The sequence below is a fragment of the Pinus tabuliformis genome, chromosome 8 (genome assembly GCF_031772625.1).
Source record: "Pinus tabuliformis cultivar Carrire ecotype Pingquan chromosome 8, CPIR1, whole genome shotgun sequence".
Taxonomy (NCBI): Eukaryota; Viridiplantae; Streptophyta; class Pinopsida; order Pinales; family Pinaceae; genus Pinus; species Pinus tabuliformis.
The window spans coordinates 1,313,128,598-1,313,200,686 of NC_142294.1; positions in this window are offsets into that span (position 1 = coordinate 1,313,128,598).

Sequence of the window (72,089 nt, forward strand, 5' to 3'; positions counted from 1 at the left end):
GAGGCAGGTCTGCCATTTACCAGTGGGGCGATCCAAGGTTTGTCAATGCATGCCTTGATCAGGTTCACAAAAGCTAGGCTGAATCCAAAGGAGAGGAGAACTTTGTAAAGAAATGAAAGTTTTACTCGATCAAAGGCGTTGGTCATATCCAACTTGATCAACATCCCTTGCTCCTTCCTCTGATGACTGGAATGCATCGATTCCTGAACAAGTATCACATTATCCAAAATATGTCTTCTTGCTACGAACCCTCCTTTACTAGGAGAAATGAGCTTACTTACCAAAGGTTTAATTATGTTTGCGAGAAATTTAGCAAGAATTTTGTAAGAGGCATTACATAGAAAAATGGGTCTAAATTTTTCAAAGGTAGCCGGATTCACTTCTTTGGTTATTAAGGCAAGAAAGGTGGATTTGGTGCTACCTCCCATTTTTTCCTTTTTCTGAAAAGCCTTTTCCATTCTTAGAAGGTCAGATTTGATGATTGTCCAACAATCTCTGTAGAATTGTGCTGAGAAACCATCTTGGACTGGGACTTTGTCAGGCTCCATGTCCCAAATTACATTACTAATTTCTTCCTCACTGAAGGGCTTCATAAGATTTGAGTTATTCTCCTCATTAACCAAGGAAGGGATCTGGGAGAGGAAGTCATTGGAGATCCCCTCATCTCTTGTTCCATCCTCTGTATATAACCACTGAAAATGAGTTTCAGTAGCTTCTTTAACTTGGGCAAAACCTTTGGCAACTATCCCATCTGCTAAGGTGATTTCTGAGATGTGATTCCGGGAGAGGCGGGCTCTGAACTTCCTGTGGAAGAAGGCTGTGTTTCAGTCACCTGCTTTCAACCATGGCCTTCGTGACTTAAGCCACCAAAATTCTTCTTCTTTTCTGAAAGATCTGAAAGAAGCAAGTTGGGCAACTTGTTCTTTCTCCAATTCATGTGTGGTTATGTCTTTGCCCTCCATCTCCAACTGTAAATCTACTAACTATTGGAAAATTTCTTTTCTATATGTGGTGAAGGTGTTGGGAGGTGTTTTGACCCACTCTTTCAGAGCTACTTTGTTTGCTTTTAATTTTTTCTCCCATACATAACTGGGTGACCCAGTGACCATGATAGACCAAGCCTTGGCAACAGCTTCCATAAACCCTTCCTGCTCTATCCACAAAGGGCTGAAGTGGAATAGTATAGGCCCCAGGTTTTCTTCCTCATCCAGTTGTAAGAGGATGGGTTTATGGTCCGAGGTGAGCTTTGGTAGGATTCTCGATGATACTATTCTCTTATCCATCAAAAGAGTGCACTGCACTAGGAATCTCTCGAGCCGGGTTGAGATGTGTGTTGCCCCTGTTATGTTGTTGTTCCAAGTGTATCTTCCCTTCTTGGGTTTAAGATCAAGAAGATCCCACTGCTAAATTATGTCCTCCACAAGGGGTAGCAATGGACATCTGCTATTGTTACCCCCTCTTTTTTCTTTTGTGTCAAGAACGATGTTTAGATCTCCTATGATTACAATGTTCATGGGAGAATAGTTGTCTACAAAATCGAGAAGTGTTTGCCAACACTCTTTTTCTCAAGGTAAAGAATAGGAACATAAAGATTAAACAGGGTGAGAGTGAGTATACTTGCTTTATGTCGAAGCTCGGTGTAAATCCAATGTTGAGTCTCGAAGGAATTCTCCAGCTGGAACAATTCCTCCATCCAGACCATGGCAAGTCCTCCTGAGGTTCCCCTTGCACTTACGGCCATCCCAACTTTGGTCTTCTAGTTCGTTCTACTTAACTCTAGAAGGGCTTCCCCTTCAATTTTTGTCTCTTGGAGCATGAGGATCTCTGGGGTTTCTATTTTCATGAGATCTTTAATAGCTGCAGCCTTCATGGGGTTCCCCAAGCCTCTACAGTTCCAAGAGACTATACGCATTATTTATTTAGGGTAGTGGAGGAGAGGCCTCCCTTTGGTGGTCGTGCTCTAGTATTTCGACTTATGGACATTTCTAGAGTGGACTGACTTTCTTGCAATTTTTTCCTCTCTACTTCTTCCTCTCTTGCTTCCTTAAGGGATTTCCTCCCTGCCCACTTTGAGGTCCTTTCAAATGTCTCCTCTTCTGATGAGCCTGTCAATTTCGAGGGCTTCTTTCTTATCATGTCTGCATAAGAGGATGGCAAAGAGCCTTTTTCTGGGGAGTCGGTTTGGGCAAGGGAAACCCCTACATTTCCTTCCTCGATTAATGGGGGATTGGCCTGCTGTTCTGCATCACTTTCTATAACAGGGGATTCTTTATGTGTGATGAGAGTTGTGAAGGAATTTGAGGGAAGGTCTGTTCTAGGGGGTACTACCCCTTCTAGCTGTAGCTCTGTGGATGGCACAATGGGTCCCGCTTGAGCCCCTTTCCCTCTCGGTTTGTTGTGCTGCTTTGATGAGGCCATCTTCTACACCATTGTCCATTGATCTCCTTTCATTTTCTCTGCTTCTTCCTCGATTTCTTTTTTACAACTTCTTGCAAAATTCCTGTATCCATGGCAATGCCTGCACTTGAAAGGCAGTTGCTCGTAATCCAGTTCTTGTACGTGAGACCATTCTGCCAATTTTAGTTTTATGGCTTCTGGAAGCCCAACATCCAAATCAACCTCGACACAAATTTTGGCACAGGAGTATTGTCCCTTCCTGTCTGCTCTGTCAATGTATTTTCCAAGGGTGTTTCCGATGGTTTCTAAAGTCTTCGGACTCCAACAGTGTAAGGGTAAATGAGGGAGGTGCACCCAGATAGGGACAATCGAGGGCACATCTTGGGTTGGATCAAAGTTCGGTGTCCATTTTTTCAGGTACAGACCCTGGGGACCCATGAAGTATGGCCCGTTTCTAAAGATGAGGTTCCTATCTTCAATGCAGTCAAAAATGAAAACAAAATAACCCTTACCGACGAAGTGGCATTTTATTCCTTTTGAACCCAACGGTCTCCAGTTGCATTGCACCCATGATTCTATGGCTCTTGGTGATGGCCGTAACTCAGTGAACTAGCCGATGAGTCCTCTTTCTGCGATATTCAGGCAGCACGATAGGGTTCTTCAGCTGGAAAGGCGACGGTCGGGATTGCTTCCATCTTCTTGACGAACTTCTGTTGGGAGGCTAAAATTGGGTGCTTGTTGCAGTCTCCCACCAGCTGCTTGAAGGCGAGGAGCTCAGGAGGGAGGGAGGGAGGAAGGAGGCTCAAAGCCTCCCTCTGAAGCCATGGCTGTGAGGAGGGTTCACAGGGGGGTGCTTGCAGAGGTAGCAACAACGCGCATATTCTTGAGTTGAAGGTAATTTATAAATATAATATAATATTTATTAATTAATATTCACGCAAAGGGTTTTAATAAAAATATTGGTTAATAATTATATCAATGTAGATTCAAAATATATGAATAAATACAATGATTTCATTTTTTTTTTTTGGATTTTGTACTAATTAAACTTGTAATTTTGATAAATCTTTGTCTAAGTTTCACACAAATTTGACAAAACAGCATAAGTGAAAAATGGTCAAATTGTAGAATAGTGAAGCTAGTTGAAATGTTTTAATTATAAAAAATTCCTTTTGTCAATTACTTAATATGATATATGCATGTTTTTTTCTTAAACCATATTAGATATGTAGTTAAGATGATTTTTTATTTATTTAACATGGGTATTGAAATATTTTATTTATGGACCATATTTTCATATTAAAATGTATTTTCTTTATCAAATACATATATTTTTTGCTAGCTAATGTGGGCTTTGAGATAACTAGCATGCCTAACATGTGCCTTGAGTAGCCATGAACCAAGAGTATCTATGTCCTCAAAATCACCTTGCAATAGCATTAACATGGTTGGATTTTTTTCCATAGAGTTTTGAAGAGGTGACCTTTACCTTTACACCACAGAGTACCCTAAGACAATACTCTATCACCGTGTACTATACAGTGAGTAAGCTCATTATTAATATATTTTTAAATACATGTAAATATTTTTAAATATGATCAACATTGAATTTATTATTATTATTAATATTTTTAAAATGTCATGTCAATTTTATATTAAAAATTAAATGAATTACACATTTCCCTCATATTAAAAACTAACTGAATATTTGTACTTTCAATTATTTCTTCTCTTTGCGCATTTCAATACTTTATTATGGCCAGTATTTTTTTATTTTTATTTTTATGTTTTTTACTTTATCTCTATATAAATATATGCATGAAATTGATATTGAAATAATATTAGTTAATATGGATATTCATATGGTTTATTTAGTTTTATATTGAAATATTTTTAAAAGTAATATAAGAAAGTTAAAATATAATATTTTTTGACTTTTAATTACTTTATTTATTTTTATAGTTAGTATAAATTATGTTACTTAACATGGACATAGAAATATTTCATTTATATCTAAAAGTGCAGAGTGAAATATTTTTATGGCATCTCTTTAATATGTATGCTTGTAAAAGTAGGATTATCAGGCATATTCATTTTTCAATTTTTTACAATTATAATTGAAATTGTTTATTTTATTTTTTGTTTTAAAAATGACATGTTTTAACTCTATATTAAAACAAAATCACCCATCAGTGTCATACTACATTGTAGAATGCACTTCTTAGCGCAATAGCATATTCATATTAACATTTAAAATAAAGATTTTACAACCCAATATGAGGGTGCTGTGTGATTTTGTTTGTGTTCAATGAGGAGTTGACATGTGTCCCTTTTTAAAATAAAAATAAAATATTTTTTAAATATTAAAAACAATTTTGGCTAAAAAAAAAAATAATAATATATATATTTGGTATTGAGATGTGGTAAAAATATTTCACTTTCACTCTCAATATCCATGTGAAGTAACATATGGTGTAGTCTAACTTATAGAAGAAATAGCCTTTTCACCATAATTGAACTATACAATCTCAAGCAAGATTCTAATATTTTCTTCTTTAAGATACATTTTTTAGTGCATAAATGGATTCAACGCCCTCAAAAATGTATGAGACACTCAAATTCTACAAATTAAACAACTTAAACTCAAGTTTTTAAAAATCTATGCTAGATTTTGGTTAAAATTAAACATAAAAATATGCTTAAAAAAGGCCATTTCTTCTATATTTTAACTTTTGACTGTGAGAAACATATGCAAAATATTATATTTTTAAAGAATGTTTCAATATAACAATTAAATAGACTATACTAACTAATTTATTTGAAATTAGTTTCAGATATATGTATATAGAGGGTGAAAAAATTCAATTACTTCTTAATACGAATAATAAGATTTTTGATGTATAATTCATTCTATTCTTAGTATAAAATTAATATGCCACACTTACCAAATATTACTGATGGTTTAATATTCAATGTGCATCATATATAAAATATTTCAATACACACAGTGAAGTAAAATATTTCCATGTTTATTCTATATATGTGTGTGTGGGGCTCATGGGTAGGCTTAAACAAAAACTATGTATATATTATATAAATCAATTCAAAATAAAATTTATGGTTGAAAAAATTCAATTAGTTTCATTATTCTACATTTTGACCATTTTTTAGGTATATTTTTTAATCAATTTTGTGGGAAATGTAGAAAGGATTTGTTAGAATTACAAGTATAACCTATGTAGTCTAAGCAATCCAAGTGGACAAGGGAATTTTCAAGGCACTAAATCGATTTATGTATGAAAAAATGCAATCTAAACAATGAAAAATGATATATATCCATTTGAACCACATATTTATTAGGTGGCAAGGGTAACCAAATCTCTAGAGCTACAAACATTGTTTCAAGTTTTTCACTTTAAAATAAACTTTCATTTCAAAATTTTCATCCCTCACTTGCTAGATCTATGGTTAATATGAATCTATATTGGTTATTCTAATAATATTGTTATGGTTATTATTATCATTAGGCCCTAAATTATGTATTATAAGTAAGCATAGAAATTATTACTTTTATAATATATTATTGAGTAATATTCTTGCTTTATAATGATAATTGGAAGCTAATATTCTTACTATTAATAAGTTATTAATAAAATGCATTGATATTATTAAAGAATATATCCACTTTGTCACTCAGCTTGATGGCCCTATGGCCCTAAGTTCCCTTCCCACTTTGCATTACAGATGCATGGTTCCTTTCACTTCTACTCACTTTCATCCCCTTTCTAATCTTGGCCTCATCTTCCTTGTGTTCAGCTTCTTCTCAGCACTTCCCGAATACATTCCCTCTGTCTTTTCCTCTTTATGCCGAGTCTCACTTTTGGCGTTGATTTATGCTTGTTGGAACATGTTTTCCTGGTTGGATGGTCAGCCATGACTAATCCTCCCCTTGATAATTCCCCTTTGGCTCAAGAAATTGCTACCGTAAGTTCCCTTCTGACTATTGGGTCCAATTTCAATAAAGTGCCTCCATCTTGAATAGTTAAGAAACTTGATGACACTCCAAAAGTTGAAGCCTTTGCCTCTCATACCAGATCACATGTGCTCCAACTATTTGAACGGGGCTTGATGGGTTAATTCATGGGTCTATCTCCCTCTCCCTTGATTATTCAAATGTGGATTGAAAATAACTGGAAACCCTTAATCAAAGGTGAAATCGCTTCCTCCTTTTATGGGAAATTGTTTTTCACCTTTTTCTTTGAAAAAAGTTGGACAGGTGCTAGATCTTTAGGAGAGTTTCGTATTTCATGGGCCCAAAGGCCTCTACCTTCATCATTGGAGCCTTAACTTCAACCCTGGTTGTGATATTCCCACCTCTATCCCTATTAGGGTAAAACTCCCCTTCCTTCCCCTCCATTGCTCGAATGATGATACCTTCAAATGCATTAGAATTGTTTTTGGCAAATACATTGATTTTGTGGAGCCTCGTGAGGGGATTTTATCCTATGCTCACATATGTGTGCAAGTTGATCTCAATAAAGGGATCCCCGCTATGATTTATCTCTTCCTTGACAATTAGTCCCATATTCAAGAAGTTGATTATGACCATATCCCATTAAAATGTAAAGTATATCTTGAATATGGGCACTTTGCAATAAATTTTCCTAAAACGCAAGAAGATAAATAAAAATAAGGAGATCCTGGTAGCAATAGAAACAAGCAAGAAGAGACAAGGCCCTAATAAACAATGGCCTCCCGCCAAGTCGAGTAGGAAAAGAAAATCCAACAAGTAAAATGACCTTCTTCTCTACAAAATAAATCTCTTAATAGTAACGAAGGGTCAAGCAAATTAGGGAATTGATAAGGAAATGAGAAAAGGTTTGAAGCCCTAGCCACTTTAATGGAAAAAGGGGGGACCAAACATCATGAAATCTAAGAACCATGCATGCAACTTCAGCAACCGTCCCATCCATATTTTCAGCTAAAACCCATGAACGAGCTCAGATCTAGTGAAGATACATATAGTAATTCAGAGGAACACTCAAAGGAAGAAGAGGCATTCCTCTCTCTAAGAGAAATTGCAGCTACTTCTATATTTTCTATTTGAGCAGAAGAAAAATATGAAGCAAAGAAAGAAAAAGTGTTTAAATGTCATTTTCACATTTGAGGAACGAAAACCAAAAGAGAAGTCAACATTGAAAATACTAAAAAAGCAAAGGATTTAGGCCACCAACATACCATCCCTCATCAACTCGAAGAACATAATAACAAAGAAATCAAGAAATGACTTGGAGAAGCCCCTCCTAAAGGGGCAGCCCAATCTAAGAGTAAGTAATTACCATAGTCTTTTGGAATTGTAGGGGCCTCAGATATGAAAAAATAATGGTTGCAGTAAAATCTCTCATCAAAACTAAAAAATCCTTAGTGGCCCTTCTTCAAGAGAGAAAATTGGAAGAGTGATAGATCATAGCAAGATCTAGAACAAAAATGAAATATATTTTATCAACTCTGGGGGAGCCTTAGGAGGATTATGCACTTTGTGGGATCCTAATTAACTCCAACTTCTAAACTCCTTCAAGACAACTCACTTTCTTGCTACTTCCTTCTAGATCCTCATATCAAACAAATTATGTTCTATCATCAATGTATACATTCCAATTCGTTTCAAAGAAAAAAATACTACTATAAATCCCTCATGGGCCCTAAATTCTCTTAATATGGCTCCAATTGCATATTTGGAGGGAACTAAATTCTACCTGCCATAATAGAGAGAAAAAAGGGGCATTCATTACTTGTGATCATTTCCAAGAGAATATGTAGGACTTTATAAGCCACCTCCATTTGTTAGACATCAAACCTCCAAGATTTCTCTATACCTTGAATAATAAAATACATGGCCTAAGTGATATTGCTACAGGACTAGATTGCTTCCTAGCCTCTTATGGTTTTTTACCTTCACTCCTCCATCCTCTCCTATAATGGCTCAAACCATTTCCCTATTAAGAGAATCTCTCCTCCTGGGCTAATTATGGCCCAATTCCCTTTTGATATTCCTCTCTCTGGTCCTTGTCACCGAAATTTCATGACTTATTTGCCTCCTCATGACTCCCTTGGGTAAAGGAAAAATTGATTCATATCTGGGAATCCAAAATTAAAATACTTGAAAGGAGAATCAAGTTATGGCTAGGAGAATCCAAGTTTGACTCAAAAGAAACTATCCAAGATACTGAACATAAAATGGAGCAAATCCAATCTTTTATTAAAAATTAGCCAGCCACAAAGGAAATATTATTTTAGGAAAATAACACCTTTGCAAAATATCATTCACTGCTAAATTAATAAGAAGATTAATAGAGGCTGAAATCCCATATAATATGGCTTCAAAAGAGTGATAGAAACACCAGATGCTTTCACAAGTAAGTTAAAAACTAGGAAAGGAAACATAATATCAAAGAAGTACATGTATAGGGGCTCAAAATTAACAACTTTATTAATGTCAAAAAGGAATCCACTATCCATTTTAGTAATTTTTATATGAATATTTATCCACCCTCAGAATAATATGAATCCTATATTCTTGAACAAATTCTGATGTTCGTCACATAAGATTTGAATCTCCAATCAACTACTCCACCCACAGAGGAAGAAATAAGTAAGGTTGTCTTCTCCTTCCAACATGATAAACCCCCTAATCTAGATGGATTTTTCACTCACTTATATAAAAACTATTCAAATGTTATCAAGACAGATATGTGCAGAATGGTCAAATACTCCTTAAACTATATTTGCATTGGCAAAGGTATAAATTCATCTTTTCTGGCTCTAATTCCAAAAGAATCTAATCCCTCTTCTTTTGATAGATATTTCCCAATCTATATATGCAATGTTTCATATAAAATTATCTCCAAGGTACTTGTGTATCATCTAAAAAAATTAATTCCTTACATTATACCATAAAACCAAGGAGGCTTTGTCCCTTGGAGATAGATCATAGCTAACATTATCCTAGCTCAAGAGGTTGTTGACTCCAATTGGACAAGGGCTGATCAAGGTATGCTTATTAAACTTGACCTGGCTAATACTTTTGATAAATTAAGGAAAACATTATAACTTAATGTTATGAAGAAGATGGGATTCCATCCCAAAATTATCTATAGATCACTCTCTATATCAACTCCCCTTGGATAACCCCCTTGATGAATGGTCGAGTTGCAAAATATTTCAAAGCCTCTCGGGGCATGCATCAATGCTTCCCTTTATCCCCATTTTTATACAGCATCATGGAAGATGCTTTAAGTAGCCACTAGATTTTGTACATAGCAATGGTTGCCTCCCTGATCTTACATGTGTTCCAAATGTCAAAAGTGCCAACCACTGTCAATTCATTGATAACACCATCCACTTGGGTGGAGCTTCTCTATCCATTTCCAAGAGATTCAAATTTTTTCTAGACATATTTGTCTCAACTTTAGGAGCTTTAGCCAATGCAACCAAGCCCCAAATATTTTCTTGGAACATATCTAGTTTCAAATAAAATAAAATTGGAGATATTCTTGGCTTAAAGTGTATGGGGATCCCCATCTACTTTAAATTTCATTCTCCTCAAGCACGTCATAATTCTATGGTTAAATAAAAAATAAGTTGGATGCATGGGGAGCCAGATGGATAAATTTTATAGGTTGCATCATCCTCATAAAGGTAATTTTATCAACCATCCCCTTGTATCATTTTTTGGCACTCATTGCTCTGTAATATGCTCTCCATCACTTCAGATTCTATATTAGAAAATTCTTGTGGGAAGGAAGCAAATCCTTTACTAAAAATGATCATTTGGTAAAATGGACTAATGTGCATGCTTCAAAGCTTCATGGAGGAATTGGTATCTGATATCTGATTCTAATGAATAAGGCAATAGGAGTTAAGCTAGTATGGAAGCTTAAAGTGAATTCAGAGACTTGGTGGGTGAAAGTCCTCAAAGAAAAATATCTACATCGTGGAAATTGAAGCAATATCGACCTTATTCAAACATCTTAGCAATAATCTCTAATATGGAAGCCTATATCTACCACAACTTCTCTCATTAATGACCACTTCAACTGGGTTCCTGGGAATGGAATTAAAAATCACTTGTGGATAGACTAAATAATGTATCAACTACATCTCCTCAAATTACAAGAATTATGTCCCTTGGAGCACTTCACTCGTGACGTTGGATAGACTATGCTTGCTCATATTTATAGATAAGATGAATCTAGTGGTTGGATCATATGGAACCTGTAGGCCCTCCTCATCAATCTTCAACCCTTAGTGGGAACCTTAAAAACAAAGCTAATAGGGTGTGCTCCCTAGAAACAACATGTTGAAGAGAAACTTGGATGGAAATCTTCTATCTATACTATCAAGGATGGGTATAAGGAACTTCGTTTCTCCTCTCATATCTCCCCAGGGTCCTCTCCCTCAAGAAATATAGGGTAATATAATTCTATACCTAAAGTGAATATATTCTAATAGCTCCTCTTCCATAAAAAGATTATGAATTTTGAAAATCTCAGGAAAATGAGTGTTTGTTAGATTTTGTTCTTTTGGGAGCATTAAACGGGTGTTCTAGTTTTGATTTGTGTCTAATAGGCTAAGGAACATGACATTTCCAAAACCCATAAAAGGTTTTGCAAGATAAGCTCGTGAAATTCCTTAATTAAATTAATTAGTCATGGTTTAAATTTTTTTCTAAGTCTAACTTAGGAAAACTAGTTAGTTAATGGGAATTAATTAAGGATGATTGAAATTTCTCTAGAAACTCACATGAATTGAGTCTAAGACGATATTAGCCATTGATGAGGATCTAATTGTGGTTATTGAAGCTCCAAAAAGAGATTATAAGAGAAAATCGATGTGATGGAGAAAGTCACAATAGGGGAGTGAGTTAGCTTGGCAAATCGAGCTTTCTAGTTGTCATGATTTAGTAAGCCAGAAGGAGAATATGAGTGATTGAGGGAGTAGTAGAGGATAATTTCCAAGAGATTCCCATTTTTTTTCTAGTGTCGGAGAGGAAGGAAAAGGGAGACCGAAATATTCTGCAAATAAATTTCTCCAAGTAGTGGGAGTTAGCTAGTTCAATAGAGCAATTTGCTAGGAAGGATTTGTTTCATATTCCAGTGGGAGGATTTCAGTATGGAAGGTAAAGAAAAAAAATGTGGGCAAGGGAAGGTTAGATGCCCCATTAGGAGGAATATTTAGGGATGTACGACTTTCATCAGGCTAATAATGCAAGCAGCCAGAGGGGAAGTGTGAGGGGGCTAGAGAGAGGCCAAATTATTTTCCAGAGCGATCATTTTTCTCCTAATTATTTTGCCCAGTATATTTTCTAGTGGATAGCTAGTCAAGCATTCAAATTATTGTACTAACAATTTCCTGCTACATCATAATAAAATAAACCCTAATATGTTACACCCATTTTCCCTTCAGGGTTTTTTTGGGGAATTTCAGTCCAAAAATATTGGTGTCTATTTTTATTGAGTGCATTTATTTCTCAGTTCTTGGTTTTTTATTTTTCATAGTGTTTTTTATGGTGAATATTGTAATTGTGAATTATTCGATAATTATTGTAAACAATTAAACTTCTAATAGTTAGGAGAATAATACCTAGTAATTTCAATCAAGGAATTTTCACATGGCATCAAAGCATTGAAGATCATATCAGAGGCTCAGAAGTGAGAGGAGCCGGATTGTGCAGTTTTAGAGGGATATCTTAGCATAATTTCTCTAGATCTATGCAAGCTAGAAATGCAATGTGAATTGTTGGGAAGAAATTGATTTCCATAGGTAGAGTGCAGGAAAAGTTCGATTTGCCTAGAGGAGAATTCCAACAGGTAGTGGATGTGTTGGATACATATTTCTAGCGAGAAAATAAGTTAATTCATTGAGTAGATCTAAGCACGGCAAGGGTTTTAGCTACAGATCTGTGCAAGGACAGGAAGAGAAAAGAACAAAAAGGAACTTCCAAAAATTTTTAGAGGATCTCTAGTTTCCAGTTTGCAGGAGGAGATTCGAGATTTCCAGTTGCACTAGGACTATAGCAGGAAAACAAATTTGGAAGTGTTAGTTTGTGAGACTAGCTAGTTCTAGTTACAAAGATTTCATTTTGTGTGCTAGTTTCTAGAGAAGGATGTCCAAAAGGATGAGTGAGTAATCTTAGTGAATAGATGAAGCAAAATTCTTATCCAAATAAAGACATCTGGAGGTAGATTTTCATTCCTAAAAGAGTGTGAGTAGTACAAGAGAGTCAAAGTAGAGAAGAGAAGAAGATTTCTAGTTTAACTCTCCATTTATTTGAGTTTCACGGAGATGGCCATAGTAGGTCTCAGAGGTTAGGATAGACTTGATAGAGCCTCAAAATTTTCCATCTAGAAGGATAGGATGCAATTCCTTTCAGATGAGCATGGCCTGAAAGAGTTCATCACAATAGTAGAAGAAAAACCAACAGATCCTATCCAATTTCATGAGTTTAAGAAGGATATGGCCAAAGCAAAGAGGATGGTCCTAGTTGGGGGCTGAGATCATATTGCAACACATGTTTCTTAGAATAATATAGAAAGGGAAATGTGGGAAGCCATTGTGAAGCTATACCAGGATCCATAAGATATTCTTAAAATTATTCTCAAGGCGAAGTTGCTGATAACCAAGATGCATAACGGTGAAGTCGTTACTTCTTATCTCACCATATTTCAAAATCTCTATGATGAGCTCGAAATAGTTGGATAGAAGCCCAATGACAAATAAATTATGCAATTTTCTCTGAATGTGTTTATCAAACACTTGGAAACATAATTTTGGGGATTACTAGATGAGATAAATTGCCATATTGGGAATGTCTATGGAGTGACTTCACAAAGGAGGATTTAAGGCTTAGTCTTATCGAGGGTGATGAGCCCCAAAAATGGGTAACTAATTGGGCTCATTTTTCCTATTATTCTCGATTAATCCACCATTCTTCATAGTTTATGCATGCTTTTGAGTATATTTATGTTAATTGAATGAATGAGAATAGCCACTTGACCATGAAGTCTAATACGTGCTTATTGCAGATTTTTGGACAACTTTTGGACCAAGGTCAAGCATCTATGAGCCAGTTGACAGCCAAATACGAGGGAACAAGGCTGATGATTTTTAGGAAGGGTGTCTCTTGCACTAAATTGCCCCTTCCTCGAGTTCTCCACAATCAGCTCGGAGTTCAGCAGCCCACCAAAGGTGATTCCCAAGGCCAGCCGAGCAGCTTTTGTGAAGTGGCTGAGTACTTGCAGTTTTGAGCAGCCGAGCCTCTTGAATTAAGGAGGACTGTTGGAGGTCCTTGTAGTGCATAAGTAGGAAGGCTTCCAACCTTCATAGTTTACTTCTTGAACATTTGTATTTCGCACTTTAGTGCTGCTCTGCCTTCCAGCCCATTTTGGAGCTTTTGTTGTAAACATTTTTGTGACATGGTTATTTTTTGAGTAATGGAGATCAGTTTCATTTTGCATCAGCTCTGAGCTTCTTCTTAGGAGGCTGTAGCTCTTAGGTTTGGGCCCAACCCAAGTGCCAGTACCTCCTTGGTGTACTTTTATATGTTTTTGCTGCATTCATAGAATAATTTCTGCTAGTAGATTAAAATCTTGCTTGGTTACTTAGGTCATTTTTGATGGTTGAAATAGCTTTTCATGTTTTAGGTTGATTTGATAGGTTGATAACAGAGAAGATCTTTGAAAAATGCCATCAAGAAACCCTTGATCTCACCTCTCCCTCCTTGGGACCATGAGCTGAGACCAAGGCGTCCTTGCTGCCACAAAAACATTGTTCTTGCTTCTTCATGCAATTGCTAGTGTTAGATTCTTAGTTGCAAAAGTTGATACCAGTTGTGATTACATGCTTAGATCTGTTCTTGCTTAGTTTTCACAGTTAACTTACATGATTTTCTACCAATAAATTTCTGTTCATCATGGTTGCTGTTTTCTAGGTCAAATTAGGTCAAAATAGCTAGATATTTGGTTTGCATAGTCTTTGTTTGGACAGTTTTGGAAAATAGTGTGCAAAACACCTATGATACCTCCCTGCCTACCCTTCCTCCATCAGAAAACCTGCTCCAACCCTCTAACTCCGATTCCTCCCCTTCATTTGCCACCCTTTTCTGATTTGACCTAACTTCTACATCCTTGTGCAACATCGCTCCCTCCATCCTTGAACAAATCCAACCATCCTCATCACTCCTCAGCTTCATTCACCAGGTCCTAGACCTATTCACATCCTCATCCAACCTCCATCTCCACTTTTCCACCTTTCTTCCACCATCAACCCTCCAAAATCTCCTTTCGGAACATCCTGTAGAACCCCTGCAGACTTCCTGTAGAAGTTCATGAGAGCGGTTTTTCGAGATTCGAACACTGTGAAACTCTTTGGAAGGGTGTTAGGGACCCCTTTGGCCCTGTTCTCACCTTCCCGACCTCCTGCAAGCACCTACCCCATCTCCTTTCGCCAATCAACCTCTGCACAATCAAAAATAGTTAAAGCACATGCATAATAATTCTGAGAGATTACTCAAAAATACAAAAAGATGCTTTATCCATATTTTCCTTCAGAAGTAGCTTAGTCACGTGCATTTTACCTTTCCAAGAGTCAATGGCATCCATTTCTGTAGCTTTCATCTTTTTTCTTGCACTAGTAGGGTTAGTCGGTAAAACTAGGGTTTGCTAGGGTTTGCATTTCTTTTCAGCTTTCAACTTCTTTCTACAAGTAGATTAGCCTCTGCTGAGTTAGCTTTCATCCATCATAGTTAAAAGATTCTTCTAAGAGCTCATAGAAGTTGGCTCAAGCTCCTAGTGGACTTGTGCCAGCTGATCAAGTGACAGCCTACGGAAAGAGCTAGTACTTGTGCAAATAGCACCGTCGCTTCCAAGTTTGTTACGAACTACCGGGTTGATAAAAGTAAAGAAGGGAGTCCCAGGAGTTGCAGCATTATTGCTGCAATACTGGAGCCCAACATATTTTTGGCGCCGTTGTCGGGGAAGCGTCAGAGTATTTGTGATTGCTGCTTTTCTTCTATTTTCTACTGCAACCTGTTGCTCAGTAGTTTATTTCAGCAAGCATAGAGTAGTTGTTTCATTTCCATTCTGCAATTTCATTTCCGCAAAAGTAGATTAGACATTTCCTGCTTTCCTAGACTAGAATTTCAATTCTATAAGCGTAGATTAGCATTTCCTTTCTGCAATTTCATTTCAGCAACATAGATTAGTCATTTCCCACTTTCATTTCAATTCTGCAATTTGCATTTCAGCAAGATTTATTGTAGTTAGTTGCAATTTGTTGTTCAGTCAATTTCAGTTTTGCAGGTACAAGCAGAAAAAAACACCAAAAATCAACCAAAAATATTTCATTTCATGCCTCATAGGAACAGAGACAATACAAGAAAATTCTTACCCAACACCCCCACCACATCACTGAGTCACCCTTCTCTCTTCTTCAGTGGCAGTGATCCAGAAGAACCTATAGGTTAACCTCGAGAGATATACGAAGATCCTATAATAGAAGAAGAGCAAGAGAACATTCCTCTTGAGACCATGGCTGAACACAGAAACGGTATAGGAGATGAGGAGAGAATAGAAGGTGCCTTTCCCATCCGAGAGACCAATGGGGACATGAAAATGAAAAACATAAGTCCCTCAGCCTTACCTCACTTCCATGGATTGACCACTGAAGACCCTGATACCTTCTTGTTTGAGTTTGTTGTCCTTTGTCGAACTTATGACTATGCCGAAGACGAGCAAAAGTTGAAACTCTTTCCCTCTACCCTTAAGGATGGAGCACTACACTGGTTCATGGGGTTACCTGGAAACAGTATCACAACTTGGGCTCAGATGCAGCAAGCCTTTAACAACAAATACCGAGATTACTGTAGGTCAAAGGAAACGAAGGGAGAGATCTTTCGGATGACCATGGGAAGTGATGAGTCTTTAGAAGACTATGAAGAAAGGTTCCAACTTAGTTATAAGAGGGCCAAGTGCACACTTGACCTTAAATCTCTGAAGCTGGTTCTACTCCGAGGAGTCCCTGAAGACCTTCTAGATAACCTCCATTTGCTGGTTGGAGGAGACATCTACCAACTACCTTATGATGACATAAAGACTGTGTTTAGAAACCATTCTAGGGCAGCCCGAAAAAGAGGTAGGGGGAATCCACTTTCAGCTAGTGCCACCTTCTCCAAGCATGAGTTTACAAATCAAATGGAAGACCTCAAAAGTGAGATGAGACAGACCATTGTCATGCAACTGGATACTTTTCGAATCCAACGGAAGAAAGAGGAAGCTGAGAGGGCTTTGGCCATCTTTTGTCCCAGATGTACAAGGAAGCATCCTAAGAACGAGTGTCCATTGCACTCAATAGAGGTATGTTTCATTTGTGAGGAAGAACACCCTACAAACCAATGCCCAACCTTACCCAGACTTAAAGCTATTTACCAAGGGGCTGAGGGAGCCATTGAACCACTCTACTTCCTCAATCAAAGGAGGCCGCATGGATCCAGACCTTACCAACAGGGGATGCAAGGGACATCCTAAACTTATTACAACCCCAACCAATCTACTCACATACCTTCTTGGGGTCCCCCTACTCATCCTTCCTGGTCCGCACCCCCTCCTTGGTCTTATCCATCTCAATACCATACTCAACCTGCTGCTCATTCGTTCCATTCTCATGTTTAGCCACAACCTCAGTGGAATGCACCTCATTCGGGGTGGAGGCCCTAATACAACTCTCATCCCGCTATTTTTCCTCCACCACCTGCTCAACCACAACCATTACCTCATGCTCCTCCAAGACAACCCCAGATGCCTGCTCAACCGAACTCGAACCCCAACAATAGACAGGCTCAACAGGTATATACTGGAGAGACAACATGCCCTACCTATGCTGAGGAGATTCAGGAGATCAACCTATGATCTGGGAACGTCCTTCCAGATCGCCAACCTCCTCCCTCAGAGGATGAGGAAGAGAAATAGGAAAGTGAACCCAAAGCCATTCCACCCTTTCCGGAGAGACTAATAGCAGCCACGCAACCAAACCCAAAGGACACTGAACTTCTGGGAGAACTTAAACAGTTGTGTGTGAAAATCCCACTTCTCGAGGCCATAAAAGATGTACCAATCTACAACAAATTGATTAAGGAGAAGTGTTTGAGGCACCCAGGCAGGTGCAAGAGAGATGCCCCAACTATCAATGTCATAGGACAACTGTCTGATCTGATGTTGGGACAAATAATCTGTCCAAAATATTTGGACCCTAGGAGTCCTGTAGTTGATGTCCACATCAATGGCACCATAATCCTCCACACCCTGATTGATCTAGGGGTTGCCATTAATGTGATGACCAGGACACTATGCTCAAACTTAACCTTCAGAGTTCCCTAAGAAAGACCTCGACAGTACTGCAGTTAGTAGACCGCTCCACCATGACCCTCGAAGGGATTGTGGAGGATGTCTTGGTCTCTATTGATTCTTGGGAGTACCCTGCGGACTTCTTGGTCCTTTAGCCAAAGGCAAAACTCACTGGATACCCCCTCATTTTGGGAAGGCCTTGGTTAGCTACTACGGATGCTTACATCAATTGTCGAGCTGGGAGCATGACCATCAAGAATGGGCCTATGTCCAAACAGCTAGTCCTATATCCTCTTGCCCAACCTCTGCTAGAACATGACTTACCTCTTTGGTTGGAGGAGGAAGATGAGGATGAAGTTTACTCTGCACCAGTGTGCACAGTGGAAGCCACCCAGGGAGGTCCTCAAACCGAGGATGACCTGATTGAGAATTTGATTCAAAATCCACCTCCCAGTGTGCTGTCATTAGAGGAGTTGGTGGAAGGTACCCAAGCCAGCACTTTAGTGGACCTCTGTGTGTTGATCCGACCTCCCTCAGAGTTAAGAATGTGGAATTTGGCCCTGAAAGAACCTTGAAGATCAGCTCATCCTTATCCCCCTCTCAGGAGAAGGAGTTGTGTAGCTTATTTCACTGCCATTTGGATGCTTTCGCTTGGCGCTATAAGGAGATGAAAGGAGTCCACCCTTTGGTCTGTACCCATCACATTTACATTAAAGAGGATTGTAAACCAGTCAAACAACCTCAGAGGAGAATGAATCCAACCCTTAAGGACATTGTTAAAGAAGAACTGCAAAAGTTGTTGGATGTAGGATTCATCTATCCCATCTCTGACAACGAATGGGTTTCTCCTCTGGTGCTTGTGCCCAAGAAAAATGGGAAGTGGAGAATCTGTGTAGATTATCGAGAAATTAACAAAGCCACCAAGAAGGACCATTTCCCTTTGCCTTTCATAGATCAAGTGTTAGATGGGCTGGCAGGGAAGAAGTTCTTTTCTTTCCTAGATGGGTTCAGCGGGTATAATCAGATCCAAATCAGCCCGGAAGACCAAGATAAGACCACTTTCACTTGTCCATGGGGTACCTTTGCCTACCGGGTCCTTCCCTTTGGGCTATGCAATGCTCCTGCTACTTTCCAGAGAGCAGTACTGAGTATATTTACTGAGCTGGTTCATGATTCAGTGGAAATCTATATGGATGACTTTACTCCTTATGGGTCCAACTTCCAAGAAGCATTGACTAACCTGGGAAAAGTTTTAACCAAGTGTATTGAAATGAACCTGTCCCTCAGTCCTAAAAAATGTGAATTCCTGATGACTGAAGGGACCGTGCTAGGTCATACAATTTCTTAGCAAGGATTACAGGTGGATCCTAACAAAATTGCTATCATCCAAAAGGTTCCGCCTCCTCAAAAGGTAAGAGATGTTCGGAGTTTTCTAGGCTTAGCAGGATATTATAGAAGATTTATTAAAGACTTCAGTAAGCTAGCCTCGCCATTGTTTGGTATTTTGGGGAAATATTTTGAGTTTAAATGGACTAACAACTGTCAAGAGGCTCTGGATGAGTTGAAAGATAAGCTGGTAATTGCCCCAATCTTGAGAGGTCCAAACTGGGCCCTACCTTTCCACATCCACATTGATGCCTCGAACAAAGCCATAGGGGGAGCCTTAGGAAAAGTCAAAGAGAAGCTACCATATGCCATATACTTTGTCAGCAAAAACCTGTCCAAGGCAGAATTAAACTATATTGTGATCGAGAAAGAGCTCCTAGCTGTAGTCCATTCCCTAAACAAGTTCAGACACTACATCACTGGCTATCAAACATTCGTACACACTGATCATGCTGCGATTAGGTATTTGATGAATAAACCTGATGTGAATGCTCGTATCATTAGATGGTTACTTTTATTGTAGCAATTTGACTTAACCATTGTTGACAAGCCAGGTAAGGAAAATGTTGTTGCTGATTTTCTATCTAGACTAGATTTGCCTGCAGGTGAAGAAGGGACGGTGGATGACCAGATGCCAGATGAACACCTGTTTTCTATTTCAGTACTCTCTCCATGGTTTGCTGATATAGCAAACTACTTGGTTTCAACATAGTTCCCTCCACACCTATCCTCAAAAGAGAAGAGCAGAATTGTGAGGAAAAGTGCCCCCTTCACTTGGATTGGGGGCAACCTGTTTAAACTCGGCCCAGATCAGATCTTGAGGCATTGTGTTAGGGAGGAGGAAGTTTTTGACATTCTCCTAACCTGTCACAATGGACCCTATGGAGGCCACTTTGCAGCAAAAAGGACTGCCTTCAAAATTCTACAGGCAGGCTACTATTGGCCCACTCTTCATCAAGATGTTAGAAGATACATCAGCCAATGTGACCGATGTCAAAGGATGGGGAAACCGACTCCGAGGGATGAAATGCCCCTCCAACCTCAAGTGACTTTTGAGCCATTTGAGAAGTGGGGCATGGACTTTGTGGGTCCTATCAACCCTCCTTCAAAGCAAAAGTCTTACATCATTGTGTTCACAGACTACCTAACATAGTGGGCAGAAACAAAGGCAATCAAGGCAGAGACATAAGAAAAAGTGGCTGAGTTTTTGAGGGAAAATATCTTCTACAAGTTTGGCTACCCAAGAGAATTAGTCATAGATCAAGGAAGTCAGTTCACCTCTAACCTGATTGAAGACCTGCTCACTCATCACAATATCAAGCATAGAACCTCCACCCCTTATCATCCATAAGAAAATGGGCAGGTGGAAGTCACTAATAGGGCTTTGGAAGAGATTTGACTAAAGTAGTGAGCAATAGCAGAAAATATTGGGCAAATCGCTTGGTTGAGGCCACCTGGGCCTACAACACCACTTGGAAAACTACAACAAGTTTCACACCTTATGAGCTAGTCTACGGGAAGAAGGCTCTGCTGTCCATAGAGTTCAAGTACAACACATTGAGGTTGGCAACTCAATTGGACCTAGATCTCAGCCATGCACAATAAGAAAGGTTACTACAGCTGAATGGATTAGATGAACAGAGAATGCAGGCCCTCCTCCACTCAGGAGTAGTTCAACTCCAGAAAAAGATATGGCATGACTGGCACCTTAACGAAAAGCAATTCCAGCTAGGAGATTGGGCACTGTTATATGACTCGAGATATAGGGATTTCAAATGGAAGCTGAGGACAAGGTGGCTGGGACCATATACAGTGGAGAAATAAAATGACAATGGTTCAGTCCTTATCATGACCATTGATGAAGAAGCCATCCCCATGCGCGTCAACGAGCATTGATTGAAAATCTATAGGAAGCCCCTTTCTAAGCAGGAGTTCATTGAAACTCTGGATAAATCAGTGTTGGTAGTGGAGCAGGGCCATGTCTCTACTCCACCCACACCTTGATCATCAAAAAAAAAAAAACAGAAAACAAATAAAAATATCCTTGGGTGAAAGCCTCTTAGAGGTGCTTGGGGTAGATAGTGAGGGTGAAAACCTCCTGGAGGCACCCCAGTTGTCTCTCTCTCTCTAAAAAAAAATAAGAAATAGACCTAATCTCTGTTGAATAATTGCAGGTTGTAGGGAAAGACATTGCAGGTTAGGAGGATCGCACAAAACAAGGACAGAGGTCAGCACCAGGCTGCAAGCATCCCTCACAAACAATTCCTCCATAACCACTCCCCTTTCCTAAGATTTGATCACATTCGGGGTAAGATTTCACCTTCTATAGGAAGTTCTGTGTCTTCTACAGGAAGATCTTGTAGAACCTACAAACAGGCCAGAATTGATCACGAGAAAGAATCCGAAGGTTGGGAATCTCCTTGTTAGGCCTGCAAACACCCCTATTTTCGTCCATCACCATATGTCACTCTTTTTCATCTCTTTACACCTCTGTTGCACTCATCCTTTTATTTGTTCCTACATAGTTACACACAGAAAACCCTGTTTTCTTCATACTGCTAGCAAAACCTTTTATTGACAAATCAGGAGCAGTTTTCTCACTTACTGTACCTGCCAATCTCCATCTGGACTCCTCACCAGCCGAACCCCTCGTCAGCAGTATAGCCCTACTCAGTCTAGCTTGCATCCCAGGAGGAGAAGCAGCTAGAGGACATCCTACAGGAATCCTGTAATAGCTGATCCCTCTGGAAGACATATTCTGGAGACGGGGACAGCCGAAAAAAACAACAAAGGAGACATGCAAAGGGCTCATCTTGAACGTGAAAATATCATCAACAAATGAAGCCAAGCAAAACCTGTGCATGCAGCGACAACAAACAATGGAATGGATTCCAAAACACGTGCATGCAACATCAATGAATGAAGGAATGGGTTCCAAAACCCGTGCATGAAGCAGCAGCAAACGAAGGAGTGGTTCCAAGACCCGAAGTCTGCATAACGCGGCCGTGACCACACAGGTAAGTTTCTAAACTCATTTGTCAATTGCATAAATCATATTTTAAAAGCTGCATGCCTATGGGAATGGTTCGGATTGAATGGAATCGGTGGCCAGTCAACTGGCCACCCTCGGCCAGTTACACAGCCTCGTGGGATCCAAACGAGCCCAGTTACATTCAAATTTTCTAACAAGATGTGAAGCCAACATGTGTGGAGTGTCCATTCAGGGAGAAATCGTCGGGACTGGTAGTGGTGGCGGCGAATAACGACAGAGGGGAGATAATGGTGGTCAGAAACATGCAGAAGCGTTATGGTCGTGACGTCGGATCAACAGTCCGGTCCGGCCACCTCATCCCCTCACCATGAATCACGCTGTAGTTAAAAGATGCCCGGCTGAAACTTACACCACCTTTTGTTCATTTTGCACTTGCAACGTCCTCAACTGGAGTACGAATCCTCCACTTCCAAAAACTGTTAACCAGTCGTCCTCCACCGGTTTTTCAGCCTGTTTTTGAAAATCTCTTGCATATCAGGCTCGCTCAGAGGCGCAGTGAAATTCTACAGGAACCAGGGGGGTCTTCTACAGGAAGGGTGTTGGGTCCCTATAATACTAGTGATTACCCCATTACTATTGTAGTTATACCCCTTATTTATATTGTTGTGCCCCTATTAACCCCCATATTGTTATTTCTGTGCCCCATAGAATCCCCCTATTGTTATTTGTGTGGCTTTATATTATTATTGTTAGGTCGGCTGGATTATATTGTGACTCCTTAGACTCCTATATATAGAAAGGAGGTTTTGTCATTTGTATCATCCAAGAATTGTTCATTTATGTAATGTAAAGGAGGTTTCCCCCTCAAAGAGGCTGAATTCTAAGGCGTTGATCTATCTTTTCTATTTTTTCTTGAGCTGGTTTCATAACATTTGGTATCAGAGCTTTGGATTCTAGGGTTTCGCTGCTCCAAACAGGTCATCGTGGAATTTTCGCTATAACTTTTTTTCTGTGACGTTTTAGAAGTTGCAAAAAAAACCCATTTGAGAAGAATTGGCGCTGAACCTTGGGTCCGAATTTCAGAGCTTTTCGCGTGATATTTTCGGAGATATGATCTGAGGAAGTTGTCCTTTTGCAGACTCCTGAATTACATTCAAAACAGGTGACCTGGGGAAAATCGTCATAACTCTCTCTCTGAGGATCGGATTGAAATTTCGTAAAAAGGTACAGAAAGAGGACGGACTGTAGTTTCTTGTGTGTTTGTTTCAGATTCAAAGGTTGAAACAGTGACTCGTGGCACGTCGTACAAGTTCGCTCTACTGAACTAGTCTAAAAGCAAGTCACTGTGGGAGATTTCACATAACTCTTCCTTGGAGAATCCAATTTGGCTCAGACTTGTGGCATTGGAAAGAGGACGCAGAAGGCTACTACAGGTAGCAATTTCAGAACTGTATGATCCGAAATTACAGAGATACATCAGATTCAATATCAGGCTTCTATAAAGTGAAAAAAGGTGTGTAGTTTTTTTTTAAATTTTTATGTAAGCTTGGTTTAACGGAATTCAAAGGGCATAGTAAAGCATTATTATCGGTAACTGATGCCCCGAGGAAAGAAAATGCAAACACCTAGTAAGGAACCTGAAAGCTCTAGCATGACTCATGAAGAAGAGGAAGAAATGCTACATGATATATCAAAATTACAAGAACAAGTGCAACAAATGTCACGCTCACAAAAGCTAACAGAAGCTAAGATAAGTGGCGTGGAATCTAAGATAAATGGCGTGGAATCTAAGATAAATGATGTGGAATCTAAGATAAAGGGCATGGAAGCTAAGATGGAGGATTCGATGGTAAATTTGAAGATAGATTTGAAGACAGACATGGAAGAATTGAAGAACTTGCTACAAGAAAGGGTCACTAATGGTGAAAAGGTAGTAAAGGAAACTCATGATGAGAACAAAAGAAATGTTAATCATGATTCCATAGACTCTAATGTTGGATCGAAGACTCACCATGTTCCAAAAATCGATATGAGGAAGTTTGATGGCAAGGATCCCGCCACATGGATATTACAGATGGAGCAATTCTTCGATCTCAATAATGTGCAAAACACACAAAAGGTACGTATGGCAACTTTATATTTGGAACCAAATCAGTTTGTATGGTATCAATGGCTTTGTTCTCGTAAACAATTTATCACTTGGGCAATTTTTACGGAAGAATTGATAGCACATTATGAGGATACAAAAAGCAACACTTTTTTTAGCCAATTGATAAGTCTCAAACAAAAGGGTTCAATAATGGAGCACATTGAGGAGTTCCAAAAATTGAACATAAGGGTAAAAGATATTCCAGAGGAGCATAGGATTGATGTGTTCATAGGGTCTTTAAAGGATAATATCCAACATGATGTGCGCCTTTGGGAACCTGATTCATTAGAGAAGGCATTCAGGTTAGCAAGAAAAATGGAAAGCAAAATTATGGCAACTAGGAAGCATACCATTCACAACTATAAAGATGGAAGTGTTGTTGCCCATAGTCTTCCACAACCTACAAGGTTGACACCACAACAATTGGAAGAAAAAAGAGCAAAAGGGCTTTGTTACAATTGTGATAGCAAATACACAAAAGGTCATAAGTGTGCTGAGAAGAAATTATTCTACATAGATTGTGAAGAGGAAGAAGAAAAGGAGCAAGAAAGGTCAAAAGAAGAGGATATATTCCAGGAACAAAGCCTAGATGAAGAAAAAATAAATCCGACCATATCTTGTAATGCATTGGCGGGAATTACCACTCCTCAAACCATCAAGATAGAAGGACAAATCAAGAAGAAAAAGGTAATAGTGTTGATTGATTCAGGAAGCACCCACAATTTTATTCATTGTAGGGTAGCAAAAGAATTGAATTGCTTCCTATATCCAGCACCAGAGTGTCAAGTGATGATTGCAAATGGAGGAACAATAAATTGCTCTGGAAAGTGCCATAATATCAAGCTATCCATGGGAGAATATGTATTGACTAGCCCAATGCTTTCCATTCCAATGGGAGGTGCTGATGTTGTACTAGGAGTCCAATGGCTACAATCCTTGGGTACAATAGCTTTTAATTTTCAAGAACTTTTCATCAAATTTTCTTCGGAAGGAAAGGAAGTTGAATTAAGGGGTATTGCAGGGAAACCAGGAAAGATAATCAGCTCTAATGGTATGACAAAGCTTCTAAAAAAGGAGCAAAGAGGTGTAATTGCACAATTATGTTCGCTAGATGTTTCCACATTGGAATCATCTATTTCTCCAGATCTCCAAAAAGTCTTGGACAATCATTCCAAGGTATTTGAGACTCCCAAGGGTCTCCCACCTATGCGTGATCATGATCATGCTATTCATCTGATTCCAGGAAGTGTTCCTCCAAACATCAGGCCGTACAGATATCCCTATGTCCAAAAAAGTGAAATTGAACGTATGGTTGCAGAAATGCTAGAGGCTGGTATAATTCAACCGAGTCAAAGTTCTTTCTCAGCTCCAGTAGTATTGGTGCACAAGAAGGATGGATCATGGCGCATGTGTCCAGATTATAGGGAGCTCAACAAGCTCACTATTAAAGATAAGTTCCCCATTCCTGTTATTGATGAATTACTGGATGAATTGCATGGATCAATTTACTTCACCAAGTTGGATCTTCGTTCGGGATATCATCAAATCAGAATGAAGATTGAAGACATTCCGAAAACAGCATTTAGAACTCATGAGGGTCATTATGAATTTTTGGTCATGCCTTTTGGCCTTACCAATGCACCTTCAACATTTCAAGGTTTGATGAATTCAATTTTCAAACCATTCCTTAGAAAATTTGTGTTAGTATTTTTTGATGATATACTAATCTACAGCAAGTCTTGGAAGGATCATGTTGAACATGTTGACAGGGTGCTACAACTATTGGAGGAGAAACAATTATATGCAAAAAGATCCAAATGTTTCTTTGGAGTCCAGGAGGTGGAATATTTGGGTCATATTGTATCTCATGAAGGAGTTAAGGTAGACCCTAGCAAAATTAAAGCCATTAAGGAATGGAAAATCCCCACATCCATAAAGCATCTGCGAGGATTTCTTGGGTTGACAGGGTATTATCGCAAGTTTGTTAAGAATTATGGGAGAATAGCAGCACCTCTAACAACATTATTGAAGAAAGATTCATTTTCATGGACTCCGGAAGCAACAAAGGCCTTTGAACATCTTAAAGAGGCAATGTGCCAAGCACCGGTCTTAGCTACACCGGACTTCACAAAAACCTTTATTGTGGAATGTGATGCTTCAGGAAATGGAATTGGTGTTGTTCTAATGCAAGATGAAAGACCCATTGCTTTTGAAAGTCGTCCAATCAAGGGAAAGTTTTTAAGCAAAGCTATTTATGAGAAGGAAATGTTGGCAATACTCCATGCACTTAAGAAATGGCGACCCTACCTAATGGGAAGACACTTCAAGGTAAAAACGGATCATGATAGCCTTAAATACTTTTTAGAACAAAGATTATCCTCTGAAGAGCAACAAAAGTGGGTCACAAAGATGTTGGGTTATGACTTTGAAATCATCTACAAAAAAGGGAAGCAAAATGTGGTGGCAGATGCACTCTCAAGAAAGGATGAGGATGTGGAAGCATTGTTGTGTGCCATTTCTATTATCCAACCAGATTGGATAAACGAAGCAAGGGAGGAATGGAAGAATGACGAAGAAGTGTGGGCACTTATTCGAAAGCTACAACAAGATTCCAGTACTTCTGATACATTTAGCTGGCAAAATGATTCGTTATGGTACAAAGATCGCTTATACCTCTGTAAGAATTCCCAGCTAAAACAAAAGATTCTTATGGAATTGCACACTTCTCCCTTAGGAGGGCACTCAGGATTTTTAAAAACTTACCACAGGGTTAAGAAGGAATTTTTTTGGGATGGCCTTAAATCAGATATTCAAAAGTTTGTGGCGGAATGTTTGGTTTGCCAGCAAAATAAAGTTGAAACAATTAAGACACCGGGTCTATTACAACCTTTATCCATTCCAAGCCAACGTTGGGAGGAGGTTTCAATGGATTTTATCACAGGTTTACCCAAGTCTGAGGGAAAGAGTGTCATCATGGTGGTAGTTGACAGACTTACCAAGTATGCACACTTTTGTGCATTATCACATCCATTTAAAGCCAGTACAGTTTCTACTGCATTTATGGAAACAGTTCAAAAGCTACATGGAAACCCAAAGATTATTGTAAGTGACAGAGATCCCATTTTCACTGGAAATTTTTGGACAGAATTATTTTCTTGTCTTGGTACTCAGTTAGCTCATAGCTCATCTTATCATCCTCAATCTGATGGGCAAACTGAGATAGTAAACAAATGTTTGGAAGGATATCTTCGTTGCTTTGTATCTGATAAACAGACACAATGGGTCAAATGGTTGCCTCTGGCTGAATGGTGGTATAACACTTCCTTCCATACAGCAACAAAAATGACCCCATTTATGGCACTTTATGGGTATCAACCACCATCCATCACATCATATTTAAGAGAAAATTCTAAGGTTCAGGCAGTGGAACATCACATCGAACATCAACAAGTCCTCCAACTCTTAAAGGATAACCTCGTGTTGGCACAAAATAGAATGAAACAACAGGCAGATCAACATCGCAGTGAAAGAAGTTTTGATGTAGGTGATTGGGTATTCCTACGGCTACAACCATATAAGCAAATGTCCCTAAAGCAAGCTAAGAAGGATAATAAATTATCACCAAAGTATTATGGTCCGTACAAGGTGTTGCAAAAGATTGGTACTATGGCATACAAATTGGAGCTTCCTGCAGCTTCTCGATTGCACCCAGTTTTCCATGTTTCATGTTTAAAGAAGGTTATAGGTGACAAGCTCCCAATTCAAACAATATTGCCAGAACTTGACGAGGAAGGAAAAATTATATTGGAACCGGAAGCAGTCACAGAAACAAGAACTCGACAGCTACGAAATCGATCAATTTCAGAGTATCTTATCAAGTGGAAGAACTTATCCGCTGAAGATTCCACATGGGAGGATGAGAATTTTATGCAGAAGTATCCAGAACTACTCAAGCGTTGAGGACAACACTTTTTTGAAGGAGAGGGGCATGTTGGGTCCCTATAATACTAGTGATTACCCCATTACTATTGTAGTTATACCCCTTATTTATATTGTTGTGCCCCTATTACCCCCATATTGTTATTTCTGTGCCCCATAGAATCCCTCTATTGTTATTTTTGTGGCTTTATATTATTATTGTTAGGTCGGCTGGATTATATTGTGACTCCTTAGACTCCTATATATAGAAAGGAGGTTTTGTCATTTGTATCATCCAAGAATTGTTCATTTATGTAATGTAAAGGAGGTTTCCCCCTCGAAGAGGCTGAATTCTAAGGCGTTGATCTATCTTTTCTATCTTTTCTTGAGCTGGTTTCATAACAAAGGGTTCTACAAGAAAGAATGCACAGCTTTCCGGAGCAGGAAAACCTGGGATTTTTCATTGAATTTGGAGCTCCAAATGAGGTAGGTTCAAAAAACTCCTCTATGCATGGTATGTTTTGCAAAGGTGGTGAATTGAACGACATCAGGTTGGAAAATCAGAGGAAAAATCTGCCTGTGTATTGGAAGTAAAACGTTTGCCTGTGTATTGCACTGAGTGTCCCAGTTTTTCTGCATCAGAATTCTCCTCCACGTTTCCTTTTTAAAATTCTCCTATAGGGAAGATATATGCAGCTATGGAGGCCAGCCTGTGTGTGTAAAAAATTTGAATTTTCATATCTGTCTGTGTGCTGAGAAGAAAACTTGATCTCTGTACTCTGTCTGTAGAAACAAAATTCTTCCTTTCATAAACAGATAGCCGAGTTCTGGGTGACAACAGTCTTAAAACCAAGGAATTGTTGCTAGTTGATATTGGACACTCGAGAAATTCCTTCTTGGGTCAGGGGAAAAAAAAAAAAAAAAAAAAAATCTCCTTTTTCTGATTAAAGCATACAAAGAGCACTCTCACCATGCCAGGAGGATTCATAAGGAAAGAACCCTCAGACTCTAGCAAGTTGCACGAGCATCCTGAGGTGGTGGACCTTTTCACCCGAGCCAATTGGATATCTTTCTTTGACAAAATTCAGGGTCATGACGAGGAGATAACTGAGGAATTTTTAATGTCCCTGAGACCTGAATCAAAGACACAGGCCACAGTTAGTTTTAGGGGTTTAACCCTAGAACTTACCCCTGAGCTCATCAGTCGAGTTACTGGTCTACCATTGGGACTCCCTTGGAGCAAAGAAGAGAGGTCATTGGGCCAAGTTGCCAAGAAAACATTCTTCCTGCCCGAGGAACATCCTGTAGAAGACAAAAACAGGGTTAGGAGAACCAGCTTGCCTCCGCTTTGGAGTGAGGTCAGTTTCCAAATTATGAAGTACATTACATGTGAAGGGAGGTTTAGCATTGTCTATGGTTATCATTTCAGGTTGCTGTGTGAACTAAGGCATGGGATTGATTTACCTCCAGCCAAGAAACTGAGCATTCCCTATTTTCTTCTTCAGTCACTAATTGAATGTGGTACAAAATTAAATGAAGGGATCCCGGATCAATTGGCCCATCATGGGCTCATCAAACTATTAGTGGAAGATGCCTTGCACACCTACACTATCCCCATATCTTGGGAAATCTTCCGAAACATGTCCCGGGATGACGATATTAGAATTCTGGCCAAAGACATCACCTCATCCAGTAGTGAGGAGGGAGAACACACTGAAGAAGGTGAGAAAACCAATGGTGAAGGAACACAGGACATTCAAGCACAAAAAGGACAGAAAGAAAAAGGGGAAATGGGCCAGATTGCTGAGCCTAAATTAGAGGAAGGAACAACAACGCAAACACCAAGGGAAAAGTGAATGCAGAGTAGAGCAGAGAGGGCTAAAAAAGCCCAAATGAAGGCTATCACAACAAAAGCAGGCACACAAAAACAAAAAGAAAAGACACTTCCTGAAATAGCAGCAACAAAGATAGAAACAGTTGAAACAGGGATTTCTATAGGAAGTAGGGAAAAAGAACAGCAAGAGGAGAAATCACCTGAGATATTGGCCAGGGAGGCAGCAGCTGTGCTTGCTGACTTAAGCACACCTCCCAAAAAAAAAAGGGAAGAGAAAGAGGCAAACCTCCATGTACTTTAAAGCAAGGAGGAGCACACGGATCAAAGTGGGCAGACCCCAGCCACAGTCAAAGGAGCCAATTATCATTGAGGACACCACAACTAAACCAAAAGAGGAGTCTCCTTCAAAGACATCCATCACCTATGAACGAGGAAGCCCAAAAACCTCCACTTGGAGAGAAAGAGTTAGGGTGATGGACTCAAAGATAGCTCTACAGGAAGCTGAGACGGCTCTACAAGAAACTCTGGCTAAGTTAAAAGAGACCGAGAAATTGGAGGAAAAGGTGGCCAAACCATCACAGGAAGAAGAAAAGACCGAGGAAATACTAGAACCAAGCCCTCAACCCAGCTTGGGCTCATACTACAACCTGTTAGAAGCCGAGAAGATAATTCCCCAGAAATTTGTGATGCCACTCTTCTTTGCACTAGAACAAGAAAGGGTGAGGACTCACACTTGGATGAGGATTGCCAAGTCCAAGGGTGTGGCAGACATAGGCCACCTAGAAGAACAACTCGAGGAATCAAGAAAAGAATTGGCCATGCCAATGCATGTGGAAATCAGTCAAAGGGCCAAACTACAAGAAGAGAATGAGCTGCTAAACCAGCAGCTACAGCTATAGGGAAGGCACAGGGAAGATAGGCCCTCCAATTTGGGAGAACAGCAGTAGTAAGAAAGGCCTCCAGCAGACAAGGAAACATCTGATGAATAGCAGAAAGAGGACAAGCTACAGGTTGGGATTGAGGCGCTAACGAAACAGCTACAGGAAAAGCAGTCACAAGCAGTAGAGGAAATACAACTTTTAAAGCAACAGGTGCAAGAGAAAGAAGCCCAACTGGCCTGTATGGCCAGCTGGGTAGTACAAGCCTTAAAATGTAGGCAACCTACCAAGTCATATGCCTTATATCTTAAAGATCAATGGTTGCAATTCCAAATTAACACCTTGGCCCAAAGGGGCACCATTCCATTTCATAATTATCATCAATTCATGACTTTGTGTGATAGCATCTCAGTAGAAGATAAGGCCAAGTTATCAGAATTCTATTTACACAACTTGGCCCTTCCAAACATGAACCTATGGGACCCCAATGCTGCATTGGGAGATGTGCAACTTATGGCCATGGCCTCTTGGCTAAATCATGAGGAAAAGAGGGCAGTAGAGATTCGGAATATCATGAACCGGGAGCTAAGTGAACCACTTAGGATCAGGGCAAAACCAGATGATACATCAGCCTTAATATACGCCCATCAGCACCTGGCCAACAATCCTCAGGTTCTACCAGATTACATTGAAAGACAAGCTCAGGCCGTTGCTCACTTTGAGGAGATGGAAAGACTGTTGGGGGATAACTGCGTTCATGCTTGCACAAGGAGGTGGAACACACTGTCCCACAGTCTAAAAATAAGAGAATGCCACTCCCCAACAAGGATGAGGGAGGCCTTGGCAAGAGTACCACTCTACAAACAGTCAATGCAAAATCTGTAGGCCAATTGGATCGGCCTAAAGTTTAGTCCTCCCTTGCTTTTAGGACTGCTGGAAGGGGTCAAACAAGAAGAGGAGCATAGGCAGTGGGAGGAAGTAGAAAGAAAAGCAGGGTTCCATGACCGAGAAGAGGGCATCACTTCAGAAGCTTGGGATGTTAGAGAGGCATTCAAGGCAATCAAGATGACGAGTTGGATTAGTTGCTCAGAGGATGAGCAACCCATTTAGCAGGGGGGTGATGATGAGCTCCAAAAATGGGTAACTTATTGGGCTCATTTTGCCTACTATTCTCGATTAATCCACCATTCTTCATAGTTTATGCATGCTTTTGAGTATATTTATGTTAATTGAATGAATGAGAATAGTCACTTGACCATGAAGTCTAATACGTGCTTATTGCAGATTTTTGGACAACTTTTGGACCAAGGTCAAGCATCTATGAGCCAGTTGACAGCCAAATATGAGGGAACAAGGCTGAGGATTTGTAGGAAGGGTGTCTCCTACACTAAATGGCCCCTTCCTCGAGTTCTCCACCATCAGCTCGGAGTTCAGCAACCCACCAAAGGTGATTCCCAAGGGCAGCCGAGCAGCTTTTGTGAAGTGGATGAGTACTTGCAGTTTTGAGAAGCTAAGACCCTTGAATTAAGGAGGAATGTTGGAGGTCCTCGTAGTGCATAAGTAGGAAGGCTTCCAGCCTTTGTAGTTTACTTCTTGAACATTTGTATTTCGCGCTTTAGTGTTGCTCTGCCTTCGAGCCCATTTTGGAGCTTTTGTTGTAAACATTTTCATGACATGGTTATTTTTTGAGTAATGGAGATCAGTTTCATTTTGCATCAGCTCTGAGCTTCTTCTTAGGAGGCTATAGCTCTTGGGGTTGGGCCCAACCCAAGTGCCAGTACCTCCTTGGTGTACTTTTATATGTTTTTGCTGCATTCATAGAATAATTTCTGCTAGTAGATTAAAATCTTGCTTGGTTACTTAGGTCATTTTTGATGGTTGAAATAACTTTTCATTTTTTAGGTTGACTTGATAGGTTGATAAAAGAGAAGATCTTTGAAAAAGGCCATCAAGCAACCCTTGATCTCACCTCTCCCTCCTTGGGACCATTAGCTGAGACCAAGGCGTCCTTGCTGCCACAAAAACACTGTTGTTGCTTCTTCATGCAATTGCTAGTGTTAGATTCTTAGTTGCAAAAGTTGATACCAGTTGTGATTACATGCTTAGATTTGTTCTTGCTTAGTTTTCACAGTTAACTTACATGATTTTCTACTAATAAATTTCTGTTCTTCGTGCTCGCTGTTTTCTAGGTCAAATTAGGTCAAAATAGCTAGATATTTGATTTGCATAGTCTTTGTTTGGACAGTTTTGGAAAATAGTGTGCCGAACACCTGTGATACCTCCCTGCCTACCCTTCCTCCATTAGACAACCTGCTCCAACCCTCTAACTCTGATTCCTCCCCTTCATTTTCCATCCTTTTCTAATTTGACCTAACTTCTACATCCTTGTGCAACATCGCTCCCTCTATCCTTGAACAAATCCAACCATCCTCATCACTCCTTAGCTTCATTCACTAGGTCCTAGACCTCTTCACATCCTCATCCAACCTCCATCTCCACTTTTCCACCTTTCTTCCACCATCAACCCTCCAAAATCTCCTTTCGGAACATCCCATAGAACATCTTGTAGAACCCCTACGGAGTTCATGTAGAAGTTCACGAGAGCGGTTTTTCGAGATCCGAACACTGTGAAACTCTATGTAAGGGTGTTAGGGACCCCTTAGGTCCTCTTCTCACCTTCCCAACCTCCTGCAAGCACCTACCCCATCTCCTTTCGCCAGTCAACCTCTGCACAGTCAAAAATAGTTAAAGCACATGCATAATAATTCTGAAAGATTACTCAAAAATACAAAAAGATGCTTTATCCATATTTTCCTTTAGAAGTAGCTTAGTCATGTGCATTTTACCTTTCCAAGAGTCAATGGCATCCATTTCTGTAGCTTTCATCCTTTTTCTTGCACTAGTAGGGTTAGTAGGTAAAACTAGGGTTTGCTAGGGTTTGCATTTCTTTTCAGCTTTCAACTTCTTTCTACAAGTAGATTAGCCTTTGTTGAGTTAGCTTTCATCCATCACAGTTAAAAGATTCTTCTAAGAGCTCATAGAAGTTAGCTTAAGCTCCTAGCAGACTTCTGTCGGCTGATCAAGTGACAGCCTACAACAAGAGCTAGTACTTCTGCATATAGTACCGTTGCTTCCAAGTTTGTCACGAACTACCGGGTTGATAAAAGTAAAGAAGGGAGTCCCAGGAGTTGCAGCATTATTGCTGCAATACTAGAGCCCACCAGAGGGATCCACCAGTAGTAGTAGAAAGGGATTGGAAGTAGACAAGGAAGAGGAGAATGTATCACTTTTTAGTAAAGGAAGGGCAAAGAAATTTCCCATTCAGGGAAAAAAATCAAAGGGAGGTGAGAAGAAGAAAAAGGACCTATCAAAGGTCAAATACTTCGGGTGTGTAGAGTTTGGCCACTATATCACTCACTGTCCGAAGAGAAAGAAGGAAAAGAAGGGGTAGGATCAAATGGAAAATTCAATAGATATTGATGAATTGACCTCTATCTTGGAGGACTTTGCATTGATAGCAACTATACCTCTAGATGGAGGAGGGGCATGATGCTTCAAAGTTGTAGGTTTGGGCAGGGTCTAAGGAGGCATAGCATTGAACAAGTGTTTCCTTTGGATCATTACCTTTGCTATAGGATGCCACAATATTTAGTAGAAAGAGGATTGAGGGGTCATCAATGTGCATTCAAATGTTGTGGGAGAGTGTAGAGCTAGTTGCAATCTGATACTAGAGGGGCGTAGAGATAGTTGGGCGTAGTAAGCTACTTAGTAGACATAGTACATATAGTTGCAATTAAAGACTCAAGGGATGGTTGTAGAATCTAGTTTCATGCACAATATCATAGTTTAAAGTTGTAGTAGTTCCAACATCAATAGCAGCATGAGATGGAATGTAGTCTAGGCAACATTGGCAGTTGTGCAAAGAGGTAGAGTACAACATCAACAACAACGTACATGTAGAGTGGTTCAGCGATAGGGTTTGAAGTTAAATAAAATTATGTGTAGTAGATTGGTGGATAGTGACAATATGTTGTAGATATCATACACCAATAACATGGTTTGACTATAGAGGAGAGATTTAGTGGAGTGGAGAAAACATCTTCCTCGCTAAGAGGGAGTGTTAGTTTTTGTTGTTTTGGTGGCATCAGACAGGTGTTCTAGTCTCAATTTGTGTATGAGAGGATAAATAAAATGATATATCTAAAACCCAGAAACGGTTTCGCAATATAAGCTCTTGAAACACCTTAATTAAATTAATTGGGAATCATTTAATTTTTTCATAAGTCAAACTTAGGAAAATTGGTTAATTAATGAGAATTAATTAAGGATGGCTGAGAATTATATAGAGACTCACATGGATCAAAAGTAAGATGATATCAATCGCTGAAGCTCCAATGAGATACTATAAGAGCGATTTGATGGGATCGAGAAAGACACAAGAGGGCAGCAAGTTACCTGGGTATATTGAGCTATCCACTTGTCATGATTCTGTAAGGAAGTAAGTTCGAGCCAGAAGAAGAGCATTAGTGATTGAAGGAGCCATAAAGGGGAATTCTAGAGAGTTTTCTAGTAGTTTTTTAGTGTCGAATGGGCAAGAAAATGGAGGTGGAAATATTCTGCAAAGAAAGTCGTATAAGTAGTGCAAGTTAGCCAGTTCAGTAGAGTGAGTTTCTAGGAAGGATTCATTTCAGCTGTCGAAGGTCATATTTCAATTTGAAAGGCAAAGAAAAAAAATTACAGGGGCAGAGGAATTCTAGATGGCCCAGTAGGAGGCAAATCCAGAGTTGTACAACTTGCATCAGGCTAGCAGCTAAAGAGGCAGTGCAAGTAGGTTAGAGGGAGTTTAGATTATTTTCTTGACAGAGAATTTTTCTCCTAATAATTTTCGCCAGTATATTTTCTAGTTGATAGGTAGTAAAGCTTCCAAATTATTGTACTCGTAAGTTGTTGTTGTATAATAATAAAATAAACCTTCATTTATTACACCAGTTTTACCTTTGGGGTTTTTCTGAGGAATTTTTAGTCTAAAAATATGGGTTTCTACTTTTATGTGTGTGCATCTATTTCTTAGTTCCTAGTTTTTATTTTCCACAACGTTTTTTACGGTGAAGATTACAATTGTGAATTATTCTATAATTATCATAAATAATTAAACTGCTAACAGTTAGGAGAATACTATCCTGTAATTATAGTCAAGGAATTTTCATAGTATTCAAGATCCCTCCCATTCCCCTTATGCAAGTAGAAAGAAGAGATTATTATTCATATCTTTCTCTCATGCCCATACTCCAAGATAGTTTGCAATATTTCCTTAGGCCCTATATATTCTCAAATAAGATTTCCATTTGACCTCATATCTTTATTTTCCTCTTGGAACAAGCACTATATTAGATCCTTGGTAGGAAAATCTAACCTCAAAAGACTCTAGGTATCCCTCCCTAAATATCTCTGTTGGAAAATTTGGTTATCCAGAAGTAGCGGCAATTTCAATATTTCTTTTTTTACTCTCGAGACTCACCGCTTGGAAATCCCTTTCCTTCAAAATGTATTTCATTAGCCCATCTCTTTCAACCCCTAATCCTCTCTTAAACAATCAAGAGAAATTATGGTTGAACTCTCTTCCTGGCCCCTTGCGAAATTTCCCCACCTCCACTCCCAGATCCTTCCCATTGGAAGAGACATGGAATTTATGCCTCTTTGATGAAGCCTTGGAATATTAAAAAATAAAATCATTATACCCTCTATTTTTATGGAGCCTCTAAGAGTAACCCAGGGATGGAAAAAGGGGGAGGGATAATATCTAATCCTGAAGGGAAAGTTGTTGCCAAATATTCTTGGGGGCTAGGAAATAAAACCAACAATCAAGCATAGATGTACGGTCTCTTATTGGGGTTAAATTTATCTCATGATATGGGAATTTTGGATTATCATCCAACACCTAATCAATGGTTCCTATTCTAAGTAAATCTTCCTTAAACTCCTCCTTAAAAGAATAAATCGATCTTTGGACCTCCTATCCTGAATTTTTCTCTACGATATTTTTAGAAGAAAAAATTCAAAGGCCAATTGTTAAGCCAATCTAGCTTGCATTTTGGAAGTGGGACAAAATTAAGTTAATGGTATCAAGGAGTGGCACCCGATCCCATATTTATCTAATGAATATTCCTAATTTTGTGCACCCCCCAAGTACTGCCCCTATTTGAATATTTCATGGATTAATGGAAACATTAATTTTAAAAGTTAAGGGTCATGATGGCTAGATATCTCACACATGATGTGGGTTAGATTCATGTGTCAGAGGTTATATTAACTCCCCACACCTCTACTTGCACAGTACAAAATATTGCATCTCATTTAGCTCCACCACCTTATAGAGTGATGAATCCGACAAGAATGGACATGCAGTGTGTTAATTGTGATATGAAGGGAATTGTGTGTGAGGGATGCCTCTTTGATTATAAATTCCAGGCTCGATTCAACCCCCCTCGCATATCTACCCAATCATTTGTTACACAAAGGATCCTTCCCTCCCATATCCACTAGCATTTTAAGCTCTTCCCCTCTAATCACTTCATCGCATCCATAACTTTTCTCTCTAAGTGGCTCTGTTATGAGCCTCGTGTGACTAGAAATTCCCTCAAATTTATTGTGATGAGGCCTTGGCTCCACCACACCTGTAGCCTGATCAATTGGTGAAATTCTCTCTCAAGGACCCTTGCTGAAAAGAACACGAGCAGATCTAAAGGGGGGTACTACTTCAACAACCTAGGGTTCATTGGTGTTAGGAATTTCAAGGTTTGTTCTCAATGTCTATGCTTAGTTGTTCTCTATCCTTCTCATATGATTGTGATATTCTTTTCTACCTTGAGCTTTCTCTACCAATTTAGGAAAATATGGAACCAGCTCTAACTTTTTACATTGATATGGGCCATCTTTCCAATATTTCCTTCTCTGAGGCTGAAGTTGGTTTTCACTCTTTTATCCTAGACTCCTATGATGCCCCTAGCATTAACCCTAACCCTCATTATCTGACCTATCCATGCTCAATTTTCCCATTTATGTTGCAACCTTATCATTGGACTCCCTTATTCCAATTTATGTCTTGTGAATCTCTTACAACATCACCTGCATGTACAACTGGTATACAACCTTTTCTACCTCTTGGATCCCCCTCTATTGCTTCTTGGACCCCCCATCCATGTTTTCTAACCTCAGAAATTCTTCCACCTCTGGAAATTCCACCTCTAACACATGAAACAAGAATTTGGAGGCTTTGCAAGTGGAGAATATGGACTTAATATGGAAAATCCACTAACAAGAAAACCTCCTCATTTTCATCATTGAAGAAATATGGTCTCTCAAGATTTAAAATCCCTCACTTGGATGATGAGATTGATGTAATTCAAAGATGTCTTGATGATATTAAACCAATTGGAAATTCCACATGGAAATATGATTCTACTAGCTCTATTCCAAGCCTCATCTCTAGCAACCTATAATTAGACTTGAACAGTCCTGAAGAGGAAGTTGTCTTATTTCTTCTATAATTGGAACTTTCTGCAAATTTTCTCTTCTATTGTCTCAATCTTTTCAGATATATGTATGTATGACCGATATTATAGTATTTCTTGTTAGCATTTTTTTAGTCTAATAGTCATCTCCTCAATGAATGACCCTCTAAAATTGATGAATTGTAATGAATTCCCCAAATATTTATTGCAAGTAGGTGTAGATTTAATATAATCGTTACTCATTTGTGTTAAAAAAATGTAATGATATTATTATTATAGTATAAAGAAATTTTTGATAATGTAGTTTTGTTAAAAATATTGTGTTATGACCCACAAGGAATAGTTTAATTAGTGATTAATGTGTTATGAAATATTACATAAACCATGTGATTCAAAGTTCAAATCCTTAAGCCATGTGATTAGTAGAGTTAAAAATTAATATTAATAATCCAATGTTATTTTAAAATAATATTGGGATACAAATTATTATAGTACTTGGGTTAAAGAAACTATTGAAAAGGTTAATCATGGGAATATGGTCTAGTAAATAGATACTAAGATGTGGTTATTCTATTTTTTTACTAAAAGGAATTGAGATGTTAATTAATTTTTAGAAAGAATTTAAATTTTTTGAGATATTCATATCAAAGCCATTAAGCTAAATGATAATAATAATACAAGGAAGGGATAAAATTACAAAATTAGGCATGGGGGGGAGTGGAGGAAATAAGATGAGTTTGAATTGTTGTGAGTACAAGAGAAATAATGGATAGTAGGTTTCCAAGAGTGACTTAATTTGAAGTAGTATTCATGATTGAAATTTTTGGGGTGTTTTTAGATTTCAACGACTTCCCTTATGACCCACTAGGGGTAGAAGGAGGAGGAGGACAATATTTTGAAATTGCTAAAATGGTAGGATCACAAAACTGAGAGAAGTGATGGTGTCTAAAGACACCATTTCTTGGGGTCCAAATGTCCTCAAGGAAAAAATTACCTAGAGTCTTTTTGTCTTAGAGAAGGATATATTCCGCATGAATACCATGGATTCTCATAAAATTGGAGATTGAAAAGCATTGGTAACTTGACTGAATTAGGTTTACCTAAAATACCCTAGACATTATCCCCCTTATACTTGACTTAGGGAGATTAACCTAGTCCAAATCCCATTGTCAAATTCCATATAAAAATGTTACCATCTGTCAGAGTACATAGGTAAAGAGTCATTATATCCATGACACCTTTTCGTGAACATGGTTCATCAACTATCTCACATTCTCACATTCATCCCCTCAAGTTAGGACACCAATACAACTTCCACCTTGGTACCTATCTAAGTGGTCCATTCCACAAATTGATAACTCCATGTGCCACTACACTACATGTATGCCTGATCAAAGTCTTAAGGTATTAAAACAACCAACTTCAAGATAGGATATGAGTACAATTGCCACCCTCATACCTATCCAAGTGGTTCTTTCCACAACTTGAGTCATCACATGCTTCTACACAAACATGTATGTTTGAACAATAAATGTATTACATCGTCCATGACGAATAAACCTGCCTATGGAAAGATTTCATAACTTGTACCACTAACCGTAAAGGTTTCACACACCACTGGTGTTATCACACCACTAGGGTCCTCATCGCACGTTGGCTCCTTCATTAAACATAAAAACATTTACTCCATCTCTATTTTCTCGTCCATACCACCTCTCTTTTACTATATTTCACCCATCGAGATCTAAAAATATGATCTTACTTTCATGTTCATGATATCCATGCTACCAATGTAACTTTCATTAAATTCTTCACATATACCTGCAATATACACAACCCTTTTTTTCCCTTATTAATTAATTCCTTCAAAATATCTGGCATTTTCCTTATAGGGATGAGATCCCCACAAAGCTTCAACTCTACCTTAACATCACATATATTTTTTTTCAACTTTTTCAATGACGAACCCCAATGATCTTGGTGGATATTGGTGGCCAATCGCCTATTCCACTTGGACCCCCACCATTGTCTCTGATTGATGATGCCATGCCTCATGCGACTACACAAATAAAATCCACACATGTACATTATGAGGTTGATAAAGAAACCTGGCTTATTGAACGCATCCAACACATCCGCCATCAGGTGCATGACATATTGGATAAGTCCAATGGCAAGTACAAGCAGCGACATGATTAACATCGAGTGCCATACAAGTTTCAAGTGGGCGATAAAATTTGGTTGCATACACAAAAAGAAAACCTTACCAGAGTCCATCAGAAGCTCATACAACTATGATATGGGCCTTAGATCATCACCAAGGCTACGTGAGACAATTTTTTTGGGCTCAACATTCCTCCATTCCTAGGCCTACACCCAGTGTTCAATGTGGACTACCTTCAACCATACTTTCTACCATTATTGGACACATAAGACTTTGCAGAACAACTCACACCAACGGATCTAAACCTAGACTGCATGGAATAGGACACAAGTGATCGGATCCTGGACACATAGATCAAGAACACCCACAAGCATAAGATCCAACTATTTTGGTTTATCATAGCTTGCCAATTATTGCACCAAGGGAAGTGGGTCCCCAGGGCCCAAGTTTAACAGAAATTTCCCCATCTCATGGAGGCACTCAATGCAACGAGGACCATTTATTCCTAAGGGAGTAGGACTAATCCAGGTGGATATTGGTTGCCACCCTCCTATTCCATGTGGACCCCCACCAAATTTTTTTTCAAATTCCTTAATTGTATCACAATTTACTATTTTTGGCAATTTTTCAGGTCCTGAACTTCTAGAGCCGTTTTGATGCCCTAGATGATATTTTTTTTGGAAAATGGAAAAATCCCTAACCTTTGGTAAGGGTTTGTAGTCAAAATTTGTATTCCTCAGATATATTTTTCTAACGACGTATCATACACATCAAACGTATATCGTATTCCGAAGTTACAACCCTAGGAAGTTGATGTACCAATTCACCCCAATGGTGCCCACTCACTTTCAGCGCTTCAACTCCTATGGTTATTGTTTTGGATGTTTAATGTTTTCTATATTTTCTCAACAATAAATAGGCTTTCAAGCCACATTGTAACACATTTCATAAGGCATGTAGCTGCCACATCATTTCTTATAGATAAGCTACCATTGTCTGAGCTAGTTTATTTTCATTCTACATGTAAACAATTTTCAATACTTTGTAACTAATGAATTTAAGTTATGTTTTTCATTGTATCTTTATGTTCCTATTTATATCTATACTTCATTTCATTCCTTCAGAAAATTCGGATCACCCAAACATTTTTCAACACTGAACCCATCTTCTATCCACATCTCACCTTCATATTTCTTACGCATGCAACTCCAGGGATTGGAAAATCGATTTACAATCTCCATTGTAACTTTATTTGTTAAGATCAACAAAAAATACCTCTTTAGTTTTTTTTATTTCATCATGGTAATTCTCATTGATCAACGCTTAAACAAGCTCCCATTTCCATACCCATGCACATCTGTAAATTTTTCCCAACATTTAAAGAATATGCTAGAAGCATCAAGCCCCTTTACATACCATCAACAATATTGACACTCAATCTCTCCAAGGTTTGGATTGTTCCCTTGGATCTCTCCACATCTTGTAGGAGGCCTGCGTTTACATGTCGTAGGCCCCACATTTCCAATTCTCATGTACATGCTTCCCATTTGGTAGGATCACTCACTCAATAGCATAAAGGTTACCTGACTATTCATATCTCACTACAGCTAGTGTGTTGTGTCTCACTCGCTTATAGCTAAATTATAATCTCACTTTGCACGTGAAATTAATTATCCACGTAACAACTACTTTTCTCACCTTGAACCCATTTATGACAAAAGTGATGGCACTGCTGCACAATGTTGCCTATTTCCCACTACCTCTTGGAGACTCTACTTTTTTCATCTCCTAATTCATTGCGTTCCAGGGTTCTCATTCTCATGCTTGTAGACATAACCACACCTCCCAATCACATTTTTCTAAGGGTTTCATCATGACCACATCCACAACCTCCAATCCACCACCGAAAGTCCCAATATGTGTGCCTCCATTTGGCCACAATGATGCATGAGTTACATACGTTACAAAGCTCTCCTTCAAATCATGAACATCATCTCCTCCTCCAGTCAAGCATTAACATTGTGTTCCTATAAATATTTAGACCATATTTGTGTATCTTAGCTTCCTTGCCAACATGGGAAATTTTCTTCTTCATGTCTTCTTTGTGTTTCTCATATAACTCTAGTCATTCATAACCATGCTTTGATCAACAAACAACAACATTGATCACAACTCTAATACTGATTGTTAGGATCACAAAATTGAGAGAAGTGGTGGTGTCTAAAGACATTGTTTCTTGTGATCCAAATGGCCACAAGGATAAATTGACATGGATTCTTTCTACCTTTAAATAGGTTATATTCCACATGAATACTATGGTTCCATACCATGTGTTCTCATAAACCTAGAGATGAAAACCACCAGTAACTGGACCGAGTCAATTTTAACTAAACTACCCTAACACAAAGTTAATAAAGTGTTTGATATTGTCAGATTGATCAACAAAGGAATATTTAGAGATCATATTGTGTTGGGTTTCAACTATATATTCTTTAAAAATATCTTCCTATTTGGCCAATGTAGGTTATTCCATAAGAACTTGGAATTTGATAAACCCTAAGGAAGGCATTGGATGAGAGTGGTCCTTAACACAGGAATAATTGTTAAAGGGTGGTGTCAGGTTTAAAGATAGTCTTAATGTTCTTTTTTGTAAGGTATTTTGAGATGCAAACAATGATCACTTGGGTGTAAAGGTGACTATGGTTATGGGATTAGACAAGGGTTTGAAGGTTTTGGGGCTGATAGATGAATGTAAGGATTTTTTTATTTGAAAGATTTTGTAGCCATTAGATAAGAAGGCTTTAGTTAAATGAGCATTTCCTTTTTCAAAAATTTGGCATACATAATTTTGAATTGCCCTAATGGCTAAAGCGTTAAGGACGATAGATTGTTGTATTAGGTGGTAACGAGAGTCAAGATGAAAGTATCTATCTGTATGAATATTTTTTGAAATATCATATGTTTCACACGTACTAAACATTTATTTAGAAATAACAACACATTATATGAATTTGAATTTTCAAATACTACATTCTCAAATCTTATATTATTAATATCTAATTTCCTTTTAATATTTTAAATAAAAAATTAAATATGTAAATGATTTTTCCATAATTATATATATGTTTAAGTAATATTTTGACATTTTATTTTCTTTTTAATTATTACAATATTTTTTCAAAATTATAAATATTAATATTATATTAATTTGAAAAAATATTAATATTATACTAAAAATTATGTATAGTAAGAATAATTTTTTTAATTAATATGTAAATTTTTAATTAAAAAAATAAATATGTAAATGATATTTTCATGATTAAAATTTATATTTCATTAATGTTGATAAAAAAATTTCTTAATAGTATTTTCAAAATTATAAATAATAGTATTATATTATAAAAATATAAAATAAATCATCATATTATTAAAATCCAAAATATTTCCTTTTAAGAACTATGAAAAAAAAATAAACAAAATATTTCCTTTTAAGAACTATGAAAAAAAAATAAAGAAAGGAAAGAATGAAAAATAGAGATGGAATTGGGAAAGTTAAGAATAATAAAAAACAAAGAAATTAGAAATATTCGTATTATTTTGTATTAGATATAAAAGAAAATAAATCAATAGAAATTTTCATTAATAAAAAGGAAAACTATTATACGCATTTTAATTGACTTAAATGGGGTTAAGAAATGGGGATTTTTGGATAAAGAGATCTTTACTTTATGTGAAAATTATATGGGTTATTTGTATTGGTTTGACTTTAAGTGAGGTTAGAAAATGAGAAATTTTATTAGTAAAGAGAACATTATTATATTGTGAAATTTCAATGTATTTTCTAATTTTATAGGTTATTTATATTGACTTGAATCATAGGACTATAAAATGAAAAGAATTGTTGATAAAAATAACATTATTATACCATGAAAATTCAATGTATTTTCTAATTTTATGGGTTATTTGTATTCATTTTGTTGAATTAGGGCTTGGATATTGTCATATCCCCAGATTATTTTAAATATTTTATTTATCACAAGTAAGGAAAAAAAAAAAGAATGTTACCTGTTGTATAAATTTATATCTATATTATTTTTTCAGTAAATGGAGATGAAAAGATGATTTCTTAGTAACAGGGATATCATGTAACTTCTGAGGAGAGAAGTTAATACATATAAAATAAAAAAAACAGTTGCAAAACCCTAACCGCCCTTTCCCCCAACCGTGGAATGGTTTCCAGGAAAAGGAGGGGGAAGAGGGAAGAAAGACTGTGCTATAGAGGACAGGCAGTAGGAAAAGGGGAGAGGGCTTACCACGTCTAATGAGGATCAGATGGTAAGGGTGCAGAGCGCGTGCAACTAGCAAAGATTGTAGTCTTTGAGCAAGCTAGGGGGGAGACTAGTCTCGAAAGACAGTCTCATGGTTGGGTGGATGACTAGCTGTAGAGAGCAAATGTGACCTTATCTTGGAACAGAAAAAGATAGTGCATTTACAGGAGGTGACACAGGTATGTGGCCCTGACTCGAAACAAAGAAAAAAAATGTTTAATTTATGTAGGTTGCAGTTCTTTAGAGAAGTATGAAAGAGTACAGAAAAAGAAAGAAAAAGAAAATAGGGAGGCCTGGTAGTTCTCTATATAAATTATTATCCGGGTAGTATTGGCAATAAGTTGTCAAGAAGGGGGTCAAACACAGAACTTTACAGTTAACCGTCTCTGTTTAGATAATTTTCTTTCCTCATATTTGAAACTAAAACATGTTGGTAATTTGGCCATTAACAGTATTTGGTAAGGGTTGCCAGAATGAATTTGTTGTGAGGAATAAGACCACATGTAATAACCAGTTTCAAGCGACAGAGAATGAAAGGAAGTGAAACCCTTAGGAAGACAATGAAAATTAGGCCAACCGCTCAAGGGAACAAAATGTGAAAAACACTGCGCAATGCATAGACAGACCCGAATATAGGAAAGTGTACAGAATCGAATAAAGACCAGTATTATTCTCTAGTGGCTTGCAACCTTCGGACTGAGCCTATTCTTTTTAAAAAGACACACACACACACACACACACACACACAGATATATATATATATATATATATATATATATATATATATATATATATATATATATATATATATATATATATATATATATATATAAGTAGAAAGCCATCGGTTGCCTTGCCGCAAGCTGTATCAACCATGAAAAAAACCAATCTAAGCAGAGACTATTGCAGGTTGTGATTTAAGGTGTTGTAAGAATGTTTTTCCTTGTAGAAGGTAGGGTCAGAAAATAGTATGGCGCAGCAGGGGACCCGCACCATGAGCAATATCTAAACGGTGGAAAATCCCAAAAGAATATCTGGGTATTGAGCATGATGGAGCAAATAGGTTGGGTAGGGTTACTATCATTTCGCATTTAACTCTTCCACATCATACAAAGTTAATAACTTAGTAGCAAACAGGAGCTAATGAGAAAGAAGCTAAAAACTGTAATTAAGGTGGAGGGTTCGGACCCTCTTGACACGGAAAGATGCATGCATATGGAACAAGACCAGCCACAATTCAAATATATAGAACACTATATAAACTGTACATGTATTTGTATCTTAAACAAAGAGCGTGACATAAGAAAACGTTGTGTGAGACCATGGATTATAAAAAAATATATATATCTCCTGTACAGAAAAGTCGTGATGCGGTAATCTTTTTAACAAGCATAAACAAGGAGACTACCCTATCCATAAAAGCAATAGATCTTCACAATAATTACAGTCTAGTAGGCAAGAGGATTAACATGCCGTGAGCAAAGTGAACACAGGTGTGCATTAAAGTTTATATACAATCACAATGGTCCAAGCAGAGAAACTGTAGTCAGACGCCCAAACTCTAGTATCTAAATTACATAAGTCATTTCAATGGAAACTGGAGCCTGGAGGGGTCGAAAATACCCTCCACTCCCTTGTTCATCAAAATATGAAAGTGACCAGAAGGGTTACCCTTCTTTAAACATAAGAGAACCTCTGAAGCAAACAGACTCGGCCACCGCCAGTAGGTTTCCCCATACTTGGAACTCTGGACAGGATGAAGGTGGGGTTTCCCTTAGTCGTGCCTAGGCCACCGTGTGAGGAACAGGCACCCAGCCTGTAAGAGAGAAACCCACACAACACAAGTTTGACAATGGTGGAAGTAATGCAAGCTGCAGTAAAAATTCAAAGAAATTATTCTCGTTCTTGGCCAAAGAAACTTACCCACTAAAGGAAAACTCCAGCCAACGAATGAACATCACTCATTTCTGTGCTGTAGAATGCCTCCATTGCCAAACTAACCTGCAGATGCATGATACATGTGCAAAAACAAGAGTTCTTCAGTAAAACAAAGGAGCGTATAGCCAAAAGGATGTAGAAGGAACATGACTCTGTTCGTTTGATTACTTGAAGGGTTTGGTGATGAATCTGTTGGCATTCGAGCAGGGTCTACAAGTTGGGCTCTCTGGGACTGAATGCATGGGCTGAGCCAGAGCAGGCCTGCAGAGAGAATTGCCTAACCAAATGAGCCCGTCACCCAAAGCAACCGATAGATTTGGTCGGAAACTCGCGAAAGTCTACCACCGTTGGATAGCAAGGGGCGTTCTCCACCGTAGATGAGGTGAGGAATACCATGGAAGATGAGAGATTGGACAACCTGCCGGCCTTGTACAGCACAGAGCAGGGCAGGAATTAATACACACATTAGCGGATAAGGAATGCCATGTAATGGCGAGAGGAAACTGAAAAGTTACCTCCTGACTGAATGCCACGTGGATAACATGTGTGAAGCCATACAGAGATTTCAATAGAATATAAACAGTATATTAGCACATAAATCAAACCATTGCCGTATGTTAAGTGGTATGCATCTAGTGACATGAGGTGACTAACCATAGGCGAATGGTAAATATAATCCAAAAGGTAACCACGGGTACATTTAAACCTTATATATAAACAAAAAAAATTATTAATTAGAAATGGAGGCATGACAAGTGGTATCAGAGCCAAGTTACAAAAACTATGGCCTCTAGGAACTGAAAACTGTCAACGGATTGTGTATATACAACTTATTTCATCTCTATTGCATAATTAAAGAAATAGATAATGTGATAACTCTTCCACTGTTACTTGTCCTGTGGTAAGCACAGGAAAACAGAGGACTGACAATATGAGGAGAACAGACAGTGCGTCACACAGGTTTGTGGCAGGTAAGGGACCTACAACGGGTCCTGGAAATAGCCCCGAATTATGGGTACAGCTAGGAGAGGAGGCGCGCAATACCAATCTGGCAATTTTGGAGACAATACAAGAGCTGAAAAATGAAATGGCTCGATTATGGGAAGATAATGCAAGGTTAACTATGGAACAGGAGAGGATCATAAAAAGCCTATCCGACAGACAGAATCAGTAGCCACCAAATCCCAGTGCTGAGCAACAAAGAATGTCAGGAGAACAGAATCACCACACAGAACCTGAAGAGTCAGAAGGAAGGGAGGAGGAACGCTCGGATAATGCTTCCGAACAACAGACATCCAAAAGGCAACGGATAGAGTTGCAAGGGGAGTTCCGTAAAATCAAGCCACCACACTTTGACGGAGAATAGGAGGAAGCAGCTGAGGCCTGGTTGATTAATATGAAGAAATATTTCTAGCTATATGAATACGATCACAACCTCAAGGCACAGTTAACCATTTTCCAATTACAGGGAAAGGCCACCTTGTGGTGGGAAGAGGTTAAGATGGTAAGAGGAGTAAGCGAATAGAATATCACTTGGGAGAAATTTCAAAGATACTTTAAGGAAAGGTACCTGACTGAGCGCTTCTATGACGAGAAGGCAAGGGAATTTCATGACCTGCATTTGGGGCAGCAAACTATGGATGAATTTATCACTCATTTTACTTCCTTACTCCGTTATGTGCCCTATATATGGGAAGAAAAAGCTAAAGTACAAAGGTTTGTTAGTAGTTTACCCTTGAGTATGAGGGAAAGAATTGAATTTGACAACCCAAAGATGATGGACGAGGCTATACACAAAGCCCAAATTTGCTACCAGCAGAGCAAGCAGAAGGGAGAGATTCTGGGTAAGAGATGGGTCGATAAGAAAAGAAGCAAGCTAGCTGGAAGTACTAAAGGTAATCATGGTGGAGGTAACAAAGGATTCGCCAAAGGGAAAATCAACAGAAACTCACAGAAGAATTCGCTCCGATTAAAGCCCCCCAATGAGTCCAGAACCAATGATCAACCTGGGAAAATAGACAACGAAGGGACAGCAAGGCCCCCAGTGCAATGTTGGGGCTGTGGTGGACCCCATTACGTGAAAAATTGTCCCCAGCGAAAAGGAGCCGAACAAGTTTCCCAGGTCTACGAAGCCTCTACAGTTGGCGATGTAGGATGGAGTCTGCCAAAGATTAATGCCGCTTTGGAAGATCGCTAGGTGGAGTACCAACCGACCATGGTGAAATTTGAAGGTAAACTCTTAGAATTTTTTGTAACTGTTTTAATTGACCCTGGTGCAACATTAAGTTATATTAGTCCTGTAATTGTGGAGCATTGTAAGTTGCAACCTGTTAAGTTTAAAGACCCTTGGCTAGTTCAGTTGGCAATAGGGGCAAAAAGACGGGTAATGGCTAAGGTCAAAAATTGCCCTTTAAAAATAGTAGGACAGTCAGTTACAACAGATTTAAATGTGCTTCCCCTTGGCTCGTATGATATATTGATTGGTATGGACTGGTTAGAAAAACACTGGTCCATAATTAATTGTAAAACCAAGACTATCAGTTATAAGGACGAGCTTGGAATAAAACAAGAGGTGCAGGGGATTAAGCGGCCAGTGCAGATTCGACCCATAACTACCACACAGTTAGTGAAATGCATTAGAAAAGGATGTTAGATTTATGCCATCCAAGTGGGGTATGCCAATTCAAAAGATAAAACAGCCACATTGGAGAATATTCCTGTGATACAAGAATTTGCCATTGTGTTCCCATAAGAGATTCTCGGACTGCCACCCAAAAGAGACATAAATTTTACCATCGAATCGGTGCTAAGAGCAGCCCCAGTCTCTAGAGAACCCTACAGAATGAGCGTACCAGAATTGACGGAGCTGAAGATGCAATTACAGGAGCTGTTGGACAAAAAGTACATTCGCCCCAGTGTGTCCCCTTGGGGAGCCCCGGTATTGTTCGTTAAGAAAAAGGATGGGACCCTCCACATGTGTATGGACTACAGTCAATTAAATAAATTGACAATTAAAAACAAGTACCCCCTACCTAGCATTGATGAACTGTTTGACCAGGTGAGAGGAGCAACAATTTTCTCAAAGATTGATTTGTGATCAGGGTATCACCAAATCTGGATTAAAGAGGAAGACATAGCTAAGACAACTTTTAGAACTCGGTATGGCCACTATGAGTTTGTGGTGTTACCCTTCGGGTTGACCAATGCCCCCACCACCTTTATGTGTCTGATGAATAGTGTGTTTCATCGGTATTTGGATAAATTTGTGCTGATCTTTATTGATGATATATTGATTTACTCTTGGACTATGGAGGAGCATCAGGAGCACCTCAGGTTAGTATTGCAAACTCTCCGAGAACACCAATTATACAGTAAGTTCAGTAAATGTGAATTCTTTAAAGAGCAGATACAATATTTGGGGCATATCATCACTAAAGATGGGATCATAGTGGATCCTAAAAAGATAAGGACCATTATGGAATGGCCGGTACCCAAAGATGTGGCGGACATCCGATCTTTCATGGGATTGGCAGGCTATTATAGACGGTTTGTAGAGGGATTTTCAAAAGTAGCTTATCCAATCACATCCTTACAGAAAAAGGGAAGAACCTTCAGGTGGACCCCTGAATGTCAAAGAAGTTTCGAACAACTCAAATATTTACTCACCACGGCACCCATTCTAAGTATAGCCGATCCTAGTAAAGATTATGTGGTGTGCACTGATGCAAGTAAGGAAGGGGTAGGAGGTGTGCTAATGCAGGAAGGAAAAGTGATAGCATATGAATCAAGGAAGTTAAAAGAGCATGAGCAGAAATATTCTGCTTACGATCTAGAGTTGGAAGCTATGATTCATGCCCTGAAAATGTGGCGACATTACCTTATGGGAAGAAAATTTCTGTTATTGACCGACCACCATAGTCTGACCAATTATTTTAGCCAGCCCACTCTAAATGCAAGGCAAGCATGGTGGGTGGATTTCCTAAGTAGTTTTGATTTTGAGATCAAGCATTTAAAAGGGAAGGAGAATCGGGTGGCGGACGCTTTGAGTCAGAAATTGCAATGCCTATACAAGATTTCTTGCAGTGAAGGGAAAATCCCCTTCGGGGAAATGATTAAAAAGGCAGTCGAACAAGATGTTGTTTATCAACAAATAAAACAGCAAGTGCAGCAACCAACCAGCAAAGAAAAACAGCCGGATTATGCTTTGGATGTTGCTGGAATGTTGTATTATAAAGGAAGGTTGTACATGCCCAATCAGAACAATATTAAAAATCTAATATTGGATGAGTATCATAAGAGTCATTACGCTAGACACCCAGGATATCAAAAGATGATCACTGTACTTCAAAAAGAATATTATTGGCTGGGTATGAAGAAAGATGTGGCTGGTTACTTGGCACGATGTCTAGAATGTCAGCAAATTAAGGCAGAACACCAACATCCTGCGGGTTTATTACAACCACTACCCATCCCGGAATGGAAGTGGGAAAACTTCTCTATGGACTTTATAACAGGTTTTCCTAAGTCAAAGAAAAATAATGACTCCATCATGGTGGTGGTGGACAAGCTAAGTAAGTCATTTTATACCGGTGCAATCTACCTACAGAGCTGTGCAGATCACCCATGTATTCATGCAATGTTAGGACTATGGACATCACATATCTCCACAATGGTATGATATTGTCCACTTTGGGCCTAAGCCCTCATGGATTTGTTTTCGGGCTTTACCCCAAAAGGCCTCATACCAATGGAGATACTTGTCCATCCTTATATACCCATGATCCTCCCCACTTCTAGTCAATGTGGGACTTTGGTCGTATACCCAACAATCCTCCCCTCGAACAAAGGACCATCGAGCCTCCCCTCAAACGATTATCCATCTGTCCACTCTCTGCCAACCAGGATTCTTCGCTCCAATGCGTTGGAAGCACACGCCTTACATGGAAGCACCACCTACCTCGAGAGCTTGCTCTATCCCAAGTCAACTCCTCTTCACCGTGTTGGGACCAGGACACGTCCATGAAGAATCTGGAGCACACTACCTGTCTAACCGAGCTCATCCACGGATCCCATCATGATATTACCGGGGCCCACCACCTTTGTTCAGCATTCTGAGGATTCATCCACTTGGCTAACTTCGGGCCATGGCTCTGATACCACTTGTAAGGACTCTGGACATCACATATCTCCACAATGGTGTGATATTGTCCACTTTGGGCCTAAGCCCTCATGGATTTGTTTTTGGGCTTTACCCCAAAAGGCCTCATACCAATGGAGATATTTGTCCATCCTTATATACCCATGATCCTCCCCACTTCTAGTCAATGTGGGACTTTGGTCGTATACCCAACATGCAAAATATATTTAAGCTACATGGGTTACCAAAGACAATAATCTCAGATGATGATGTAAAATTTACATCGGTCTTTTGGAAAACATTGTTTGAAGAATTGGGAACTCAGCTGAACTTTAGCACGACTTATCACCCTCAAACTGACAGGCAAATCGAACGGGTGAGCCAAGTGGTGGAAGATATGTTAAGGGCATATGTGATGTAGCAACCAACCAAGTGGGAGGACTATCTACACTTGGTTGAGTTCGCATACAATAATGGCTACCACACATCATTGCTAATGAGCCCTTTTGAAGTATTGTATGGGTGGAAGTGTCGCACCCCCTTGAGCTAGAGTGGACTGGAAGACAGATTGATGTTGGGTCTTAAAATGCTTAAGGAGATGGAGGAAATGGTTAAAAAGGTGTGTTCTAATCTGAAGGCAGCTCAGGATAGGCAAAAGAACTTCGCTGATCGGAAAAGGAGGTTTAAGGAGTATCAAGTTGGTGATCATGTGTATGTGACAATTCGAGCAAAAAAGAGCACATTACAGTGGAGCGGGTGCGCTAAGTTGGCACCTCAATACTGTGGACCATTCCAAATCTTAGCAAGAATTGGGTCGATGGCTTACCAACTTGCTCTGCCTAGTCACATACGAGTCCACAATGTCTTTCATGTCTCCGTGTTAAAAAAATATGTTTATGATCCTAAACATGTGATTAATTGGCAGGATATTCAGGTGATAATTATCTCCGATAGATCAATCTAAATGTTTTCTCTTAAAAGAAAACTGACTTAGGATTTTGCATGTTGCAGGTAGAACTGGAAGGAGAAATCTGAGTCGAGCCACTGAGCATCCTCGACCGGAGAGAAGTCACGCTGCGGAAGCAGGATATTACCCAAGTTAAAGTGCAGTGGCAGCACTTTGGGCCTGATGAGGCCACTTGGGAGGATGAAGAACTCATGAAACAGGCTTACCTAGGGTTGTTTATAACCGAAGGACATTGGGACGATGTCTAATTTCAAGAGGGGGAGATGTCATATCCCCACACTATTGTAAATATTTTATTTACCATAGTTAAGAAAAAAAAAGAGTATTACCTGTTGTATAAATTTATATTTATTTCAGTAAATGGAGATGAAAAGATGATTTCGTAGTAACAGGGATATCATGTAACTTCTGAGGAGAGAAGTTAATACATATAAAAAAAACAGTTGCAAAACCCTAACTGCCCTTTCCCCCAACCGTGGAATGGTTTCAGGAAAAGGAGGGGGAAGAGGGAAGAAAGACTGTGTTGTAGAGGACAGGAAGTAGGAAAAGGGGAGAGGGCTTACCACGTCTGGTGAGGATCAGATGGCAAGGGCGCAGATCACGTGCAACTAGCAAAGACTATAGTCTTTGAGCAAGCTAGGGGACAGACTTGTCTCGAAAGACAGTCTCATGGTCGGGTGGATGACTAGCTGCAGAGAGCAGAGGTGACCTTATCTCGGAACAAAAAAGGATAGTGCATTTAGAGGAGGTGACGCAGGTATGTGGCCCTGACTTGAAACAAAGAAAAAAAAATGTTTAATTTCTGTAGGTTGCAGTTCTTTAGAGAAGTATGAAAGAGTACAAGAAAAGAAAGAAAAAGAAAATACAGAGGCCAGGTAGTTTTCTATATAAATTATTATCCGGGTAGTAGTGGCAATAAGTTGTCAAGAAGGGGGTCAAACTTAGAACTTTACAGTTAACTGTCTCTATTTAGATAATTTTCTTTCCTTAGATTTGAAACTAAAACATGTTGGTAATTTGGGCGTTAACAGTATTTGGTAAGGGTTGCCGAAATGAATTTGTTGTGAGGAATCAGACCACATGTATTAACCAGTTTCAAGCGACAGAGAATTAAAGAAAGTGAAACCCTTAGGAAGACAATGAAAATTAGGCCAACCGCTCAAGGGAACATTAATAAACAAAATGTGAAAAACACTGTGCAATGCATAGACAGACCCGAATATAGGAAAGTGTACAGAATCGAATAAAGACCAGTATTATTCTATAATGGCTTGCAACCTTTGGATTGAGCCTATTCTTTTTAAAAATACACACACACACACACACACACACACACACACACACACACACACATATATATATATATATATATATATATGTAGAAAGCCATCGGTTACCTTGCCCCAAGCTATATCAACCATGAAAAGACCAATCTAAGCAGAGACTATTACAGGTTGTGATTTAAGGTGATGTAAGAATGTTTTTCCCTGTAGAAGGTAGAGTCAGAAAACAGTATGGCGTGGCAGGGGACCCACACCATGAGCAATATCTAAACGGTGGAAAAACCCAAAAGAAAATCTGGGTATTGAGCATGATGGAGCAAATAGGTTGGGTAGGGTTACTATCCTTCCGCGTTTAACTCTTCCACATCATACAAAGTTAAGAACTTAGTAGCAAACAGGAGCTAATGAGAAAGAAGCTAAAAACTGTGATTGAGGTGCAGGGTTCGGACCCTCTCGACACGGAAAGATGCATGCATATGGAACAAGACCAACCACAAGTCAAATATATAGAACACTATATAAACTGTACATGTATTTGCATCTTAAACAAAGAGCGTGACATAAGAAAACGTTGTGCGAGACCATGGATTATATATATATATATATATATATATATATATAGATATATATATATATATATATATATATATATATATATATATATATATATATATATATATATATATATATATATATATATATATATAGATATATATATATATATATATATATATATCTCCTGTACAGAAAAGCCGCGGTGTGGTAATCTTTTTAACAAGCATAAACAAGGAGACTACCCTGTCCATAAAAGCAATAGATCTTCACAATAATTACAGTCTAGTAGGCAAGAGGATTAACATGCCGTGAGCAAAATGAACACAGGTGTGCATTAAATTTTATATACAATCACAATGGTCCGAGCAGAGAAACTGTAGTCGGGTGCCCAAACTCTAGTATCTAAATACATAAGTCATTTCAATGGAAACTGGAGCCTGGAGGGGTCGAAAATACCCTCCACTCCCTCGTTCATCAAAATATGAAAGTGACCAGAAGGGTTACCCTTCTTTAAACATAAGAGAACCTCTGAAGCAAACAGACTAGGCCATGGCCAGTAGGTTTCCCCATACCTGGAACTCTGGATAGGATGAAGGTGGGGTTTCCCTTAGTTGTGTCTAGGCCACCGTGTGAGGGACAGGCACCCAGCTTGTAAGAGAGCAACCCATGCAACACAAGTTAGACAACGGTGGAAGTAATGCAAGATGCAGTAAAAATTCAAAGAAGTTATCCTCGTTCTTGGCCAAAGAAACTTACCCACTAAAGGAAAACTCCGGCCAATGAATGAGCAGCACTCGTTTATGTGTTATAGAATGCCTCCATTGCCGAACCAACCTACAGATGCATGATACATGTGCAAAAACAAGAATTCTTCAGTAAAATGAAGGAGCGTATAGCCAAAAGGATGTAGAAGGAACATGACTCTGTTCGTTTGATTACCTGAAGCATTTGGTGACGAATCCATCGGCATTCGAGCAGGGTCTGCAAGTTGGGCTCTCTGGGACTGAATGCATGGGCTGAGCCAGAGCAGGCCCACAGAGAGAATTGCCTGACCAAATGAGCCCGTCACCCAAAGCAACCGATAGATTAGGTCAGCAGCCCGCGAAAGTTTGGCACCGTTGGATAGCAAGGGGTGTTCTCCACCGTAGATGAGGCAAGGAATACCATGCAAGATGAGAGATTGGACAGCTTGCCGGCCTCGTACAGCACGGAGCAGGGCAGGAATTAATACACACGATAGCAGATAAGGAATGCCATGTAATGGCGAGAGGAAAACGAAAAGTTACCTCCTGACTCAATGCTGCATGGATAACATGCGTGAAGCCATACAGAGATTTCAATAAAATCTAAACAGTATATCAACACATAAATCAAACCATTGCCGTATGTTAAGTGGTATGCATCTAGTGACATAAGGTGACTAACCATAGGCGAATGGTAAATATAATCCAAAAGGTAACCACGGGTACGTTTAAACCTTATATATAAGCAAAAAAATTTATTACTTAGAAATGGAGGTATGAGAGACATGAGAAATCACAATTTCAATGCGTTTTCTAACTTTGAGGGTTATTTCCATTGACTTGACTTAAGTGGGGTTAGAAAATAAGAAATTTTTGTTGATAAAAAGAAGATCATCATATTATGAAATTTCAATGTATTTTCTAATTTTATGGATTATTTGTATTTTCTTGATTTAAGTGAAGCTAGAAAATGAGAAATTTTGTTGATAAAAAGAACGTCATCATATCATGGAATTTCAATGTACTTTCTAACTTTATGAGTTGGATTGGGAGAATGAGAGAAGAATAAATATGTTGATAGAGATAGAATTTGTTGGCCAATTGTGATAAAAGAGAAATGTTTGATTCCATTTGGAAAATAGGGAGACTAAAAAAATAAGTAGAGAATTTTTCCATATTTTATTATAAAAATAGTTGTATTAATTAATAACGCATGTGAGATATTTGTATTGACTTGACTTAGGTAGGGCTAAGAAATTAGATTTTTTTTTTATAAAGAGAACATTATCATATTGTTATTTGTATTGATTGGACATAAGTAAGGCTAAGAAATGAGAATTTATGTGGATAAAGAAAGCATTGCCATATTATGAAATTTCAATGTATTTTCTAATTTCACCAGTAGAGTGGGAGAGTAAGAGAAAAATAAAGATGCTAATAGAGGTAAATTTTGTAAGACAGTTATACATAAAGATAATTTTTTTATTTCTCTTGGAAAATAAGAAATTAAGAATATAAATTAAGATTTTTTTAGATAATTTGTTAAAAACTTAGTTATATTAATTAATACACTTCTACAACTCTATTTCAAGAAGTTTCTCACTAGAAAAAAAAATAAAAATAAAAATAAAATATTTTAAATTTACAATACTTTTTCTTAAAATTTATATAAATTTTTTATTTTACGATTTTTTTTTGCTAACCTTTGATTCTTATATTGAATAAATGAATGTATATTTTAAGAGCTAAAATTATCTATTTTACAAATATTTAAATCAAATTTCATATTTATTTTATATTTTATTTTAATTTAATAACACTTTAAAATATAAGTTATATTAAATAAATAAAAATATAATTATTTTAAGTTTTGAAACTTTTAAATAAAAAATAAGAAATAATTAGTTAATTAATTAATTATATTAATATATATTAAGTATAATCTAACTTAGAAAAGACAACAAATTTTCACGTCATATACCACATTTGCGGGATAATCTAACACACCTACACATCTATCCATTTCAAGCCTGAATTTTTCTAGTTCTATTTCTTTGGAAATATTCCATCTACCCCTCTCGTCTCTAATTCTTAGTCTTGATTTTACCATGTTGACCGAATTAGGTCTTTACGACATCAGACTCAGTAATGTACCTCAAGGGATTGCCAACTTGGCCAAACTAAACTATTTATATTTGTCTTCAAATATGCTCACGGATAACATTTTTGTAAGCGTGGCTAGTTTGAACAAATCAAGCACTTTACCTATTAATGAGAATAGGTTAAGTGGTAATACTCCTATAACCCTCCAAAATTTGAATTAATTATCATATATATTTCTTGGGGTTAACCGTTTGAGAGGGACAATTCTAAGTTTTATAGGAAAATGCTTTTTACTCACTTATCTAAATTTGGCTTTAAATAAATTAATTGGCCAAATTTATGAAGCTATTACAAATTTAAGAAAACTTGAATCTAATGATGATCAATAGGAATACAAGTGATAACAAGCAAATAATACATGCATCGAATTACAAAAACGAAATATTCAGCAAACGCCCATATAAAAGCTGCAAATGGAGAACTTCTGAGCCATTTTATTATATTTATGCAAGTCAAATACAATAGATGATGGAATGGTGCAGCTAGGCTTGTCTAAAATGATAATAAGGACCAAGCCCAGGTAGGAAAATGGCTGAGCTAAAGGCTGCCTAGCTGTTGCACCAATCTACACTGAGCTGCCCAGAAACCATTGCTTTGTTGAAGTTCGAATGGATGGAAGGTGCATTGAAACTACTGATAAATTTTTATTCTTTTAAACCCGGACTTCTTGGCCAAAACCCACAAAAACCCAGAAATGGTTTGGCCCGATTTGGACTTCCCGAAATCGACCCCCAAAGGTACTATTCAATCCCTAGCAATTCTACACTGCCTGCTGCAAATATATGACTTAAAACCCCACCTCTATTGCTCAGAAAATTATGAAACTTTAGATTTGGGATCCCTGTCAAAAACCTAGAAAAACCCAGAAGGGAATTTCTCTGGTTTTGACTTTGGATATTCGGCCTCCTTGGAGCTTGTCCCCAACTCTACAATGAAATTCAACTTGCAGGAAATAGCTTGCCAAGCCCTCTGAAGATACCCCTAGAACGTTGGGTCCACTTGTACTGAATAACTCCTTGCTTCTTGGATGACCCTTCGTCCGGATGACTGCACTCCCAGCACCACGAGTTTGCTGTGACAGTGGCCTCTGCGCTGGTCTAGCTAGTTGCTACTCCAATAGAGTTTCCCTTTCTATGCTGCCTCCTCAACTCCCGACTCTCCCAGCAAGCTGTGAATCCCTTTGTTGGTCTATTCCTGACTCTCCCAGCGAGCTGTGAATCCTCCTTGCTAATTTCTAACCCTTCCTGCCTATTCTCTGCCTGCCCAGGAATACGCAGTTCCTCCCTGTGCTGATGACTGAAGTGTGTGACTGTACCAGACTCCCTAGAAACTCCTGTGTAACAACCTCCCTAGGGTGGGCATGGATGGTCCCCTGAAGAAGAGGTTGAATCTTCCCTGTGGAAGACTCATGTCTAAACAGCCGGTAGACTTGCTAAACAGCAGAGCGTACAAAATGAATTTGTTTGTCAAAATAATCAGAATGCTCGAAAATGAGAGCTCCATCCCCTTTTATCACCTTGGGCTCCCTTAGCCTCTTGTGGGCCCCTCCTTCCACTAACTCTAATTCCCTCCAATGTCCTCCTTGGCCAAATTCAAATTATGCATGGGTGGCCTCCACATTCCACTAGCTGCCAAAAATAATTCGAACTGCCTATAGTTCCTAAGTTTCTTTGTGTGGGATTCTCCGCTTAAAACAAAATTGCTGCCAAAATTTTGTAACAGCACCCTATTACAAATGGGTTTGAGAAGGGACATGGCAGTCCTCCCCTCCCAAATGTTTCTTGCCCATAAGCAACCACAAAGCTGGGTGTTCCAATATTGGCTCTCCCTCCTAGGTGGCATCCTCATCCGGCAAGTTCTTCCAACACCCCAAAAATCACTTATCCTCAAGTAATGCCTAAATGATCATCCTCTCTAATTGTTGCTCCCCACTGTCACTATAACATGTTCCAAGGTCCCATCTGTGCCACTGAATCATCCCTAGCCTCAACATTTTCCTGATATGGAAGAATCTTTCAATACCAGGATCCTAGGCCATACTGTCCAACATGAAACTCCCCTCGCTCCACTCACTATCCTGCCCGGTGCAAGTACCAGAAGTCCCTTGCTCCATCAGTAACTCGCTAAATCCAAATGGAAGATCTGTATGATCTCCCCCTGCAGTATCTGGCGCATCCCTAAAGGTTATTGAGCTATGAGGGGTTGTGACGCCCCAGTTCCTTGCTAGTCTCAGAGTGGTGCCACCATGTTGATGCTACGCTACTCGGACTATGTCATACTCCCCATCATGTGCAGACAGTATCCTACTCTCCTGGAGCTCGATGGTGGCACCAAGGCCTACCCATCCAAATCTAACTTTTAACCTATGCAGCAATAGAGAATGTCTTCCTCCCCATATGATGAAACCCTCTATGAACCCCAATGTGTCATCCCAAGAACATACTATATCACTCTCTGCCATGAATCCGCTCATCATGAAAGATCTATCGATCAACTGAATCCATGCATACCATAGGCAGACTTGTTGCATCATAGCCCTGGCAACCAATGGAATCCCTTTGTCCCTCATCTATGGTCCATGCATGCCACCCATATATAGGCTCCATACATCATGAAATAATCTGAGGCATGCTAAACTATCCGGTGCCTGCCACTGTGTAGTACTGATGACCACTAGAAACCATGTGTGCCAAATAGCTACCCCCCGAATAAAACCAATAGATGGGTATCTGATATGCGCAATCGACTTAGTGTATGTGGATCCATCTTGCTCCTGCCAACCATTGCCACTGGTTCGGCTACCTGCCCCCTGTAGAATATGTCGATACAATGTCAGGATCCCAGATACATGATGGAAAACTATCTCAATCGCATACGGTACCCTCTGCTCATGCATGGTCCAGACGTGCCCTGTGGAAAGAGTGAAAAATGTCTCCCCCATGACTAGCTCCCTAAGTATAAGATCAGTGATGAATGATATGCCATCCTTATCGGTTATCACCTCATTTGTAGACCTATGGCTGTCAACTTGCACAATGACTCGATGGCCCCGTTGAGAAGTCTCCCCTCTATCGCACAAAGTGTCATCCAGATATCTTGGGTGAGCTCCCCACCCCCTGCTACTCGTGCCCAAAGTGTCAAAGGACAACAACCAGATCGCCCATTCTTGTAAGTGACGTAGAAGAGGGTCAGAGGTGTGAGTTCCCTCGGATACCATCATGTATCGCTCATCTGTGTCCCCATCGATCTTGGGTGAACTACACCTAAAGGTATGCCTGTATCTCCGTCCATGGGTGTCCCTAGAGGCAGCACTCCAAGACCTTTTTGTGCAACACCATACGCCTCTACATATCACCGATCATCCTAGTACTCCTGGACATGCCACTGTACACCGCGGCCTACCCCTGTACACTGCGAGATACCCTCGACTGTAGCTATGCCATATTGTATCATCCTACTTCCTACCTGTGTCACAACACCTATCACTCCCCGCATGTACTCACGACGATGTGAGGCACTCCCACTCTGCAATGCAGTGCAACACACTTGAACACACCACCATGCATCTCCATGCCCACCTGTAGACCACTGCTCAATGCTATATGCTCCCACACATCCCTGGATATGATGGCCTAGAGCTATTTCTATACATGTCAGGCCACACCCGATCAATATCATCACCTCCACCATCGCATCATTATCCCTGTCGATGAATGGATCTTCCCTCCAAATCCTCCTGAGGGATCCAAGAAGTTACTCTCCCTATGTGTCAGCAATGATGCCCTCTACATCCTTTGTGCCCTGCACAAAATTGAAGAACCCCCAGCTCCATGCAAGGCATCGTCTGGTGACCTACCAATGCCACCTCCTTCGACAAATTCCTGTCAGAGTATGTTGATCACCTAGTGATCATGTGCACAAATGCCATACCAAGAAAACCAAAAGAGTTTGTCCATAAACTGGTCGACCACTGGTGCTGACCGAGACTGCCCTAGCGAAAGTGCATGCTCAACTGCTCGGTCAACTGCACCATCTTGATTTTAGTCAACCAACATACATGGGAAATGATAGGTAGTCCCTCCGGATCCCAATGCCAGCCAGGGCTTCCAACATCCTGAGTGCCTGGAAACTCCTACTGAGCTCCACTTGGGTCCACTACCATCTCCATAGTCCACTCCACCAGGTACTAACTCAGAATATCTCGCACCCAACCCTAACAGAGGGATCGAATGCATGAACTCCCGCACATAGAACAACCCCACAATGAGGGTGTTGCACCCTGTGCAACTCAGGTCATCTCATCTCGCTATCCTGGTCAATACATACAATCTGACTAGGTAGCTCTGTCTCCCTCTGTCCAATGGGCCATGGTAACCTAACAGTGCTGCCAACCTCATCTATGTATGTTCGAAGAGAGCTGCTCTCACACTCCAACGTGCACTCTAGCTACACTAGTAGGGAATCCAACTTCTCCCCAACGTGAGTCAATTTGGTCATGGACTCGACACAAACTGCTCTCATGCCCTCCAACTCCTCGTTCTATTACAGAATCACCTCTCACACTAACGCAGACTTCCTTTTTAATGCTCGAAGGTCGGCCTGAAACTGATGGAACTGTCATGGGCATCTATCACCTGTAAACTCAGTCACGGCTCCAGATACCTTAGCAACTATTGGTATCTTGTCCAGGGATGGCACCCCCTCAAGAAATGGTTTTATGTGAGTAGGCTCTATCCTCTCCACCAGGGTGTCAACTGGGGCTATCAAAGAGGTCTCTAATAAAGGTGACTCCTGCACCACACCAGGTATATCGATGTTCTCCTCACCATCCTTAGGCTCCTAATATCTAAATCCAGGTCTCCTCCAGCAAAAGCGCCCCTTGGTCTCACCCTCTAATCGTCTTTGTCTTGTCTGCTCCTTTTTAGGAGATCTCATGCCCTGATCTGGTCGAATTTCGCCACACGATGCAGATGGCTGCACCCCCACGACCTTCTCACCTCTAACGTCTTTGTTGTAAGGGTGAGGATGGGTTTGGTCTGTTACCCTCCTCAACTGGGCCAACCTCTCATCGTCCCAATGGATTCTACCCCAGAATTTCTGCATACTCGATTTCCCTTGAGCCATGGGTTTGTCTTTGGTTTCACCCGTCACTGTGCAGTCATACACAAAGCTTCCATGATCTTCTTGCTAATTTCTCATAGGTAGGTCAAGATCATGCTCTCATACCATTGTAATGATCCTTAATAGGAATACAACTGATAACAAGCAAATAATACATGCAACAAATTACAAAAAAAAAATATTCAGTGAACACCCATATAGAAGCTACAAATGGAGAACTTCTGAGCCATTTTATTATATTTAAGCAAGTCAAATATAATAGATGATGGAATGGTGCACCTAGGTTTGTCTAAAAGGATAAGTAGGGGACCAAACCCAAGTAGGAAAATGGTTGAGCTGAAGGCTGTCGAGCTACTATACCAATCTGCACTATGCTGCCCAGAAACTATTGCTCTGCTGAAGTTCAAATGGATGGAAGGTGCACTGAAACTGCCAAAAAATTTATATGATTTTAATCCCGAACTCCTTGGCCAAAACCCACAAAACCTAGAAATTGTTTGGCCCGATTTGGACTTCCCAAAATTGACCCCCAAAGGTACTATTTAATCTCGAGCAATTCTACACTACCTGTTGCAAAGATACAACTTAAAACCCTACCTCCATTGCTTACAAAATTATGAAACTTTAGATTTTGGATCCTTGTCAAAAACTCAGGAAAACCCAAAAGGGAATTTCTCTAGTTTTGACTTTGGATTTTCAGCCTCCTTGGAGCCTCTCCCTAGCTGCTACAGCCAAATTCAACTTGCAGGAAATAGCTTGCCAAGCCCTCTGAAAATACCCCTAGAACACTGGGTCCACCTATACTAACTAACTCCTTGCTTCCCGGATGACCCTTGATTCGGATGACTGCTTTCACAACACCATGAGTTTGCTGCTACAGTGGCCTCTGTGTTGACTGTTGCTCTGGTCTAGCTGGCTACTACTCTAGCAGTGTTGCCCTTTCTACGATGTCTCCTCAACTCTCGGCTTTCCCAAAAAGCTGTGAACCCTTTGTTGGTCTATTCCTGACTCTCCCAGTAAGGTGTGAATCCCCCTCGCTGATTTCTAACCCTTCCTGCCTGTTCTCTGCCTACCCAAGAATATGTAGTTCCTCCCTGCACTGATCACTGAAATGTGTGACTATACCAGACTCCCTAAAAACTCCTATGTAGCAGCCTCCCTAGGGCGGGAATGGATGGTCCCCCGAAGAAGAGGTTGAATCTTCCCTGCGGAAGACTCGTGGCTAAACAACCGGTAGACTCATTGAACAGTGGAGAGTACAAAATTAATTTGTTTGTCAGAATAATAAGGATGCTCGAAAATGAGAGCTCCATCCCCTTTTGTCACCTTGGGCTCCCTTAGCCTCTTTTGGGCCCCTCCTTCCGCTTCAAATTCGCTCCAACATCCTCCTTGGCCAAATTCAAATTATGAATGGGTGGCCTCCACATTTCACTAGCTGCCAAAAATAATTCGAACTGCCTATAGTTCCTAAGTTTCTGCGTGTGGGATTCTCCTCTTAAACCAAAATCGCTGCCAAAATTTTGTAGTAGCACCATGTTACAAATGAGTTTGAGAAGGGACATGACATTGAATGCCTTATCTTCGATAACAATTATTTGCAATGGGTAATTCCAAGTACAATAGGAAATTTAAGAAAACTTGAATACCTTTTACTTTCTCACAATAGTTTGATCGGCCTAATTCCATGTACAATAGGAAATTTAAGAAAACTTAAATACCTTTTACTCTCAAACAATAGGTTGACAAGGTAATTCCAAATACAATAGGAAAAATTCAATCATTGGAATATTTAATTTTGTATTCAAACAAATTGACTGATCAAATTCCATATAGCTTAGGTCAATTAAAAGCCCTTTGTATACTTTACATATATAATAATAGCTTTTTCAGGAGTATTCATAACAATATCAATGATTTAATTTCACTTCAAGAATTAGATCTATCACAAAACAAATTAGAGGTATCCATTACTATTGATGGCATCTATAATTGGACTTATTTAATTGTTTTCTCTGCTTATTTTAACAACTTTACTCGGACTTTGCCCTCATCATTGGCCAATTGCACCAAACTTTTGGTGCTAAATTTAAGACACAATGGGTTTAGAGGTGTGCTTCCCCCCTCGCAAATTTTGGTGACTTGCAAGTTCTAAATATTGGTTATAATAACCTTGAAGATACTATTCCTCACTGGATTACAAGTCTCTCCAAGTTGTTTGTGTTGGATTTATCTCACAATAAATTTAGTGGAGAAATAGCATGTGATCTTGATAGAATCAAGGGATTTGCAATAAACAAATATTCACAAGGGTTCAAGTATGAATATGAAATGGAAAGGGACATAAAAGGGATCAAGTATAGTATTCCATATGTGTGGAAAACAAACAAGACATTTGATTTGTCTATGAATCATCTTACTAGAGAAATCCCTATAAGCATAGCAAGTTTAAATAACTTGCGATTGTTAAATTTATATTGGAATCAATTGGAAGGGAAAATATGCATAGGTCTTGGTGACATATCTACTCTAGAAGAGTTGAACTTGGCCAAAAATAAATTATAAGGAGAAATTCCTCAAGAACTCTATAAATTATCACTATTAGCTTCTCTAAATATTTCATCTAATAAGCTATGTGGGCCAATCCCAACAGGGACATAATTTTATAGCCTTATTGTGACTTCATTTCAGAATAATAAGTGCTTATGTGGGCTTGCTCTACCACCATGCAAGAAAAATGTGAATTCAAATAAAATAGTGACAAGAGACAATGGTAGTGGCAATAATGTTAAGATAAGATGGTTGAGATATGTAAATGAAGAAATATATTTGACAACATTAGGGATGGTAGTGTGGATTGGATTTGTGGGAGTTGTTTCTATGTTCATTTTTTGGCATAGAGAAAGGTGTTGGGTAATGGGGTTGTCTCCCAACAACACACAAAGACCAGTTTAAAGATTGTATCAATTCCCTACATATATTAGTGATACTTATCTATATACATTAATGTCTCACGTTATATAATATTGTTTGTTGGTATAATATTTGAATGTCACTTGTTTTGAGGCCCTAAACGACGTTTTTTTTGGAAAATAGGAAAATCGATAACCTTTGTAGAGGGTTTGCAGTCGAAAGTTGTAGTCCTCGGATATATATTTCTAACGATGTATCATACACATCAAACAAAGATCGTATTCCAAAGTTATGGCCCCACGAAGTTCATGTACCAATTTACCCCAACATGCCGAGTGACTTTTGGCGCTTCATCTCCTAGGGTTAGGTTTTTGGGTGTTTAAGTTTTTATATTATTTCTCAATAATAAATAGGTCTTGGTGAGGCTCATTGTAACACCATTCAGAAGGCATGTAGCTGCCACATCTCTTCTTAGAGATAAGTTAGAATCACCTGAGCTAGCTTATTTTCGTTCAACATGTAAAAAATATTGAATACTTTGTTATTAATGAATTGAAGTTATATTTTTCATTGTATCTTTATGTTCCTCTTTATATATGTATTTCATTTCATTCGTTCATAAAATCCACATCGCCGAAATATTTTTCAACAATGAACCCATCTTCCATCAAGATCTCGCCCTCATATTTCTTTCGCATGCAACTTGAGGGATTGGAAAATCGATTTACCATCTCCATTGTAATTTTCTTTGTTAAGATCAACAAAACTTACCTCTTTAGTTTGTTTCATTTTAGCATGGTCATTATCGTTGATCACTACTCAAACAAGCTCACTTTTCCATACCCATGCACATTTGTAAAATCTTCCCAACATTTCAAGAATATGCTAGATATGTTTGCTATTGTGAGAGTGCCTAGCAAAGGAATATTTAGATATTATATTGTGTTGGGTTTCAACTATATTTTCTTTTAAAAAAAATCCTATTTGGCCAATGTAGGTTATTCCACAAGAACTTGGAGTTTGATAAACCCCAAGGCAGGCGTTCGATGAGAGTGGTCCTTAACACAAGAATAATTGTTAAAGGGTGGTGTGAGGTTTAAATATAGTCTTAATGTTCTTTTTTGTAAGGGCTTTTGAGATGCGAACAATGATCACTTGGGTGTAAGGAAGGTTGACTTTGGCTATGGGGTTGGACAAAGGTTTGGAGGTTTTGGGGTTGATAGATGAATCTAAGGCCCTTTTTATTTGAAATTTTTTGTAGCCATTAGATAAGAAGGCTTTAGTTAAATGGGCATTTCCTTTTTCAAAAAAATTTGTCGCAGAATTTTAAATGGCCCTAGTGGCTAAGGTGTTAAGGATGATAGATTTTTGTATTGGGTGATGGTGAGAGTTGGGATGAAGGTATCTCTCTATATAAATATTTTTTGAATTATCAAATGTTTCACACATACTTCACATTTTTCTAAAAGTAAAAACACATAGTATGAATTTGAATTTAGAAAGCCTACATTCTCAAATATTATTAATGTCTAATTTCTTCTTTATTTTTAAATAAAAAATTAAATATATAAAAAAAATTCACAATTATATATATATATGTGTGTTTTTAAGTAATATTTAGAATTTATATTTTCTTTTTAATTATACATTATTGTTTCAAAGTTATAAATATTAATATTATACTATATATTAAGTATACTAGAAATATTTTTTTAATTAATGGGTAATTTTTTAATTAAAAAAATAAATATGTAAATGATATTTTCATGATTAAAATTTTTATTTTATTGATGTTAATAAAAATTTTTTCATTTTAAAAATTATAAATATTAGTATTATATTATAAAAATATAAATAAATAATCATATTATTAAACTCCATTATATTCCCTTTTAAAAACTACGAAGAAAATATAAAAAGAGAAAAAATAAAAATATTGATGGAATTGGAAAAGTTAAGAAAATTACAAAAACAAAGAAATCAGAAATATTCATATTTTCTGTATTCGACATAAAAGAAAATAAATCAATGGAAATTTTCATTAATAAAAAGGAAAACTATTATACATATTTTAATTGACTTAAATGGGGTTAAGAAATGGGGAATCTTATGGATAAAGAGATTCTTAGGTAAAGATTATATGGGTTATTTGTATTGATTGGACTTTAAGTGAGGTTAAAAAATGAGAAATCTTGTTGATAAAGAGAATATTATTATATTATGGAATTTTAATGTGTTTTTTAATTTTATGAGTTATTTATATTGATTTGATTTAAGTGGGGTTAGAAAATGAGATATTTTATTGATAAAAAGAATATCATAATACTATGAAATTTCAATGTATTTTCTAAATTTATGGATTATTTGTATTCACTTGTTTCAAGTAAGGCTCGAATATGAGAAACCAAAATTTCAATGTGCTTTCTAATTTTAAGGGTTATTTGTATTGACTTGACTTAAGTGAGGCTAGAAAATTAGAAATATTGTTGATAAAAAGAACATCATCATACTATGAAATTTCAATGTATTTTCTAATTTTATGGGTTATTTGTATTCACTTGATTTAAGTGGAGCTAGAAAATGACAAATTTTGTTGATAAAGAGAACGTCATCATATCATGGATTTTCAATGTATTTTCTAACTTTTTGAGTTGGATTGAGATAATGAGAGAAGAATAAAGATGTTTATAGAGATAGAAACTGTTGGACAATCATGATGAAAGATAAATGTTTGATTCCATTTGGAAAATATGGAGATTAAAAAAATAAGTAGAGAAATTTTCCATATTTTATAAGAAACTTAGTTGTATTAATTAATAAAGTACATGAGCTATTTGTATTGACTTGACTTAGATGGGCTAAGAAATTGGATTTTTCTTTTTATAAAGAAAATATTACCATATTGTGAAGCTTCAATCATATGAGTTATTTGTATTGATTTGACATAAGTGAGGCCAAGAAACAAAAAATTCTATGGATAAAGAAAACATTTCAGTATCATGATATTTCAATGTATTTTCTAATTTCATGAGTCGGAGTGGGAAAATGAGAGAAAACTAAAAATGTTAATAGGGGTAAATTTATAAGACAATTGTACATAAAGTTAATTTTGTTATTCTCTTGGAAAATAAGGAAGCTAAAAATATAAATTGAGAATTTTTTTGGAATATTTGTTATAAACTCAATTATACGAATTACTACACTTCTACAACCCTATTTCAAGAGGTTTCTCATTATGAAAAAAGAAAAAATAAAAGAAATATTTTAAATTTACAATACTTTTACTTAAAGTTTATATAAAATTTTAAATTTACTAATAAATTAATCTTAAAGAATTTTTTTGTTAACACTTAATTTTTTTATTGAATAAATAAATATATATTTTAAGAGTTAAAATGATCTATTTTATAAATATTTAAATTAATTTTAAATTTTAATTATTATTTTTTATTCTAATAATTTTTTAAAATATAAAATATATGTTATATTAAAATAAATATAAATATAGTTATTTTAATTCTTGGAAAAAATCACATTTTTAAATTAAAAATACAAGAAATTAGTCAATTAATTAATTATATTAATATATATTAGGTATAGTTTAACATATATAAGGTAACAAGTTCTCAGGTAATATATCACATTGGCTGGGTAATTTGACACACTTTACACATCTATCCATTTCAAGCTTGAATATTTTCGGTTCTATTCCTTTTGAAATGTTTCTACCCCTCTCCTCTCTAATTCTCAGTCTTTATCTTAGAGGGAGCATGCCTACAACCATTACCAATTTGACCATGTTAACACAATTAGGTCTTTACAACATCAAAGTCACTAATGTACCTCAAGAGATTGCCAACTTGACCAAACTAACCTATTTAGATTTGTCTTCAACTATGTTCATGGACAACATTTTTGCAATTGTGGCCAATTTGAACAAATTAACCACTTGAAGTCTTAATGATAATAGGTTAAGTGGTAATTATCCTATAACCCCCTAAAATTTGAATCAATTATCTTATTTATTTATTGCCTTACTTAAATTTGGCTTTAAATAAATTAATTGCTCAAATTCCTGAAGCCATTACCAATTTATAAAAAAATGAATTCCTTATCCTCGATAACAATTATTTGACATGGGTAATTCCAAGTACGATAGGAAATTTAAGAAAACTTGAATACCTTTTACTCTCCCACAATAGTTTGACATGGGTAATTCTAAGTACAATAGGAAATTTAAGAAAACTTGAATACCTTTTACTCTCACACAATAGGTTGATGGGGGTAATTCCAAATAAAATAGGAAAAATTCAATCATTGGAATATTTAATTTTGTATTCAAACAAATTGACTGATCGAATTCCATATAGCTTAGGTCAATTAAAATTCTTTTGTATACTTTACATCTATAATAATAGTTTTCTCGGGAGTATTCCTAACAATATCAATGGTTTAGTTTCACTTCAAGATTAGATCTATCACAAAACAAATTAGAGGGATCCATTCCTATTGAAGGCATCTGTAATTGGACTTAATTAATTGTTTTCTCTACTTATTCCAACAACTTTACTGAGACTTTTCCCTCGTCATTGGCCAATTTCACTAAACTTTTGGTGCTAAATTTAAGACACAACGGTTTTACAGGTGAGCTTCCTCCATACCTCACAAATTTTGGTGACTTGCAAGTTCTAAATGTTGGTTATAATAACCTTTAAGGTACTATTCCTTAGTGGATTACAAATCTCAGCAAGTTGTTTCTGTTGGATTTATCCAACAATAAATTTAGGGGAGAAATACCATCTGATATTGATAGACCCAAGGGATTTGCAATAAAAAAATCTTCGCAAGGGTTCAAGTATGAATATGAAATGGAAAGGGACATAAAATGGATCGATTATAGTATTCCATATGTGTGGAAAAAAAACAAGACATTTGATTTATCTATGAATCATCTTACTGGAGAAATCCCTATAAGCATAGCAAGTTTGAATAACTTGCTATTGTTAAATTTATCTTGGAACCAATTGGAAGCGAAAATACTCATAGGTCTTGGTGACATATCTACTCTAGAAGAGTTGAACTTGGCCAAAAATAAATTATATGGAGAAAATCTTCAAGAAATCGGTAAATTATCACTATTGACTTCTCTAAATATTTCATCTAATAACCTCTTTGGGCCAATCCCAATACGGACACAATTTTATACTTTTGTTGCGACTTCATTTCATAATAATAAGTGATTATGTGGGCTAGCTCTATGTCATGTCTCCATAAATTCATAAAATAAAAAAATTTGTTAGTTATTAAAATCCATATCTATAAACTATAATGTAAATGACAATATTGAAACAATCAACCTTTGGATTCCTTACCACAGTGATTACGCAAATCTCAATGATATATACATTAAACGATAAAATTCATTGTGATGTAAAAATGGTTTTAATTATGTTTTAATTACATATGGAAAGGGATTTAACGCTAATTCATTGAATCTGTCCTCCCAAGTGATGACGGGAGCAGGTCTCGAGAGACTTTCGTCTGCTCTCCAGCTATATTTCCCTCCTCGAAAACTCTGCTCCATCGGCGGTCCTTCACACCTTGAGTTCATCTGAAGGAAATGAGTAAACCTTTATTGGTCTTGTCGATTCATCCGTGAGGTATCATAATATTGTGTTTTAGTTTTGCAGCGCTAATGGCTTTGGCCTTCCTATGGTCCACTTACTCCATGGAAATGTTACAGTTATTCTGCTGCTATTTCTTTCTCCTGTGGCGTGGTTGGTTGGTCCTTCCAACGTTCTTTTACCACAGAAAATTGTTCCAAATCTACGGCCCTCATAGGTATAGGAAATTCCCTTGAGGATATTTACTTGTATACTGTTAATTTGTTTATTAAATCTCAGCGGGACATATGTAACATTTTTCCTTGTTTTTATTTTAACAGGTTTCTTTGAAGGCACCTTATCATTCAAGAAGGTTATACAAGGCACTCCTCCTAGAGCTCTGTCATAGTTTTTCGTCTTTCCCATTGCTTTTTTCTGGGTATGTGAAAGATATTTCCTCTGAAAATGCTACAGGCGACAACTCTTAAAAGTCTAGGGTATGAATCGACTGATTTTCTCGCTCCTCCTTACTTGATTTACCTATTGTAGGGTTTTTACCTACAGTCTTTAATCTGTAATGTCTGAGTTCAATTCTTGGAGTCATTTCTTCCTTAACTAACTTTCTGGGTAGGCAAATAGGTTTGCCCGTCTCTGGGAAGCATCTGTTGATGTATATATCTTACAATTTTTAGCAAAATTTTTAATGTTGAAGGC